This window comes from Schistocerca americana, chromosome 1 (genome assembly GCF_021461395.2).
Source record: "Schistocerca americana isolate TAMUIC-IGC-003095 chromosome 1, iqSchAmer2.1, whole genome shotgun sequence".
Classification (NCBI taxonomy): Eukaryota; Metazoa; Arthropoda; class Insecta; order Orthoptera; family Acrididae; genus Schistocerca; species Schistocerca americana.
Genome location: NC_060119.1, coordinates 235,468,847 through 235,540,935, shown reverse-complemented (window position 1 = coordinate 235,540,935; position 72,089 = coordinate 235,468,847). Strand labels below are relative to the sequence as shown.

Here is a 72,089-nt window from a genome sequence, read left to right as displayed (position 1 = left end):
ATGTAGGCTGTCTTGTGTAACATTTTTCGAAACAGGAGAGACCATTTTTACATTTTTTTCTGCTTCCACTAGTCGCTGGGATGTTCTTGTTAAACACAGTAAAACATCTGTTAAAAGACTCAACAATGCGTTGGAGTGCTCATTATGCTGCAGTAAAAGCACTGGCAGAAAATTTTGGTGGGGTTGTCGCTGCAATTGACGAATTATGAGACCAACAAGAATATTGGGTCACCAGAGGTGCTGTACAAAATCTTAGGCTGCTATATACACTGAAGCGCCAAAGAAACTGGTATAGGCATGCATATTCAAATACAGAGATATACAAACAGCCAGAACATGGCGCTGCAATCGGCAACGCCAATGTAAGACAAGTGTCTGCCGCTGTTGTTAGATCAGTTACTGCTGCTACAATGGCAGGTTATCAAGATTTAAGAGAATTTCAACATGGTGCTATAGTCACAGCACCTCCGAGATACCAGTAGCAATGAAGTGGGGATTTTCCTGTATGACCACTTCACAAATGTATTGTGAATATCAGGAATCCAGTAAAACATCAGGTCTCCATCATCGCTGCGGTCGGAAATAGATCCTGCAAAAATGGTACCAACAACGACTGAAGAGCATTGTTCAACGGGGCAGAAGTACATCCCTTCCGCAAATTGCTGCAGATCTCAATGCTGGGGCATCAACAAGTTTCAGCATGCTAATCATTCAACGGAACATCATTGACATGTGCTTTCGGAGCCAAAGGCCCACTCGTGTACATTAATGATTGTACGACACAAAGCTTTACACCTCACATGGGCCCGTCAACACCGACATTGGACTATTGATGACTGGAAACATATTACCTAGTCGGACAAGTCTTGAAGTCTTGTTTCAAATTGTGTCAAGTGGATGAATGTGTAAGGGGGGGGCGATATGGAGACAAACTCATGAATCTGTGGACGTTGCAGGTCAGCTGGTGACTTTCAAGGTGGTGGAGGCTCTATAATGGTGTGGGGCATGTGCAGTTGGAGTGATATAGGGCCCCTGATATATCTAGATACGACTCTGACAGGTGACATGTATGTAAGCATTCTATCTGATCACCAGTATCCATTTATGCCCATTGGGCAATTCCAGCAGGACAATGCGATACCCCACACGTCCAGAATGGTTACAGAATGGCTCCAGGAACACTCTTCTGAGCATATCTGGGATGCCTCACAATGTGCTGTTCAGAAGAGATTTCCACCACCTTGTACTCTTACAAATTTATGGACGGCCCTGCAGGATTGATTATGTCAATTCTCTCCAGCACTGTTTCAGACATTAGTCAAGTCCATGCCACGTCCTATTACAGCACATGCTCGCGGGGGCCCTACACGATATTAGGCAGGTGTACCAGTTTCTTTGGCTCTTCAGTGTATAATTTCACATTTCGTTGCTATAATAATACACTGCTGGCCACCGTAAATGCAACACCAAGAAAGACAAGAGGTAGCACAACAAAATTTATTTTGTAGGTAACATGTTGACCAAGTATCAAATGATTACATTTACAGACGTCTGTGACATGTGGTTCCTGCCAGAATCAGTAGCCGGAGTAGCCGCCATTGTTGGAGATCACCGCTGCCACACGTCTCGGCATTAAGTCAAAGAGACGTTGGATGTGTTCCTGGCGTACAGCAGCCCAAGCAGCTTCCACACGTTGCCAAAGATCATCTGGTGTGGCAGCTGGGGATGTAATCTGGGTCACTCGTTGAGCAACCATGGATCACATGTTTTCTATCGGCGAAAGATCCGGAGAGCGAGCCGGCCAGGGAAGCACTTCAATCTGGTTATTGACGAAGAACCTTTGGACAATGCGTGCCACATGTGGTCGCGCATTATCCTGTTGAAATATGGCTGTGGCCGAGCCCTGAAGGTAAGGAAGGACAACTGGCTCCAGCACCTCGGATATGTAGTGCCAGCTATTTAAAGTACCGGCAATGCGTACTAGAGGCGTGCGAGAGTAATATCCAATACCGCCCCATACCATAATACCCGGTGCAAGACCAGTGTGGCGGTGCATAATGCAGCTGTCCAACATCCTCTCTCCACGGTGTCTCCACACTCGAATCCGACCACCGTGGTGCTGCACACAGAAGCGTGCCTCGTCAGTAAAGACAACGTCATTCCATTCTGCCATCCACATCCGTCTGTCATCACACCATTGGCGACGGATACGTCTGTGGTTCTGCGTCAATGGTAGACGAAGCAATGGACGTCTTGCGGACAGACCACTCTGCTGTAAACGGCGTCGAATGGTACGCGCAGACACTGGATGATGCGTTACAGACGCAATGTGCTGTGCTATGGTTCGGGATGTCACTGAGCGATCTGTCACTGCCATGCACACAATTTGCCTGTCAGCACATGCAGTGGTGCACCGAGGTGAATGCGATCAACCACGTCGGTCCGTCGTACCATCCTGCATCCAACGGTCACATATCTGCATTACAGTTGTTTGGTTTCGTCCAACACGACTAGCGGTTTCTCTGTATGATAATCCACAATCTCGGTAAGCCACTATCCTTCCTCTATCGAACTCGGATACTTGATCAAACGATGTTCGCTGTTGTCTATGAGGCATAACTGATCGTCTTGTGAAACAACCACAAGGTAAACACACGTGCCGAACGTACACTCGTCGAAATTGCCAAGCCTTAAATGGCGCTATGAGGTGGCGCCACAGGCGCGCGTGATGTGCATCTGCGCTGAAATTCTAATCAGTTGCATATCTCATCGCTGCAAACCCATGGTGTAAATTTCACTTGATTCGGATGCTTCCTTCAGGGTGTTGCATTTACGGTGGCCAGCAGTGTAGAAATAAATAGAATAATATAAAAACAATAATAAATATAATATAATATTCAATATAATAATAATAAATATAATAATAAAAATAATAAATATAAAATAATATATAGAATAATATAATAAATAAAATAAAATAAACAGAATAATAACAGAAATAGTAAAGGCTTAAATCTCGATCAGTTATAAAAATAGAGGCACTTCATCTGTATAATGAACAGAAACGAAGTCATATTAAAGAAGAGGCAATAAATTTTGCTGTGAAAAACTCGGGAGAATACAACATTCCAATAGAGAGAAGAATTCGTCGTAAAAAATGAATGGCTGGTGAACTAGCTACCGATACAGGAATTACACTGAGGGTAGAGTGTCAATAGGATATGTTGAAATGTCTTGTCCGATTCAGTGTTGAACCCCTAACCATATCAAAGTCCATTCAAGATGTCGCGCCATTGTTTGAGGTTATGCAACCAAATACTTTGATTTTGACCAACAAGGACGAGTTGAAATTAACTATATCAAAATTCGCTGGTTTTCATGATAAAGTATCAGAAGGAGAACTCCTCTATGAGTTTCCAAGACTGAGAAGGCATTTAAAAGTGGCAAATGTTACAGCTTCTGATTGGACATGTCTTCACTTCTTGAAATTTATAGTGGAATGGGATTTTTAAGTTTCTTTTCCAAAACTTATGCCTACTCGAAAGACAATTTGTGTATCAGTTGGTTCATGTGAGAGGAGCTTTACTAAATTGAAAGTAATTAAAAATTACTTACAATTAACAATGAGCAACATGAAGCTAAATAATCCTGGCATGTTAACTACTGAACATGAGGCAACACAAAATATTAATTTTGAAGATGTAATATCAGAGTTGGCTGTTAAGCCTAGAAAGAAAATTCTGGTATTTGTGTCTGGCTTTAGCAAATAGTTTTGTGAAGAATGCATGTAAATGTATAGGGTATAATATGATATACTAATTTAGTGTACAATACTATATGCTAATGTATAATGCATAATAAAAGTGGTGGTGTTGTGATCTTCAGCCCTGGGACTGGTTTGACACAGCTCTCCATGCTACTCTATCCTGTACAAGCCTCTTCATCTCTGAATAGCTACTGCAACCTATGTCCTTCTGAATCTGTTTAGTGCATTCTTCTCTTGGTCTCTCTGTACGGTTTTTACCCTCCATTCTTCTCTCAAATACTAAATTGGTGATCCCTGAATGCCTCAGAATGTGCCCTACTGACCGAACTCTTCTTCTAGTCAAGTTGTTCCACAAATTCCTCTTCTCACCAATTCTTTTCAATACCTCCTCATCAGTTACGTGATCTACTCATCTAATCTTCAGCATTCTTCTGTACCACATTTCGAAAGCTTCTATTCTCTTCTTGTCTACACAATTTATCGGTCATATTTCACTTCCATACATGGTTACACTCTGTACAAATACTTTTAGAAAAGACTTCCTGACATTCAAATCGATACTCGATTTTAACAAATTTCCCTTCTTCAGAAACTCTTTCCTTGCCATAGCTAGTCCACATTTTATATCCTCTGTACTTCAACCATCATTAGCTATTTTTCTCCCCATTTACTACATTAAGTGTCTCATTTGCCAATCTAATTCCCTCAGCATCACTTGATTTAATTCAACTACATTCCATTATCCTAGTTTTGCTTTTGTTGATCTTCATCTTATATCCTCCTTTTAAGACACTGTCCATTCTGTTCAACTGCTCTTCTCAGTCCTTTGCTGTCTCTCATAGAATTACATCATCATCGGCAAACTTCAAAATTTTTATTTCTTCTCCATGGATTTTATTTCCTACTCAAAATTTTTCTTTTGTTTCCTTTACTGCTTGCTCAATTATGCAGACTGAATAACATCAGGGAGAGGCAACAACACTGTCTCGCTCCCTTCCCAGTCACTGCTTCCCTTTCATGCCACTCGACTATTTGTAACTGCCATCTGGTGTCTGTACAAATTGTAAATAATCTTTCGCTCCCTGTATTTTACACCTGCCACCTTCAGAATTTGAAAGAGAGTATTCCAGTCAACATTGTCAAAAGCTTTCTCCAAGTCTACAAATGCTAGAAATGTAGATTTGCCATTCCTTAACCTATCCTCCAACATAAGTCGTAGGGTCAGTATTGCCTTGTGCGTTCCAACATTTCTATGGAATCCAAACTCATCTTCCCCGAGGTCGACTTCTACCAGATTTTCCATTCGTCTGTAAAGAATTCATGTTAGTATTTTGCGGCCATGACTTATTAAGCTGATATGGTGATTTTCACACCTGGCAACACCTGCTTTCTTTTGGATTGGAATTATTATATTCTTCCTGAAGTCTGAGGGTATTTCGCCTGTCTCATACATCTTGCTCACCAGATGGAAGAGTTTTGTCATGGCTGGCTCTCCCAAGGCTGTCGGTAGCTCTAATGGAATGTTGTCGACCCTGGGGCCTTGTTTCGACTTAGTTCTTTCAGTGCTCTGTCAAATTCTTCACGCAGTATCATATCTCCAATTTCACCTTCATATGAATCTTTTTTAGGTTAGAGGGACCCCCCCTTGGGCGAAACGATAAAATACCTGACGGCTTACCAGAGAGGACATTATCATCGTTGATAAAGAACGTCCGTCCTCAGAGACCAAAAACAGGAAAAGTTAACGTAATATTGGTAAACTGCAGGAGTATCCAGGGCAAGGTTCCTGAATTAGTATCTCTTATTGAAGGAAATAGTGCGCATACAGTATTAGGAACGGAAAGTTGGTTAAAACCGGAAGTGAACAGTAACGAAATCCTAGACACAGAATGGAATATATACCGCAAGGATAGGATAAACGCCAATGGTGGAGGAGTATTTATAGCAGTAAAGAATTCAATAATATCCAGTGAAGTTATTAGCGAATGCGAATGTGAAATAATCTGGGTTAAGTTAAGTATCAAAGGTGGGTCAGATATGATAGTCGGATGCTTCTATAGACCACCTGCATCAGCAACCGTAGTAGTTGAGCGCCTCAGAGAGAACCTGCAGAACGTCGTGAAGAAGTTTCGTGATCATACTATTGTAATAGGGGGAGACTTCAATCTACCAGGTATAGAATGGGATAGTCACACAATCAGAACTGGAGCCAGGGACAGAGACTCTTGTGACATTATCCTGACTGCCTTGTCCGAGAATTACTTCGAGCAGATAGTTAGAGAACCAACTCGTGAAGCTAACGTTTTAGACCTCATAGCAACGAATAGACCGGAACTTTTCGACTCCGTGAATGTAGAAGAGGGTATCAGTGATCATAAGTCAGTGGTCGCATCAATGACTACAAGTGTAATAAGAAATGCCAAGAAAGGAAGGAAAATATATTTGCTTAACAAGAGTGATAGGGCACAAATCGCAGAATATCTGAGTGGCCACCATCAAACGTTCATTTCTGAGGAAGAGGATGTGGAACAAAAATGGAAAAAATTCAGAAACATCGTCCAGTACGCCTTAGATAAGTTCGTACCGACTAAGGTCCAAAGCGAGGGGAAAGATCCACCGCGGTATAACAATCATGTACGAAAGGTACTACGGAAACAAAGAAAGCTTCATCATAGGTTTAAGAGTAGTCGAATCATAGCTGATAAGGAAAAGCTGAACGAAGCGAAAAAGAGCGTAAAGAGAGCAATGAGAGAAGCATTCAACGAATTCGAACATAAAACATTGGCAAACAATCTAAACAAGAACCCTAAAAAGTTTTGGTCATATGTAAAATCGGTAAGCGGATCTAAATCCCCTATTCAGTCACTCATTGACAACGATGGCACCGAAACAGAGGACGACCGAAGAAAGGCAGAAATACTGAATTCAGTGTTCCGAAACTGTTTCACTGCGGAAAATCGTAACACGGTCCCTGACTTCAGCCGTCGCACGGACGCCAAAATGGAAAATATTGAAATAAACGATATCGGAATTGAAAAACAACTGCTATCACTTAGTAGCGGAAAAGCATCCGGACCAGACGAGATACCCTTAAGATTCTACAGTGATTATGCTAAAGAACTTGCCCCCTTTCTATCAGCAATTTATCGTAGATCGCTGGAAGAACGTAAAGTACCTAGCGACTGGAAGAAAGCGCAGGTCGTTCCCATTTTCAAGAAGGGTCATAAATCAGATGCGAATAATTATAGGCCTATTTCGCTTACGTCAATCTGTTGTAGAATAATGGAACATGTTTTGTGTTCTCGTATTATGACGTTCTTAGATAATACAAATCTCCTTCATCATAACCAACATGGATTCCGCAAACAGAGATCATGTGAAACTCAGCTCGCCCTATTTGCCCAAGAAATTCACAGTGCCGTAGACACTGGCGAGCAGATTGATGCCGTATTCCTGGACTTCAGGAAGGCATTTGATACGGTTCCGCACTTACGTTTAGTGAAAAAAATACGAGCTTACGGAATATCGGACCAGGTTTGTGATTGGATTCAGGATTTCCAAGAAGAAAGAACACAACATGTCATTCTTAACGGTTCAAAATCTGCAGATGTAGAGGTAATTTCGGGAGTACCGCAGCGAAGCGTGATAGGACCTTTATTGTTTACAATATACATAAATGAGTTAGTTGACAACATCGGTAGCTCCGTGAGGCTATTTGCAGATGACACGGTTGTCTACAAGAAAGTAGCAACATCAGAAGACTCGTATGTACTTCAGGAGGACCTGCAGAGGATTAATGCATGGTGCGACAGCTGGCAGCTTTCCCTAAACGTAGATAAATGTAATATAATGCGCATACATAGGGGCAGAAATCCATTCCAGTACGATTATGCCATAGGTGGTAAATCATTGGAAGCGGTAACGACCGTAAAATACTTAGGAGTTACTATCCGGAGCGATCTGAAATGGAATGATCACATAAAATAAATAGTGGGAAAAGCAGGCGCCAGGTTGAGATTCATAGGAAGAATTCTAAGAAAATGTGACTCATCAACGAAAGAAGTAGCTTACAAAACGCTTGTTCGTCCGATTCTTGAGTATTGCTCATCAGTATGGGACCCTTACCAGGTTGGATTAATAGAAGAGATAGACATGATCCAGCGAAAAGCAGCGCGATTCGTCATGGGGACATTTAGTCAGCGCGAGAGCGTTACGGAGATGCTGAACAAGCTCCAGTGGCGGACACTTCAAGAAAGGCGTTACGCAATACGGAGAGGTTTGTTATCGAAATTACGAGAGAGCACATTCCGGGAAGAGATGGGCAACATATTACTACCGCCCACATATATCTCGCGTAATGATCACAACGAAAAGATCCGAGAAATTAGAGCAAATACGGAGACTTACAAGCAGTCATTCTTCCCACGCACAATTCGTGAATGGAACAGGGAAGGGGGGATCAGATAGTGGTACAATAAGTACCCTCCGCCACACACCGTAAGGTGGCTCGCGGAGTATAGATGTAGATGTAGATGTACTTCCATAATATTTCCCTCAAGTACATCACCCTTGTATAGACCCTCTCTATACGGAGTGAATCGGCCATATACTGCGCAAACATGATGTAAAGGTGATTTTCAAACCAACAAGGAAGATCAAAGAGGAAAAAAAGGACCCACTTGCAATGTCGGGAATATACCGCATACCATTCACATGTGGAAAAGTTTATGTCGGAATAACTGGACGATCAATCAACACCAGGATCAAAGAACATAAGCGACATTGCAGGTTGGGGCAGGTGGAGAAATCACATGCTGATGAGACCAACCACGTAACAAAATTTGCTGACACTGAAGTTCTGGCTGTAGAGAAGCACTATCACACTCACTTGTTCAGAGAAGCTGTAGAAGTACGAAAACACGGGAATAGCTTCAATAAGACATAAGAAAGCCTTAAGGTACATGGATCCTGGCTTCCTGTTCTGCAGTGAATAACCATCACAGGTAGCAAGAAGAGAACCGCACCAGAAATGAGCGTGGAGAAGCCCTCTGATTTTGGCGCACCAGGTACATATAGCCTGGGGCCGTGAGCTAGGCTCCAGTTCACCACCGGCAATGGAGGGTGAAACTTTGATAATACCAACCACTCATGCTGGTGAAGCATCAGTAAAATCATCAGACAAACATTGGCCGAAGAACCCGAGACAGCAGCCAATAGGCAGTTTGTCACACTTCTTCCGTCTTTCTGCTTTCCCTTTTTTTGTGTAGGATGGGTTTTCCATCTGAGCTCTTGATATTCATACAGGTGGTTCTCTTTTCTCCAAAGGTCTCTCTAATTTTCCTGCAGGCAGTATCTATCTTACCACTAGTGATATATGTTTCTACATTCTTACATTTGTCCTCTAGCCATCCCTGCTAAGCCATTTTGCACTTCCTGTCGATCTCATTTTTGAGACGTTTGTATTCCTTTTCGCTTGCTTAATTTTCTGCATTTTTAGATTTTATACTTTCATCAATTAAACTCAATATATCATCTGTTACCCAAGGATTTCTACTAGCCCTCATCTTTTTACCTACTTGATGCTCTGCTGCCTTTACTATTTCATCTCTCAACATTACCCATTCCTCTTCTACTGTATTTCTTTCTCCTGTTCTTGTCAACCATCTCCTAATTCTATCTCTGAAACTCTCTACAACCTCAGGTTCTTTCATTTCATTTAGGTCCCATCTCCTTAACTTTCTACCTTTTTGTCGTTTCTTCAGTTTTAATCTACAGTTCATAACCAATAAATTGTGATCAGAGTCCACATCAGCCCCTGAAAATGTCTTACAATTTAAAACCTGGTATCTAAATCTCTCTCTTACCATTATATAATCTATCTTAAACCTTTCAGTGTCTCCAGGCCTCTTCCACATATACAACTTTTTTTCTTGATTCTTAAACCAAGTGTTAGCTATGATTAAGTTATGCTCTGTGCAAAATTCTACCAGACAACTTCCTCTTTCATTCCTTAACCCCCGTCCATATTCACCTACCACTTTCCCTTCTCTTCCTTTTCCTACAATCTAATTTCAGTCCCTCATGACTATTAAATTTTCGTCTCCCTTAACTATCTGAATAATTTCTTTTATCGCATCATACATTTCTTCGATCTCTTCATTGTCTGCAGAGCTAGTTAGCAAATAAACTTGTACTACTATGGCAGGCGTGGGTTTCATGTCTATCTTGGCTACAGTAACGCGTTCACTATGCTGTTATTATCCGCATTCCTATTGTTTCATTCATTATTAAACTTACTCCTGCATTACCGTTATTTGTTTTGTATTTGTAACCCTGTAGTCACCTGACCAAAAGTCTTGTTCCCCCTGCCACCGAACTTCACTAATTCCCATTATTCTAACTTTCAGATAGGCACAACAAAAACACTGCCACAAATAAAAGATTTCGGCCATTAACACCTTCATCAACAATAGAGGCATCTGAAACCACACTGCAAGCAGCAGCACCAGTGCATGATGGGAGTGGCGACTGAGTGGTGGTAAGGATGGTGACTGGGCAGGGAGGGGAGGGATAGAATGATGGGGGTGGCCAACAGTGAAATGCTGCAGGTTAGATGGTGGTCAGGGGAGAGGTGGGGAGGGGGGAGGCAGAAGTATCGGGAAAGGAGAGAAGTAAAAAGACTGAGTGTGATGGTGGAATGACAGCTGTGTAGTGCTGGAATGGAAACGGGGAAGGGGATGTATGGGTGAGGACAGTGACTAACAAAGGTTGAGGCCAGGAGGTTATGGGAATGTAGGATGTATTGCAGGGAAGGTTCCACTTGCACAGTTCAGAAAAGCTGGTGTTGGTGAGAAGAATCCATATGGCACAGGATGTGAAGCAGTCATTGAAATGAAAGCTGTTCCCATTCTGGTGCCTATCTGTGACTCAGCATCTCCACTATATGGTGAGTAGTAACTTTCCTTTTCATAACACTGGAACTTTAACCTATCCATTTCCCTTTTTAAATTTTCTGACCTACCTGCCCGATTAAGGGATCTGGCATTCCATGCTCATCCGTAGAACCCTTGTTTTGTTTCTACTGATCACGACATGCTCCTGAGTAGTCTCTGCCCGGAGATCTAAATGAGGGACTATTTTACCTCCAGAATATTTTACCCAACATCACACCATCATATTTTAACCATACAGTAAAGCTGCATGCCCCCGGGAAAAATTATGGCTGTAGTTTCCCCTTGCTTTCAGCCATTCGTAGTACCAGCACAGCAAGGCCGTTTTGGTTGCTTTTACAAGGCCACATCAGTCAATCATTCAGACTGTTGCCCCTGCAGATGTTGAAAAGGCTCCTTCCCCTCTTCAGGAACCACATGTTTGATGGTACTATTACAATAATAGTACTATTATATAGTAATATATGATAAAAGTACTATAATATATTCAATTTGAAGATTAATGACTCTAAGGCTTTTATTTCACTTATTTAAATTCATACTTGACATGTATCTAGTTTTTAAGAGTTTGCATTAGCCTGCATTCACAGTGGCACCGACAACAGTCGTCTGACTCCATCACCAGAGGTCTCCCAATAACATGGGCCAACAGCATGGTCACAGTGCATCCGATCTCCTCCATCAGTTTGTGGAAGGGTCAAGGTTAGGTTAGATTAGAATCTATTCCATGCATGAAGTAGGTTAGATTTTAACCTCCTAGAGTGGGATGGATATCACGACACCTCTGTGATTGGAGATGAGTGCTGCAGTGCGACGTTTGCTATTAAAAAGATGCTGAATGCAAGTAAATAAGCTATATCTGTCTCGAAAGTATGTGGCAAGTACTACACACTCTGTCATCAGTTATTGGAATTACCAGACAAGTTTAGTGAATACATGAGATGAAGGAAAAATGTCATCCCAGAAAAGTTAGAAATGCTTTAATTTTGTGACACCACTTTCCTTCTACCACCAACGATTAGCATCAGAAGGAGCCACTACCTTTGAATTTGACATCCCAGTCTTGATGCTCTTCATATTTATACGTGTATATTATGAAAATATGTAGTTTCAATGAGATGCTGTGTTAAGGATCTCTCCCAAGCATGTTGTTCCAAGTACAGTTTATTATGCTACAGTGGTAGCATGTGAACATCTGTGGTTTGCCAATGAGGTTATGAGCACATAGTGGTAACGTCACATGGTAAAGTAGATGCTGTTTCTCATTATATGATGCACGGATAAAATTTGTCTGAGAGTAAGCTTCTGTTACCTAATTAATGAAAGACAGATTTGTCCTTTCATAGCTGCTTACTTTCTTATAAAAATGGTGAAAATTAATGCAATACTGGCAGAATATTCAGATAATCAGACTAGTACAAGAAACTTCCATGCTCTTTAAACACTTGCTGGTGGCAGAATTTTAATAAAGGAAGTCATCTATGTCACAGTGTCTATAGTGCACTTGCACAAACCATGGCTTCAAAATTTGCTATAGAATACATTTAACATTTTATAGTATTTGTGGTGCAATAGTGAAGATATTACCTTTTCAATTAGTCTGTGTGGCATCATTTATAGCATTCAACATCACACACAAGAACTTTGAAACTGCACTTTTCTGATCATGGAATAGCAGGGTACAGTCCTCAATACTAGAAAGATTTAACAGCCAGATGTCATATACCGAAGTGTCACATCTATTTTTACTTGAGCCAGAATTGCGTCATTAATGCAAGTATCAGATTTTTTAACATAGCTCGTATCACATCTCTGCAAGTACTTGAAATTAGCTTTTGTTATCCAAAAGTGTTTCACGTATTTGTCTTCGGCTTTACATATTCAAGATGATTAGTGGTGACCCTGAAAAGCAAGATTACAAACACTGTGTTGCTGAATTTATTTGATGTTGTGCGGACACATGTTAATCAACCTTTAATGACTGTCATTTAGCATGCACCTGAAAGATAAATAAAGTCTAGAATAAGATACTCTGTACACATAAACCACTGAAAAGTGGACACCACATTAGCAAATCACTTCATGTAACAGAATCACCACCCCCTATTGTCGACTGAAGCCTACACATTTGGGTGATGAGATGGGCTATAGTGTGACTGCGCTCATAGTGGTGAACAGATTTGAAAATATCAGCCATCTTCAGCCGATGTTGGTCATCGGCGGAATCCACTAATATCGGTGCCACTGTGACTGCAGTGTTTTAGTGGGGTGACACCGCCGATACCTGCCCCAGGTGCCAACCATGCTTGCTATGCCACTGGACAGTATGTATTGCACATAGCTGGTGACACTGTCACTACACGCATTTACGTTCAACATGAAACAATGTTTTGTTAAGAAGAATATTTATTTTGTGATGTGCAGGCTGTCACCAAAGTATTTTTCATAAAATGTTCAACTCAATGAATGTATCTCATATGATATAATTTAGAGCAGTGTAGGTACAGACAGTTGTCCGACAGCATGTATTTTTACCTCTAAGAACACACAGGCACATACAGGAAAAGATAGGTCAAATCTTCCATTTATCATTTAGATATTTAATACAGTAGTTGCTTTTTGCAGTGTATAAGATATCTTTATTTTTGAGGAATGAACAGTCGATTTCTCTGTTTCAGCACACATAAACCTGGGAGGATACACAAATATGAAATAGTTTTCCTAAGCCCTTTGTGATGCACTATATTCTAGCCTATGTCATATTTCCACATACAACATTCGTAGGTGAAGCTGCATTTAGGTCATAAGTTGGTTCAAGGGGAAATGAAGCTTTATTCTTGAGTGTACACCTACCTAACGTTATACAACTATGCAGCCTGGTCCGAAATGCTGGCTTGGCAGTGTTTGCATCAAAAATTCCATTTCCAGCTGCCATGCTCTCACGTTCTAGGACATTTATCAAATTTTTTTATGACATGTGTCAGTGTGAACATTAGCAAACGCTATACCACTGTAACTGTCTCCTCAGTTGCACTTATACGGTTCAATTAATTAAAAAAACAGAACATACTTCACTATCTTAGTTGATACCAGCACTAAAAAGATTAACACTTTCACTGCGGCATCGGTGCAGGCGAGCAACTCTCCAGTGTGGCCTGGCAAGTGCCAGTGTGGGCTGGTAACGCTCAAGTGCGGGCCGGTAACGCTCTGAAATGGCAGGCACCGCTTGGAGCCGACGCTCCTCAGCACACCTGAGCTACAGGCTGACGTCAAGACCTTGTAAGATCTGTAGGATTATGTTCTATACTGACCTAATGGTGGCACCTTAGGTACATTACTTCAAATAAGCTTCGACTATATTGTGGTCACAGGCATCATTCACATGTTCGTGATTTGTTGATAATGTAAAAAAAAAAATCAATTTGATTCCAAAACGCATATTCTTAAGAAGGAAAAAAAAAGGTTAAAAGGAAACTGGATTCATTTGAAATTATATTTACTTTAAATGCGCATTTTTAAGATTGACTCTGACAGAGGTCGTCAATTTAGTAGCATGTTTGCTCCAGGGGTGAGAGAATTAGCCGTCAACATTTATCATAGACGCCCAGGGGACGCCCATATGTGTAGAAATTAGTAAGCAACACACTTTTCCTGCTCCTTTTCACATTGGAAGGTCCATTAACCGCCATTACGAACAATATACGTTCGATAGCTGACCACACAAAACAAAAGTTTACACCCTTTGATGCTAGCTTAGACGCTGCAACTAGACTGAGTAATCCGACAATGAGTGCGGACGCTTATAAGCGTCAGCCGTACTGGCTCGTGGCTTGTTGTGACGCTTATAAGCGCCAGCCGCAGCGAAAGTGTTAACCAATCGAAAACATAGGTGCCTCTCGACACTCTACCATTTGCCGAAAACCGCAGTTTGGTGTGTGTGTGTGTGTGTGTGTGTGTGTGTGTGTGTGTGTGTGTGTCATAAAATAAAAGGGGTATCTTATGTGACTCACCCCATATACAATTTTCTGCCACTATGAGCTTTAAATAAATGTGTAACATTGCACTGCTTAATAATCAGGTGCTTCTCCTTCCGTATATACGTACATAAAATGACAGAAACGTGTGCTCCATGGTTTGACCGGGTGTACGGGCAGTTGCTCCACCATGTTGGAAGTAATGCACATGGAATAACTCAAAATATTTCCACCAGAACTTATAACACCTTCATCTAACTAACATTTGCAGATCATTAGTATTTTTAAGTTCAGCATTTATTAGTTTGCCTGAGATTTTTAAGACAACAAGGTAGCACACAGTTTCATATTCTTTGCAAACATGTTCATTGTGCGTACCATATCGAGACACAGAATTTCACCTTAACTGAGAAAAAATAGTGAGCATCAGCCTAGTAGTATTCAGCCTTTCACACAAACCAACACAATGATGTTATATGTGTGATCACCAGACACAAACTTTTAATGCAAACTGACATATACAGAGTGGAGCAAAAAAAAGTGGCCCGGAGAATAGATTTCCGTGGTACGAAGAAACACAGCAGAGAACAAGAAATACAGTAATGTTGAAAGTGACCACCATTCAGCTCTTGGCACTTTTGGGCCTTGGTCAGCAAGTTGCTGAAAGTGGATCAAAGCTGGACTGCTCGAACTACTGCAATCTCATCCGAAATGTTCTGCTGCAATTCTTGTTGTTGCAGTACGCCTTAGACTTGAGGGCTCCCCACTCAAAGTAATCAAACACAGACATTAGGTGATCTGGGTGGCCAGCTATGGCTGCGACCGGACTGACATTTGCTAACAGCTCTGTCAGGCACGAAGATTATGTAAATGTGCTCCAAGGTTTGGCTGGCTGTATGGGCAGTTGCTTCATCCTTTTGAAGTAACTGTAGGTCTTTTCCTCCTCCGTTAATGCTACCACAAATGGCTTCAAAATGGTGGCAATGTAACGTACTGAATACAGCGTCTGATCAAAGAACATGGGACCAATAATGCGATGTGCAGACACTTACACACCAAACCCCAACTTTCTGATCACGCAATGGTGTTTCATTGAAGTTATGTGGATTCTCCACTGCCCAGAACCTGTGATTCTGAGTTGACATAACCACTCGTGTGAAATCAGGCGTCATCAGACAAAGAACAGAGCCATGTGCAAGCCATTCACTGTTATCTGAGCGAACAGCCACTTGCAATGCTGGAGGCACTGAGGAGCATCTGCTAATTTTAATGTCTGAATAGCACACACTTGGTGCAGAATTGCGTGCAGGTCCAGGTGGAGTATTCATCCTCATCCTCATCATCGACTTGGTACTCCTGTCTCTTGCAACAGGTGTCGAGTTGATTTGGTAGAACTCTGAAGCATGTTCAGGTGAACTACAGCCACATTTTCTGGTGAGTGGACAGGTTTCGGAATGTTTTTCGACTTGTTCAAAACAGATTCTGTCTGATGTCATTTTCGGACTAAGTGTTGCATGGCTCTATTTGCTGGCACTTTGACACCATTAAACTTCTCAGCAGACAAAAGACCACACCATTTTCACAACTTTGTTGTTACCTAAGTTTCCACAATGAACACCCACTGCTCCACTGTGAGCATCGTCGTCCCCTTTGCACTGCTCCATTCACATTAACACAGTCCACACTAAGTTCTGAACTGGTATGGATCACATGGTGGATGTACACGTGGTGTGGTTATATGCATACATTCACCTCCAATTGTATCCACTCGTCTCCCCAACCCTATATATGTTATCCATGGACCGGTCTAATGCTATCCGACATACAGATGTTAATGGTGTACTGGTCAAATATGGACTTTCTTATTCAAACCAGCATATTATGTTACATTTTTGATCCGGTGCAGACTGCCAGTTCTGGGGTAGGGGTGGTTAATTAAGGAGAGGCATAAAAACACGATGTGAATTTTAAAACTATATAACGCTTTGAAATTTGGCTAAGTTAGATTTTTTGATTTTACTTGGACTCTTAAAAGACTTTACTATTGTTTGGTTTATGTAAAACGTTTCAATGTTAGTAATTTACAAAGTACATGGAACACTATTACTACACAGTTTTTGGAATCCCCTATTTACACGTATGGCATCCTCCTGGAAATAAACAGTTTATGATCCTAAATCATTTGAAATCTTTATTACCAACTGGGTTAATTAATGACAGATGTTGTCTGATTCAGAAATATTACAGCAATAAAATTATATTGTGGAAGTTCAGAATCTTGCAGCCATTGTAGCCAAATAAGTGGTTGAAATTTTGAGGGTCTTAACTTTTGATGTCCATTATCTCTTAGTTAACTAAGTTTGAAGTGTCTACTTATGAAAGAGTGCCATCAACACCACCTCTGCTGCCTTGTTTGATAACAAATTTTATTATTATTATTTTTAGAGGTTACTAATGGTGAAATTCTAGCGTTATTAGATTAACACAAAGTGGAAGACTTCAATAAGTTTCTGACAGGCGGCTTGAGAAGTGCTTATTTCTTGATCTTCTGGTAAAGAACATGTATGTGGATTGGGTGAATAGCCGCCAAACAGAAATATAAACCAGCAAATACATCATGTGACGATACGAAGGTACGTGGGATCAACTCTGGCCTACTGTTGAAAATTTTCACTCCTCTCTTTGCTGCAGGCAAAATAATTCCAAGAGGACAAGTACAAGATGTCTGAAGTGTAATATTTGTCTTGTTTGTATACATAATTGTAAAACATAACTGCTATCATGAATAACACTTTAAGAAATTATCTAAATGTGTAAGATAGTCCGGATCCACACAGTGGGTAGGCTCCTTAATTTTTGTGAAACTGAAAAAATATAAATTTATCCATTAATATAACATTCTATGAATATTTTTGTATCAAACTCCTACTGATTTCTAAATTTCAATTCCAAATTTAATGGGTGATCTGAAAGGCGTGTAGTTATGTTGTGAATCTGTAACATTGTCTTCCTGACAATAATCGGAGAACGATTAGAAACTTAACTATCTACTGTTATTTCTGTAAGACATAAAATAAAAATATACAGCAAATTTTGTTCTGTTTTAGTTATGCGTTTTAAATCCTGCATTATTTTTAAAAAATTAAAATTTCTACAGTCTATTTTCAAGAAGTGTAATGAACAACAGGATGCCATGAAACAATATATTCATGAAAACAATGGTTTTACATAAAAAATAAAAAGGTGGTCTGAAATATCCCTTCATAGCAACTGTGTTCCTGTCAATGTCCATACTACTTACGGACTAAAGTTGTGTTAGGTTGTCAGCAGCACAGTTTGCCACACAATGTTTGTTCCGTGGCACAATTGCATAAACACAACAATATCAGTCAAGTAACATCAGGATCATACAAATACTGGCAACAGACACAGCTACAGTTGCCACCACTACAGCAGATGGCATGAGATGATAGCATGTACCATTCAGGAAATATATCAGACCTGACAACTTAAGAGATGTGACCCTATCAGGGTCAGACATTCTGCCTGCCACAAGGGGAGAGAGGGACTAGTCAGGGGCTCACAACCAAAGACCCTCAGTCCACGAGGGATGCCAGCAGTGCAGAAGGTGATTGTAGTAGTCCCACTGCTATCACAATTGGCACACATGTGACATTTACCATGGACCAATTGTCACTGCCTCAACTGGTAAGGTTGTTGCTTTGGTCTCTTCTTGAACTTAGTGATCAGCTGGGTGACAAATCTAGCTGAAAGACACTCAGATGATTCTGAGGCCAAGAGGCCTCTCACAGAAAAAAATCTTTGATAATGAAACTCATATCCTGTAACACCAAGCAAAGAGACATGTTAAATATGAGTTTGAAGAAATAGATATTAATTAGTAATAGATATTAACCAACAACAAGTGTGTTCATTCAGAGCCCTTTGTCATGAAATCTAAAAACAATTTTGTCATTCACCATGAAACTATCATGTAACATCGACTGCCTCCTCCACCTTTTCCTGTCCCTCAGACCCAGAGTACACTCTCAATAGATATTGATACGATCAAACTACCAGCTTAAATTTGATGCTTGACCTCTTTTCCAAACCTACTCCTCCGTGTGTCACAAAAGTCATTTCTGCACAAACATTAACACACACACATGCAGAATTTGTGGAACATATGCAAACCCTACAGTGTTCCTAATGTCGGTGAGTAATTTGCTTATGAGCTGTAATTACTTCATATTATTTAAATGACCTTTTTCTCTCTTCATGACTGTGGATGCTAAAAAATTCATACTACTACTTCAAATTCTGCAGGATATGCAACTGCATAAATAAACAAGACAATTTGCCCATCAACATGATGAATAGTCTTGCAATATTGCACAGTTCTATTCATGATGAATAGTTTTTTGTGCAGGTACATTACAGTGACCCATCTTCCAGAATATCAAAGTAAATATCAGGCTGACAGTTTGAAATATAACAAGAGAATGAAATATATTAAATATATATATTTTTTTCATTTGCTTAAGCTGATTTTCACATCATCATTTGTGGCTCTTGTTCCAGGGACCGATGCACTTCACTAAACTGGGACGACAATCCATGGAAGGAGCACAAATGCCCCTATAGGTAAGTTATTTTGAATGCCGTCCAACCTCGAAGAAATGCATTGTGCTTTGAGATGACTCTTCACGTAAAAAATACATACCAAAAATGCACAACAGTTCCACCCTCCTAAATATGTTATTGTTTTATGGTTTGTGAGCAACATTCGTTGGCAATTTATAGGTAGAGTTACACATCACTCTACATGACAGATATATAACACAGCACACCTATACCTTTTGAACAACAATTGCCACAACACTATAGTGTTATGATAAACACATAAGGCAAATTGCATTCCATAATTGGGCTTGGTAGGTGCGTGAACTAGCCACAATCAGAATACTTCAACAGTCACAGTTTTTCTTTGGCCATATGATTTATAGAGAAATCTATTCTCCCACCACCAAAACTCTTTGGTTCAGCTTCTTGATGATAAGTACATGATATGCATGAAGAAGGCCATCTTCACTCTTTCCTCCATGATGTCAGTGCCTGAACTTTTTTCCATTTAGTCTAATCTTTCCCAGATCAGTGAGCTCCTTTCTGAATGTTAACTCATAGGTTTAAAAAAAAAATTGCCCATATTATACTCGCCAGCCACCACCATCCTCTACTCCATTTCGACAACTATAACTCATTAGCCTTTCCAATCTATTTTGCCATTTAAATTGGATTTCACAGATAATTTTTTCCTGTGAAACCAACAAATTACAGAGGGAGTAACTGCAGCAACCTATCCTTATTTTGATTTTTAAATATATTTAGTTGCTCTTCACTGGTTTCAGACGTTTTCACATCCATTGCCACAAACTGACTACAGAGAAAACCACACCATGAAACTCATCCTATGATAAATCCACCAACCACTGCTCTCCTTATCACACATGCCTTGGAAAAACTCAACTAAATTCTTCACGAGGACATCATGATGATTTGGGATGAGGGATACCACACCGAAAAATTCTATATTAGCCTCAAGTGAATTATGATACTCACTTGAAGCAGTATTCTAATCCACCAACTGTGCTCACAATCCTGCACCTGATGGCTTGTTTTACCTGTGGACAACCCAGTTGCAAGACTTGTACTGTACCCCCAGGTGATACTCCATTCCACAAGTGAGTCACAGGCAACTCCTATTTCATCAAAGACAATGCCGCACGTGCAGGCAAATATGCTGACGTGACAACTGTGATGGCAGCCGACCCTCAGCATAAATCAATATAATGTAATACTTATATAATGGAAGGAAACATTCCACGTGGAATATGTCTGCTTGTGTCTGTATGTGTGGATGGATATGTGCGTGTGTACAAGTGTATACCTGTCCTTTTTTCCCCCTAAGGTAAGTCTTTCCGCTCCCGGGATTGGAATGACTCCTTACCCTCTCCTTTAAAACCCACTTCCTTTCGTCTTCCCCTCTCCTTCCCTCTTTCCTGATGAGGCAACAGTTTGTTGCGAAAGCTTGAATTTTGTGTGTATGTTTGTGTTTGTTTGTGTGTCTATCGACCTGCCAGCGCTTTTGTTCGGTAAGTCACCTCATCTTTGCATATATAATGTAATACTTATAAAGACATAAAAATATTTGGTATCAGTATCAAGTATGCTTTCGAAAAGGCATTAATCCTACTACACTCATGATTACAAGTGGTCTTTGCTTTGATGATGAGAACTGTACATCCCGTAATGTGATTGCCTCCTGCATAACATGGTGGATAATTTAAATTTAAACCATGGCCATTTTTTGTGCTGTCAAGTGTAAAACACACATGGCAATTCCTCATATCTCTGAAATACAGCTGCCAAGGTTGGGACAGAGGAGTGTGACAATCATCCAGAGATGTCAGAAATGTAACGTTCTTCACACGTTTCACAGCAGTCTTGTTTGAAATGTATGAAGCTATATGGAAAGAAGGATGCACATTAATGACGACTCAGAATGATAATTTTGCACAGAGAAACAATAACCTTTATTACATAAACAAATGTGAGCTTTGTGCTTTTCTGGTTGTAAATTTTAAGGTTTTGGTATTTATTTATTGCCAGATGTTAACTTTGAGCCATGGCATTAGGTATGCCTCATTGTCTTCAGGAGTGTGAGCAATGTCTGTAAAGATCTAGATTCAACATTCAATGTCTAATTGAATAATGCCACAACAATTGGCTATTTAAATGTTTTTATAATATACTTTTAACACTTTCTTCTTTCCTACTTTTAACACTTTCTTCTTTCCCTATATCTTCGTATTTGTGTGCATGCTAATGTGTTATTGGTCTGTTAATGTAACACTGAATATAGATAAAAGATACAATAGATATTTCTAGCTGTTTTAAAGGTGAAGTAACGTCTTGCATAAGAATTAGTCTTTCATGTGCTTACAATAATTATACAGAATGTATAACAAACTTGTGACTGATCTACACCAATGTGACAGAACTTTGGGATAGTGATATGCATATGTACAGATGCAATACACAAGGCATAAAAAGGCAGTGCACTGGCAGAGCTGTCATTTGTACTCAGGTGATTCATGTGAAAAGATTTCCGACCTGATTATGGTTGCATGACACGAATTAAGATTCTGAAAGCAGAATGGTAGTTGGAGCAAGATGCATGGGACATTCCATTTCAGAAATTGTTTGGGAATTCAGTATTCCAAGATCCACAGCATTGAGAATACCAGATTTCAGGCATCACCTCCCAACATGGATAACACAGAGGCTGAAAACCATCACTTAACAATCAAGAACAGCAGTGTTTGCGGAGAGTTGTCAGTGCTAACAGACGAGCAACACCACATGAAATAACCAAAGAAATCAAGATGGGACATATGATGAACATATCCATGAGGACAGTGTAGTGAAATCTGGCTTTAACTGGCTATGGCAGCAAACGATCGATGCAAGTACTTTTGCTAAGAGCACAACATTGCCTGCAGTGCCTCTTCTGGGCTCATGCCCATATCTGTTTGACCCTATACAACTGGAGAACTGTTGTCTGGCCATGTAAGTCCTGATTTCAGTTGGTAAGAGCTGATGATACAGTTTCAGTGTGGTGCGGGCCCCAAAAAGCCATACACCTAAGTTGTCAATAAGAGACTGTGCAAGCTGGTGGTGGATCCATAATGGCTACTTAAACCTACTACTTGTAAATCACATGGACTTCATGTTTCCAAACAACGATGGAATTTTTATGGAATACAATGCACTTTGTCATTGGGCCACAATTTGTTTGTGAGTGGTATGAAGAACATTCTAGATAATTCAAGTGAATGATATGGCCACTCAGATTACCTGACATGAAACCCATCGAACATTTATGAGACATAATCAAGAGGTCAATTCATGCACAAACTCCTGCACCAGCAACACTTTCACAATGATGGACGGCTATAGACACAGCATGGCTATATATTTCTGCAGAGGACTTCCAATGAGTTGTTGAGTCCCTGCCACATTGCATTGCTACATTATGCCACACAAAAAGTAGCCGGACTCAATATTAGGAGGTATTCCATGTCTTTTGTCAGTTCAGTGTATACTACTGTAAAAAACATGATGCTTTTTAATAGTGTTACCAACAATCTCAAAACGTTCTTGACTGACTTACTTCAAAGTTTTGCACAATAGTCCAATAAACATTCTAACAGATATGGGCTATACAGGGCGGTCATAAACAGTCTGAAAAGCTGGTAGGGGTGTTGCAGGGTAGGTTGCGCTGACAAATAACTATTAAGAAAAAATCTGATATGTTGCACCATTTCTGAATTACTTGGGATTGAAGTTAGCCAATCAGGCCACTGAGCACACGGACTCTAGCACCCTGCCAGATACAATTGGTGTCGGTCGTTCTCATAGTGCAGACGATAGTGCACGAGACTGCTCAGGCTTTGGATCCGGTTTGATCCTTACTACTGTTCCATGTCCAATTTTTGTATCTCTTTTGTTTGGTTTTAGGAAACCAAATGAAGAACATGTTTGGTGACACGGTCTCTGGCAGGTTGTAGGAATTTCCGCATGCAACACCCTGACTGGGCAACTTCAATGCTAATTAACTCGGAAACAGTGCAACATATCAATTTTTTTTCTTATCAATTATTTCTCAGCACAACCCATCATACAACATCCTTGCATATTTCAGACTGTTTCTGATCACCCTGTATATATTTTTAAAAGACAATGTACCGGTTTAAAACTGACAAAAAAAAAAAAATAAAATAAAATAAATAAATAAATAAAAAAAAAATTTAAAAAAAATGCTGTGCTGTGAAAATGTGTGGTTTCATTTACTTTATTGTAATCAGTTTTAACTATAATATCAGGGGATTTAAAACATTAGACAGACTGTTTCTTCTACATATACTCTTTCACCTATATACAATTTTAAACAAAAATTATATATACAACAGTGTGCTGGATGATTGGTTTGGGGAGTAAAGGGACCAAACTATGGGGTCATCAGTCCCACAATGAGCTGTTTTGCTTTCTTTTTCACATTTTATTTTAACAGAAAACACGGGAAGCTGTATTTATGGCTTATGATTAGAATATGACTACAGAATATGAATTGTCCAAAATGTTGTAATCCAACTCCAACACTGATTAAAGCTATGTGAAGTACTGTCATTGATACTTCTATCCTCACAGATCTAGCACATGGCGAGGTCTCTCTCTATGTACCAATGATCCCAACTGATTCACCCATTCATTTTAAGCGACTTCAGTTCCCAATCAAGATTTCGTTTGCAATGCCAGTAAACAAGGTTCAAGATCAGAGAGAGGGGGAGGAGAGGAAATGAATATAGAGAGGGAGAAGGAGAAGATTTGACAGAGAAGGGGGGAGGAGGAGGTGGATTGGATGGGGGGGGGGGGGGGGAGAGGAGGAGATGGTCAGAGAGAAGGGGGAAGAGGTGATGGACAGGGTGAGGGGGAAGAGGTGATTAGGACATAAATCCAGTTGCCATACGTATTAAGCAATTGCAAAGCTTTGCCAGGTTATTAGTTCAGTCTATAAAATGATGCATCATTATGCAATTCTTCATGCAGCCACCTGCAAGATGATGACGTGGTGGTGGTGGTGGTGGTCATCATATATCTGAATTATGAAGATCAGTGTTGACACAGTGATAGCTGAACAACGTAAACTGAAATATACCAAAAGTCAGCAATGACAAAGCATACAGCTACACTCTCCAATTTGAGCATTATATATGAAGTGTAGAAATATACCACAGTTCGAAGTCCTGTAAATGTAGCCGCTCTTATTCTTTACCTTTTCTGATTTATTATTCCAACATAATATACAAACAAATAATGGAAATTTGAAGAAGGAATAACACCAGTATGGAAAAGATAATTGCTACTCATCACATAGAGCAGGCAGGCACAATGAAAAAGACTGCTAAAAATATTTTAGCTTTTGGACAAAGTCCATAAAGCAGGAAAAACATATACAATCACACAGCAACCCCACATATGGCCACTTTCTCCAACCACTAAGGATGGAGCTGGGTCTTAGCACTCAAAGACAGTGGCCATGTGTTTTCTACTGCTGAAGAAGGATTTTGCCAAAAAGCTGTAATGTTTCTAGCGGTCTTTCTCATTGTGCCTATCTGTGACTCAATGCCTCCTCTATGTGGTGAGTTGCAATCCAGCCTTTCTACATTGTTAATTTGCAAATATTTATTTAATATGAAGGACAATTTTAAAGCTGAAAAGAAATCATTAAGTTTTTTGATATTTACAAATAGTGTTTATTCAAAGAAAAGTAACAAATTCTGCTTAAACCAGTTTGTTAACAGCCTTCTGAAATAAAAGCACAACCATGAATAATTTTCAGCTAAAATTTAATAAATATCTTTAGCTTGGATTATCTGAATCCACTATAGATAATTTGTAATAAATGTAAACTTGAAAACAGGAGTGTTTTTAAAATGACTGAAAACTGTATTGTAATAAGAGACTGGCCTATTATGTAACTCATTTTATTTAAATGCATTAGTAACTTCATAGGCACACACAATGCAAAGTCACCTTTTTTCATCTCAAATGTCATTCATGGGAATTTGTTTTCTAATAATTTTGGTTTTACAATTGCAAAAGTTCTAATTTTTGAAAGGGTGCTACGTTGTCTTACAAAACAATTAAAAAACTTACTCTCAGTCACATTGTGCATGCTGTTATTCACGAAAGATACCTGAGGTCCATGATAACAGTACTATCAGTGTGTTACAAAATTACAGTATCAACTGAGATGTCATTCCAGTAATGCAGTAGTTTGGTTTTCAATGGGTCCCGGGTGGGGAAAAAAACAAAAAGAACAGTAAAGATAGCTAAGTTTTACATATTAAGTTCACTTATCTGTAACGGAGTGATACCAATTTTAAATGCGTATTAGCACTTACACAGTAAAATTGTACGAGGTACTACTTAACTTATTATTGAGGTCATAATTCTCTGACAGGAAAAAATAAATATTAAAGTCATACAAACAACAATAAATTAACACATTCTGTCCTATATGAATAAATCACTTTTGCAGTGATTTGTATTGGCTACATTTGAATCCCTGTCTTTGGTGATTTATTAGAGAGATTACAGAGGCCTTCATCTTAAATAAACAGATGTAATCAATCTTTTGTGTTCATGATGTTTGTTCCTGGCCATTGCTTTCTTGTGATTTCATTACATCGGGAAGATCTGGAGGCGATGAAAATGGTGTAATTTCTAGTGGTTCAAAATCACCAGTTTCCTGCCTGTAATAAAGAGAAATTATTTTTCGTCAGACCATTTCACTTATCAAAGCATTTTTCTTTGCACATATTACAGTAAAGTTTAGCAAGAAAATAACAAGTGTAACAGAAGTACCGTATATACATAGGAAAGATGCAGAATGATGCATAGAACCTACTCAGCACAAAACATTAACAAGTTGGTGAACATCCACCAATAAAAAGCAAGTTTCTCAAACTTGTCATTATACATTGTTTTCTTGACAGTGAAAGGAAAAGGAAAACAGTAAAAGATGTGGGAATAAGTAAATAGAAGCATTCAATTAAGGATTTCAGCTGAGGAAGAGACTCGAGTATAAGCAATGAGGAGGGAAAAGGTAACTGTGATTAACTAAGTGCATTCAAATACTACAGAAGCCAAACTAAGTACATTAAAGTGCTACAGAAGTCAATATTTGATGAGAGAAGGCAATCAGAAAATTACACAGATACCTCAATTCTTCTATTTAATCTTTGTTTCTGAATGCAAGCTGGAAGGCGATGCTTTTAATGTACATAAAACACTATCAGAGATAACAGTCACATGAAATGTCAAAAAATAATAATACACTTCATCAATTGAACTGTGTAATCTTAGGAGTGCAAAAAGGAAGATATACACTCCAATAAAGAAATATAGTTCCATATTAAGGAGCTTAAACTATGTCTTTCACACATAATGAGAAATACCTATGTTTTTGATTACAGCCAGCACTGGATTAATAAATACTGCCCAAAAGAAAACATTTCTAGGGCAAAAGTCCTTAGAAGGAAGCTTCAATAAATGTAGAGTCATGTCACGCAAAGCGACTGTCAGCATTTCAGAGGCATTACTGCAGCTCAATAATGTCACAACCAGGTCTGTTATCTTGAAGTGCTCTAAGCAAGTGACTTGAGCATGGCTACTATCTTGTCTGTCACACTGGTGAGACTTAGTGCAGTGTACCACATGAAACAATTCGTTTCATGCCATTGGATCACCAGTTTAGCAAACCACAGTTTTCTACTGTCTGTTTTTGGTGCTGCCTTTTGGTTTCATTGATTCTAATATTTGTATTGGTCAATAAGTGGACAGGGACTAAAAAAGGCTGAGGAGAGGTGGGTTTTGGGAACAAAGGGTATTTTAATACGATGCAGGGAGAGTTCCCACTTGTGCGATTCACAAAAGCTGGTGTTGGCAGGGAGGATGAAAATTGCATGGGCTGTCAAGTAGCTATTGAAGTTATGTGCACTGTGATTTGTGGCTAGCTTGGCAACTGGCTGGTCTGTCTCCTGTCCACAGTTTGGAAGTGGTCATTCATGAGGACAGACAGCTTGTTGGTGGTCGTGCCCACATAGACTGCTCATTGTAGCTAAACTGGCAAACTACATGGCGGCTTTCATAGGTGTAAACCTGGTCTCTGATTATGTAGGAAATGCCTATAACAGGACTGGAGTAGGTGGCAGTGGGAGACAGACAGGTATTTTTATAGGAATATGGACCATGAGGCAATGGGATGGGAGCACGGTGGTATAGGTATGGACAACAATACTGTTTGACTAGATGGTGGAAAATACAACGCCACCCAGCCTAGGATGTTGGGCCAAGAGAAACAAAATCTGGACAAAAAATTTTTTGTGTCGTGAAGGGAATCAACAAGAAATTATTTTTTTTAAATCCATCCACTAAGGCGGTAAAAGGGAGTTCAAAGCTAATCGCCCAACTGAGATCAGCCTCAACCGTTGGTACTAGATACATACATTTTGGTAGCAATATGTATTATTCACTGTAAGGTCCTAATGAGAAATGATTTTGTATAACCCAGACCCTAGGAACTGCAATAGGCATTAATATAATTTCAGGGGTTGCAATGCCATACAATCTAAGAACCTATGTCCTACCTAAACCATTGGTTCTAGATACATGCACTTTGGGGGGGGGGGGGGGGCGGGGGGGAACATACTTTATGTGATGTACATAGCTACTAAGAAAGGAATTTTCTAAAATTGACCCAGAATGCAAAAAAAAAAAAAAAGGAGAGTTCAACATTTAGTTGGCATATCGCTGATCAGTTTCAACTACTGGTCTTAAAAATGTGAAATTTTGAGGGAAGATATGTTACGTGATGTAGTCACTCATCATGAAAGCATTTTTGAAAATGAAACCTCTATGTGGGTAATTTAGGTATGAAACGCACGTTAAAAATTCTGTTCCTCTGCTTACACAATGAAGAACTAATCCACAATGCACGTTACACTGCAGCTTCCTCAAGACAAAAATAATTTACAATGAAATAAATGTAAACAATGAGTAGTGGGATTTGTGCAAGCCTCATACTTAGTGATTATGGCTCTAAGCACATGGGACTTAACATCTGAGGTCATCAGTCCCCTAGACTTAGAACTACTTAAAACTAGCTAACCTAAGAACATCACACACACCCATGCCCGAGGCAGGATTTGAACCTGCGACCGTAGCAGCAGCGCGGTTCCAGACTGAAGTGCCTAGAACTGCTTGGCCACAGCAGCCGGCAGTGATTATGGCAAACTGTCCTATTACAATATGACATGTACTATTTTCACAGAGAAAGAAACATGTCTAGTGTACTTCCGTCATCTCTTCATTAAAAATTTGGTGGATGCAGAAACTTTAGATGGCTGCAGAAATTATAAACATCAAAAGGAAACTGCTGTGCCATACGAGGTGTGTGAGAAAAGTAATAAGTCTGAGTTTTTATCTACCAAGTTGTTATTTTTTTTTCCAACAATTATATTGTCCCCTTCAGAGTAGTTCCTTAGCTATACACTGGTGGAGTCATTCCCAGTCCTGGTAGCAACACTGAAAGGGTGGTAGGGTCTTTAACATATTGGTCACATTCCTCTAAATGTTCTCCAGAGTTTCAAAATGACATCCTTTCAAGCTTTTTCGATTTTTGGGAAAGAAAAATGTCACAAGGACTCAGATCAGATGAGCAGGGGGCTACAGAACAATAGGAATTCCTTTTAAGGTCAAAAATTCCGTGAGGGAAGTGGCCATGCGACATGGGGTGCTGTCATGCTGCAGCATTCACATGTCCCTTTACCTGAGCCTTTCTAGGACACATTTGTAAAACACTTGGTTGGAATTGTTACATGTTGGTCTGATTTCACTGAAGCATGCAGACGTTGTGTGTTTCTGTAAGTTTTTGAAGTTGAAAATATCCCTGACAAACGTTCATCTTCAATGTGTCTTCAGCCTTCCAAAAATGATTTGTGCCAGTGAAAAACTTGTGCTTTTGATAAGGAATGTTCCGCATAGGTCTGCTTCATCTTTCCAAAGGTCACCCTCATTGATGGATGCAGAAAACTAAACTAAAAAATTTAACTAAAAAATTGATGGCATACCATTGCTCTAAATTCTATTGTACCAACTGCATGACACACACAACAAGAACACAACTTCACAGGTGGTGGTCTCACAAATTATGTTATGGCTGTACTCAGCGGAGACTCAGACTGACCACGTGGAAGGGATGAACACACTGGTCTACACAAGCAGAGCAACATAGCATTGCCAGATTGCTCGCAGTGTTGTCAGTCTCATTACTTTTCTCACAGACTGTGTATAATTGGGCTAATCGTGCCACTCAGAGCCAAACCAACTAACTCCATTTTTTAATAGCTTTAAAAAAACTTCGCAAACATGTATGTTTCCAGTGGCCAAAATATTTAACTCTAATGGTCAATTCTTGTACCAGTACATGAGAACTCTTTACATGGCAACTGAAAACTTGGTTTCAGCTTTTGGAGGTCAAAGTGAGTGACTGACTAACTCTAATTTTCTTGTTTGTATTTTCATAGTATTTGTTTCTGCATATATAATCCAAGTATTCCATTTGCCCTCCTTACTATTGATTTTACTTGACTGACCCTATTTCATATTGCTTCTTTGTAATACCTCTAAATACTTACATGTAGAGTTAACATCATTAAATGTGTATTATAAATGATGTATACAATATTGGCTGTCACAATTTCAATAACAACAAAGGGTTTATGTATGTATGGCCCGAAACAGAAGATTCTCAGACGTCACAAGAAGTAACTATGTGCCTGAAACAGCACATAACAAACAATGCAAAAGACCACAACCATATTCAGATTTACTCAGATTCGTGCACAGCTCAAATTTGAATCAAAATAACAATGATGAAGCTTCTGCAATCAATGCTGATATTATTGATTTAAAATTTTTAATACCTGGACAGCTATCAGCCAAATGATTACGCACAGCTATCAGCCAAATGATTACGCCCTTGGGCATGATTGATCTTTAGTGAAAAAGACATGTAAATCATCATCTCGCCAGAAGCCTGGTGCAATCTAATTTGTAACTGCAAAACAAAGGGCTACATTCTAGTACGTGCAATGAATCACAATAAATTTTTGTCTACAAAGACTCTTGAAGATACCATGACAAGCCGGAAGATGATAGTCGACGGCTTACCAGTAAACTGGCTTGACTTACTATGGATTCAATTGGAGAAGTTACTACCTTACACTATACAGTGCAAGACAACATTTTATGAAAATTATGAAATCTACAACAGTTTGACAATCTGAATTTGCAACTATAAACCAGGATGCCCTATACTCTCAAGTATTTATATGAAGATAGTAACTTTCTCGAAAGAACAGATACCATTGATGACCATGCAGCTTCTCTAGAATAAATGATAATTAAGTGAAACCCTCAGTTGCCGACAGGTGTTATTGATATACCTTGATGGGGACAGCTGAAAATGTGTGCCCCGACCGGGACCTGAACCAGGGATCTCCTGCTTACATGGCAGACGCTCTATCCATCTGAGCCACCAATGATACAGATGAATAGCACAACTGCAGGGACTTATCCCTTGCACACTTCCCGTGTGACCCACATTCCCAACTGTCCACAATCTACACATGTAATGTAGCTAATAGGAATTTGCCCATCCACTCATTACTCACACACACTAAGGTGACGATTCACCTTAGTGTGTGTGAATAATGAATGGATGGGCAAATACCTATTAGGTACATTACGTATGTAGATTGTGGACAGTTGGGAAAGTGGGTCTCACAGGAAGTGTGCAAGGGATAAGTCCCTGCAGTCGTGCTATTCATCTGTGTCATTGGTGGCTCAGATGGATAGAGCGTCTGCCATGTAAGCAGGAGATCCGGGGTTCGGGTCCCGGTCGGGGCACATATTTTCAGCTGTCCCCATAGACGTATATCAACAACATCTACCAGCAGCTGGGTAGTATTTGTCCCATTAGCAAGGGAAAGAGGGCAGATCTAATGTCCTGTGGACCAGGAATACTACAAGAAGCTAGTGACCACTTGTCAGGAACACAACAGTCAAGTGTCGGGGAAGTGTGAGATCATTTATTAAGATAATTAGAAACACTGGGAGTAAAAGTGAAATAAAAAGTGAACTTTTTCAGCTGACAGTGTGACTAACTCGTGAAAAATGCAAATGTTACAGTGTTCTATGTTTCAGTGGTAATCTGTGTTGTTTTTCCATAAAATTTATACAACACACAAAATTATAATTAGCATAGTAATATTATGATGAAAATAAATTTGAGTTAAAGCTGAATTTTCAATCTGCATTTTACTTTAATCTTTTTTTTCAGTTTCTATTGCACTTGAGTTAGTCAGTTTGGCCTCTAAATGGCACAATTATTGCTAACAGAACCTACCTGTTTCAGTACATTACCTATTAAATGTTTCCCAAACACAAAATGCTTGGAACTGTGAGTTATTAAACTGCCAGTTTAGCCTTCAATATGTGGTGAACTGCGTGAGTTGATCAGAACAAGCAGAAAAAAAAGCAACAGTATGCCTAGGCATTGTAAGTACAGGATTATAGCTAGTTACAGTTAAAGGGCAACAATGCTGACTTTCAACCTCAAAGACACAGAGTTTAATTTTGCTACTCACCTCAGAGCTAGTCCCACAGCTGCCGGACTCTGAGCTTTCGCTACACTTGAAGTAAGTCCATAATCTTGTAACATTTTATCATCTTCCATTATCTGATTATCTTTATTAAATAACTGTTGATTACCAGGTGGTACTTTAATAATTCCTGGAACGAAGAAAATGTCACAATGTTTGCAAAACTTATATCTACAAAACACTAATGTTAACTGTGCAGGTGATTGTGGTGTAGCAAAAATTACTCCTCTGTTGCCATGAACCTGCTGCAGTATGTGCAATTTGCAGAAGTATCAGACAAAATGGAATATGATGATACATGGAAGACATGAAGTACAGGAACATATTTTCTACATAGAAATTATTAATTATTTAAATTTTTATACCCAATTAACGTGAATTGCAGCACATCATTATTTGAGTACTGGTGTGACTCTGAAGTGACCATCTGTATCTATTACATTACAATTCATTGTACTGAAGGCTATTATCATGCCAGGTTTACTATATCTGATTTACATTTCTCAGGAATTTATTCTTTTCCATTTTTAGCAAACTCAGATGATAATTTACCAGTTCAGTTGTTTTGCACTAGTCACTATTAAACTTGGGATAAATAATTGTTTTGTTATTATAGTATTACATTGTCATAACAAAATTATTTTATCATATTCATTATTACAAGGCGTTGCACAGAATACATTTCCATTTTTTTAAATTATACAAGTAATCAACAATATTAATGACATAACTCCCACAATTTGATATGGAAAGGGTTTTTGGATGTCCTTAACACATTCGCTGCCACTGTAATTGGCCTTTCGTTGCCACGTAACCAATTATTTTTTTAATAGAATCTCAAACTGTATTGATAAAAGTAATATAAAATGTATTTATTTTATAAGTAAAAGATGAAATTTACTCTCATGAGTCAAATTTCTTTTGGGCACACTAAGGCGTCAGTGGCATATCGGGCCACATTCTGCAGTGGGTGGCCATGGACGTGCTAGTGCGTTAATTATTCCTGAAAATTGTGACAGTTTAGAGTACTACTTTTTTATTTTATATTAAAAAATAAAACAAAACATCCTACTGACAAATGCCATATTTATTGAACAAAAAAATAATAGAAACAGCAATCAAAAACAAACACAAGATCTTGAAGAAACTTCTGAAATACAATGTATGTCAAATCTCAGAAAAGATACAACCAAGAACTTTACCGATTACACTCAAACAAATAAAATAAATACAAATTTCAAGAATAGTAGCTACATATAACTGTCGAAAAATGAAAGAACAACGAAAGTGCTATCTGCCTTTAGAGGTGGTGAATAACACAACAATTCAAACAATACCCTGCTTTGAAACTTCCTGGCAGATTAAAACTGTGTGCTGGACCGAGACTCGAACCCGGGACTTTTCACCCAGTAAATGAAGAACAATTTCTTGCGCATGGTCTCTTCCTCCTAAATCGTCCAGCATACCAGTGTATACCGCGAATTTTAGGACCATTCCAGTGGGAGTTGTCAAAATATATAGCTTTATGCCATATTTGTGCTTTTTATTTTTGATGTATTGGCGGAAAAGTAATCTTCCACGCCAAAGGATCATTGATTCGTCTAGTGACAGTTACCGTCCATGGTAGTACATCTGGCACATCTTTTCATTGAAAAAATTGATAACTGGACGTATTTTATACAACCTGTCGGATGGTTTTGGTTCGCCCTGTTTGGATTTTCAGAAAAATGCAATGCACGTAGTATTAGAAGAAAACGATTTCGTGAAATACCATCGGCAATTCCTTTCATGTGAAATAAAGGGTTCTTTTTCCAATAGTCCTGCAACTTCCTCATCTTTACATTTCCCATGTGCAGGAAAACTCCCAAGAACGCTAACAATTCGCCAATAGTCACATCTTTCCAACAATTTATGCGTGATTGTTCTTCGGTTCCCACAAAAGGGAATAATTCAATTGCTTTTCAATTGGTTCCTTCCACAACTTTCAATAGAAATTCGTCTGTCAGCAAAAGATGAAAATAATCTAAGGGAGTGTTTCCCATTGGTTGAATTAGCAGTCCCTCATTTTTTATAAAAGGGAATTTACCATCCAATTGGCTCACTTTCCCATGCAACACTTGTATCAGCTACGTTACCACTTCTTCTGCCCTTTCCCTGTCACTTGTATCTACAGCCATTTCTACAGTCTCATCTAAAGCAAACTTGGCTCTGTCAGACTATTCACTGGATTCCCACCCATCCTCTTTCCCTGTCGCTTGGATTTACAGCCATTTCTACAGTCTCATCTAAAGCAAACTTGTCTCTGTCAGACTCTTCACTGGATTCCCACCTGTCCTCTCCACTGGCCAAATCTGTTTCCAAATCACTTTCTTCTAATATTCATAATAATTCCGCATCCATTAGTTTTTGTATGTTTATTGTGTCCCGTATTTTACGTTTCATAGGTTCTGAAGAGCCCGCCGTGTCACAATTGTTTTCCATTTTCAGTCTCACAACAGAGAAATACTGTAGGGAAAAAACGCTAACTGCACCTGTAAAAATTGAAAACAATACGTTCTTAGAGTGCCTGCACAATAAACCACACCGAACGGCTGTACCCGACTAAACCGTGATGCCTCGCAACATCTGATTCTCTTGCCACACCAGCACATCCACGTCATGTGCACCAGTATTGGCTGGGTGCGCTGGTGCGCCGAGGACAGTGAACGTGCTAATATATTACAGTAATTTGCAATGCAATGCAAATATTCACGTAACTCATTGTAGTGAAGCCTGATCACTGCTCAGTATTTTGATCACTGCTTAGTATTCTGGTATTGTTCCCCATTTTGGCGTGTTTTAGTGAAATTCCCTAATTCTAGAGGAGCAACAAAATATTTTAAATAAGAGTAACCTCATTTTTCTCTAATACCTTTTGGGAACACAAAGCCTCTTTATTTCCCTCAATAATTGAGCTGTGTCTGCTTTTAACTTGGATTATCATGTGTGGAATTTTTGTTCAATTATTTTCACTTGTTATTTTTTCCTCCTCCTTTCAATGCAAGCATAGCTGCATTTACAAATTCATCATAACAAGGTCTTTAAGGACTGCTAGTTCAAACATAGGAAATCAATTTCTTGCATCGTTTTTGCTGCATACAGACAGAAAAGAAATGAAAGTCTGAAGTATTACACATATGAACAACCACACAAAATTGAAGCAATTTCTCTTCCCCCCACCTTGATTCAATAGCAAAATTCTTGAACTTGGAACTGTTGTAAAGCACTGGCTATACTCTCTGGTAACTTCCCTTATTTTCTTCTGAGTCTGTCGTGTTGTCACCAGTTCTCATTTTGAACTCATTTGGACAATACTAATTGAAAAACATTAAGACTTCACAACTATTTTACAATTTTTAAATTGGTACCTTGCTATTTAATTACAGAGAAATAATATTTTTCCTGGAAAACCTCACTATGAATGCCATTGCCCATCAATGTACTGTGACTTTTAGCTGAACAGCCATTTTAAATACACCATATTACTGTCTACCATGCACCATTTAGCCCAGCCAAATAAGAACAGTGAAGAGTGACTAGGGGGAAAAATCACGTAGTTACAAATTTTTGCACAGTGCTAGGCGAGAGTGCCCTGAACAACATACTAAAAAATCCTTACTGGTGGGATGTGAGCGTTGGGGTGGGGGTGGATTTAAAAATAACTTTTTAATATTTTTCTTGTATAACTCTAAAACCACAGCTTCTTTGAAAATGTACCATAGTACAAAATTAAACTATGTTAAATTTCCAACAAAAATGGTCCTATTCATTTTTTCTCTAGGAATAATAGTTTCCATGTTCATGGGATGGAAAAATCACAGATTATTAAAAATATTTCCTAACAGTATAAAATTAATGTTTATCTTTAAATAAAGTGGGTTAAAAACAAATATTAAATATGTGTACCACTTCTAAGTGCAGTAGAGCCATATTAACGTGTTAATTGTGCTTTGGTGGAGTAACACATTGGAGGAGGGAGATTGGAGGGTTGAAGAATGAGGGAAGGGAGATCGCCAGATTGTGCTCATGCACTTTCTTCCTTCATAGATCTGCTAACTGAAGTTTCAGCAGATGATTACCAGCTCTATGTACTCCACTGTGTCCCAAGAAGCAGCTATAGGATATTATACGGGGCCTCTACAGCTCACCTTATGAATCACTGGCAACACAGTGTGAAGACTTGCTCAGGGAGAGTTTATTTTCCACAGAATGTATTGACACTGCAAGGAATCTATATATGAGTTACTAATGCATATGAACAGAATCTACACAAATCTCTGCACATTGTTCTACACTGCTAGAGCAGAAATTGATTCTTAGTCATCCTGTACAGCAGCTGTGGCGTTGTTCTGGCAAAGGCAACTTTCCACACCATGAGTGCTGCTCACTTTTCAGTTTAGACAGACTTTACCTTTCTAGCACTTCCTGTCTAGTTCTCTTATGCAAGCAGACAAAATAACTTGTGTTTATATAGTGAAGTTATTTTCAGTTTATCAAGTGAGTATTTATTTGCAGTTTTTAAGTGAGCTACTATGTACAATGTGTTTCTGTATGTTTACTTTGCACATGTGATGTCAGTAATCTATGTGATGTTGCTGGGAAAGAGACTGGAGGGTGAATGTGACACCTTGCTGCCTATAGTTGACAGCATATTATAAGGCCATGTAAATGTGTTGTAATCACTTGATGATGAATTAATGAATGTCCAAAAAGTTACTGCATTTATCTCACCATTAACTGTGTTACTGGTAGACTGAATAAATCTTTTCCATTCAGAAATTTACAGAGTGGACTGTACCGAGTGGAACCACTTACCGTATATCAACAGTATATCTTCCAGGACGGGTGTGAATATGTCTGATGGAATGGGACTGATCATGTTCAAGTCTAGTACAGTAATCTGCTGTAATGCACTGCTTGACTTATGTTGAACTATCTGAACTTCTATAACACCTAGGTAAGCCACTTCTGTTACAGAGGAAGACCTCTTTGGGATCTGTGAGAGCTGAGGCTGGGGTGATGCATTTGATACCTCTCATGCTGTGAAAAGTATTCCAGACAGGGCTAGTGGAAGTAATGAAAATGACATTGTTGAATACACATTGACAGTAAGGTTTATTTGGAAAAGGATTTTCAGTGTTGTACACAGCTGACAGTTTGAGATTTTCTGCACAATAGTTCACTTAACAACTGCAATTAAGTACTCACTTATTAATCTCAGTACAAGCTCAGTGAAGTTATTTCATCTAGTCACATAAGTGAACTAGACAGAAAATGCTGGGGAGGTGTAGTCTGTCTGTAAACTAAAAAGCTAGCAGAGCTTGTGGTGGAGGAAGTTGCCTTTCCCAGAGGAACACTATAGTTGCTGTACAGGATGACTAGGAATCAATTTCTTCTCTAATAGTGTAGAACAGTGTGCAGAGATTTAGAGAGATTCTGTCCATATGCTTACCTGTGTCGGTGTCATTAGCAGCTCATACCTACATTCCAGATAGTGTTAACATATTTTGCGCAAAATAAATGCAACCCAGGCATATCTGTGCACTTTGTCACCAGCGATTGGTGCACTATGGAGGGCTCATAAAACTTTGTGAAACATTCTCTAGTTGCTTCTTGAGATACAGTGGGGTACACAGACTGGGGAATCACCTGTTCAAATTTCAGTTTGCAACCTATGGAGGGAAGTGCATGACCGCACTCTGGCGACCTATCTTCCCTCATTCTTCTAGCCCACACATCTCCCACTCCCAATGTTTTGTTTAGCACACCCAGAACACAATTTACCCCTTTATGTGCCTTTACTGCACTTGGAGGTGGTATACACATGTGTTTTTAACCTACTTCATTTAAAAACAAACACTGATTTTATATTGTTAGAGTAATATTTCTAATAACCTGCGATTTCTCCCTTCCCTGAACATGGAAATTATGAGTCCTAGAGGAAAAACGAATAGGACCTTCTATGTACTAATTTAATGCAGTTTAGTTTTGCACTGGACAGCATATTCACTAGAAGCTGCAGTTTTTAAGTTATTCAAGAAAATTATAAAAAAAGTTACCTATAAACCCACTTCCAACGCAATGCTTGCACCCCGGCAGTCAGAAATTTCAATATGCTGTTCATGATACACTCCCCTAACAACGTGCAAAAAGTTGCTATTTAATGGTTCCCCCCCTCCCCCAATTTTCCTTCATTGGCTGGATGAATATGCTAGCCACAAAACAAGCAACCAGAAGATTATCACTTGAAATAAAGGTGTTATAGGTTTTGTCCAGACCTGCCATATATTAAATAAGTCCTAGAAAATAAAACACAGTTAAATCTACTCTATATCCTTTTGTTAACATAAAATTTTGATACAAACAAAATTTTAGTGACAAATACGAAATATGTTACACTGGAATTGAAGATCTTAGTGTCAGACTGAAACTGAAGATCTTACATTCATAACATTAAATCACATGTACAGGACTAACAAGGCACACCTAACTTTTGGGACAGCATTCCTCACACACAGAATGTTATTGTTATTATTATTAATCATAAGACAATTACATGGAAACTACTTACAAAGATAAATAAAATATTACATAATTTACAAATTTACTGCCATATTATTTATATAATTGATCATGTCTACTTTAGTGTCCAAGTAGTCCACAGAGTTTCCAAGATACGAATGTTGAGGGCTCTCTTCAATAATGTGTCTGACTGTCTGTCTTGGAAAGCTGCACTTACACTCTGAAGTCATGGCCTTTTCCTATGAGTCTTAGAATGTCATCTTATCTCCACTGGTTACTCCAGATCCAGCTGAGTGTACTCCGGGTCCTCCAAGGCAGACCAAGCTCTCTTGGTTGGTTGTTGACGGAAGTTATTGAGCTCTAGTGGAGTGATATTATACCACTGTTGCATCCAAACTTCATGGAGATTGAAGTTATTGTCCACGCATTGGTAGCTGTGCTCTGTGCTGAGTAGGGGATGTCTAGAATGCAATCTGTGTATTAAGGTTGCAGGTATGTCCTCATGAATTGGCAGCTGCTGTTTCTTGCAGGTTTTCTTCTACCCCTCAGAATGGTAGTCTTCCTTCTCAAGTTAGATGGTAGAATGTGGCTCACAGCAGGAACTGACTACTGGAGTGGTTTTAATTGTACCAGTAACAATCCACATTGTTTGATTTAATTGTGTATCTACCACCTTTGTGCGGCTGCTGTTTACCCAGATAGGGCTGCTATATTCTGCTGCTAAACAGACAAGGCAAATGGCAGATGATCATAAGATTGCAGCTTAGAGCCCCACGTTGTACCACAAAAATTTTGCAGAATATTATTTCTTGGCCTCAATTTAGCTGCAGTTTTTGCCATGTGCTGTTCTGTCAAGTATGTATAACTCCGAGCTACCACGGACATTTGTTACAAGCCAAGCAATTACACTCAAAAAATGTGTTCAGGTTATGGTTCGCTACAATATTACTCAGATGAAGCATCTGGAGTACGTTTTGTCAGTGTCCAGTTGAAGTCCCCATTTACGAAAATATTGTTCTGTTATACCTTGTTCTTTTATTAATACAACTTCAGTGGCCCCTATTAGTTTGTACTATGTTGGTATCACCCAGTCATCAGCAAAACCAAACTTGCAATATACAAGCTAAATAGTATTGGCACTAGGACTGAGCATTAAGGTAGGGCATTGTTAAGGGTCTTGTGGTAACTAATGGTATCACCTACAATTACCTGAAATGAGGTGTCAGTCAACACACTGCTAAAAAGTTGTGCTATTCTTCTACAGGGTATTAAGTGGAGCAGCTGACAGACAATATTCTGCCACCACATGGGATCATAAGATGCACACAAAAAATACAACAGAATGAAAGTACTTCATCCACACACTATGGTTAGGTCAGAATCCAGTCTGTTCGATAGGAGTCTTTACAAGGAGCTCAATACATATCCTGTTATACAGCAGCTTTTCAAGTAATTTCTACATCATACTCAGGAGGACAATAGGATGACACCTTTGAGATTTGTTATTGCATTTACCTGGTTGTAAGCAATTGATGATCTATGTCTGTTTCATAAGTCAAGGAAAGGATCCCGTTTGCAGAATGTTGGGGAAAAACTGGGCTAGTCATGTTTTGGGTATTTACCACAGTGCAGAAGGAATTCTAGATGTATACCATCAAAACCTTGAGCTTTACCTGATTTAATGTCTTGTAAAGTCATTGAAACCACTTCTGGATTGTCTGGGAAAGAATAAGGGCTATGATGTGAACATCATGTTTTTCAGTTCTCATTTGACCTGTCTGGTTTGATGTCAGGAAATAGATGGATGGTTCATTTTGTCAAAACTGTGTGTGTGTGTGTGTGTGTGTGTGTGTGTGTGTGTGTGCGCGCGCGCGCGCATGCGTGCGCAGCAACTGTATTTGGATTTAAGAGGTGGTTGTTGCAAGTTACTCAGTTTCCACCTCCCAAGTTACAAAACAGAGACCAAGCTTCTCTGCTTTATTATTTGGAGTCAAGGTTTTCAACAACATCCAGCCATTTCTGGCAATGTGTAGTGTCAAGACTATGCAGCAGTACATCTGCTACTTTTTCTTTCCAGTTGAGAGGAAGTCCTCCTACAGTTCCTTATTGCACTCAGACGATTCAGTTATGTACCCCTTCCAGTATTCTCCAAGAACAAACTTCCTTGCTTCATTTATATGGAACCCACAAATCTTCTATAGTTATTGCTCAAGGGAGGAACCCATCTCAAGATCTCATCAAGGTTTTAGAGACGTAAGACCAGTCTGCTTTCTGAAAATTCCAGCGTGTGTGGGGAATGAAATTTACCAGTGACATTTGCATGCCTGCTTCCTGTATTACTGGGCAGTGCTGATGGAGTGGAATGTCAAGGCAGAACTGTCCATGTGATTGTTAATGGCTGGAGGTGGTTGTTTGAAAATATAAAATATATATCAGGATTGTACTCTTGCCTCCATGATCTACAGGTTGATCAGTCCTTGGCATCAAATTAGGTAAACATAGTGTTGTTCTAACTATGAAATTAATGCTTCTCACTGCAGTCATTGGATTTATACTTCCCTTGCTCATGGTGGCTGTTGAAGTAAACATGTAAACACGTAGCTGAGGTGTGTGCGTGAAGGGCTTGAGATGGCCATTGTACTGCTGGAGGTTTGTATATGTTTACCATACGTAAATCTGCAATTTTTATAACACGTTTGTGGATACTGTTAGATATTCCAATTGAGATTAAGAAAGCTTTCTCTGCTGTATTGTGCACACATGTGATGACCCCATAGGTTGGGTGATATGTGGCACCAAGGGGGTCATATACTGGTATTTTATCCCTTGGCTGGAGAGGGTTATCATTTGCACGTGTTTCTTGGATAGTGGTCGTATCAACATTGTTTTTCAGGTAAAGTTTTGATAAATATTGGGATTTAGATCTGCTAATACTCTATAGGTTAATCTGTAAAATTCTAATATTTGGTCCAAAAATCTACGTCTTTCGTTCTTAAAGAACCATTGTTGATGATAGGAGCCACAGTGATGTGTTGTGCTAGAACATGAGGGCTGTCTACCAGCCAATGTTGCTTCTTGCTTAGCACCACTCAGGGGTCACATGTGGGCTATTTACAGATTAACCTATGGGCATGAAGTAACTGTGATATGTTATATAGAAATGGGCTGAAAATGCTTTATTTCCATGTCAAAACTAATTTTCTACAAATCTTTACAGCACATGATGTTGTAATTCTCTGGTTCCAGCCATTGTTTTGTGTTCCATTTCACCAGAGGTAACATCGACATACAACTTGCATCACTGTTCGTGTTGACATGTGACTTCAAATGGTTCAAATGGCTCTGAGCACTATGGGACGCAACTGCAGAGGTCATTAGTCCCCTAGAACTTAGAACTAGTTAAACCTAACTAACCTAAGGACATCACAAACATCCATGCCCGAGGCAGGATTCGAACCTGCGACCGTAGCGGTCTTGCGGTTCCAGACTGCAGCGCCTTTAACCGCACGGCCACTTCGGCCGGCGACATGTGACTCACTTCCTTTCTAACATCTAGCATCAGCTGTTTAATCAGTCATTACAAGATTGATGAGCACAAAACTGTTAGCTAGTGTTCATCCTCAATGAAACTAACTGCTACTGTTCATCCTCAATGTTGCAACCGAACCGTACCGAAGTTTACACATAGCCGGAGTCCAAAGACATCCATTTAATGAAAGCATCAGCATATGGTAACTTCCATGCCACTCTGTGTTTATACTGGAAGAGTTTTCTAGAGTAAGGTGCCCCAATGGAAAGATGTTTGAACCAATAAATAGTTGTCTTATGTAATGGGATATTTAAGGCTGCAACCTGTGACCTTTGGGGACCTAGAATGGCGAGGGCAATGGCAACTGGAAAAGACAATTTTTCATGCAGTTGACAACACAGCTGTCTGGTTAATGTTACATAACAGTGTTACATACCTTTACTGTTTAACACATGCAAGCACTATTAGCAGCTGATTTTCCTGCATTTATGCAAATGGTTTATTCAGTTTGGTGTAAACCCTTATTCAGTAAAACTGTGATGTTCGCAGATAAGGCATTGTTTCAATGTGACCAGCCCTTAAATTTTCACAAACCGTTGATGGATGATAGAGCTCCTCCTAACTTCAGTATTAACACCTGTCTGGTTATAAATAACAAAATTATGTGACTGGTGGGAAGAAAAGGTTAACGACTTGGTGGACCCACCGAAATGCGAGTTCAGTCTCTTACCACTGCACCATCTCAGTCTGTGCATAGTGAAACATTTATTCCTAATACACTCAAGGTAGTGTTTAATTCTTTTTTTACAACATCCTTTCTCACATGAGTTCTAGGTTCCTGGAAGTTTGGAAAGCAAGAAATAGCTACTTGGCAGAATGCAAGTGGCAACAGCAAGTTGTGAGTCAGACTTGGATGGCACAGTATGCAAGAGCATTACATACTAGGGTAGGGAAGGTCAGGCTCCTGGTGTGTCATACAGTGTTAAATTGTCAATATACAGTAATTGTATAGATAAAAAAACAGCAGTGGCAGGAGAACACACATAAAAAAGGTTTTACTTAAGCTTTCGGGGGGAGGAGTGTTCAAAATATAGGAGCAGCTTCTAGAGATGAATGAGTGCTGAATGTTTGGTTAATTTTGCACTAAGGGAGAGGAATGGTAAATGTAAAGAATACAACCAGCAGAAATCAGAGAGAGAGAGAGAGAGAGAGAGAGAGAGAGAGGGGGGGGGGGGTGGCAGAAGGAGGTATCAAGGAGAGAGAGAACGTTACTTATGAGAGGCAAAGAAAAAATGGTAAATAAAATTAGAATACAGTAGAGCGTCGATTATCCGAACGTTGGTCAACCGAACGACCGCTTAACCGAACTGTGTACTCGCTCGCACCTGTTACTCTCCCACCCTACCGTCCATCTCCCTCACTCCCAAACCAAGTTTCCCACAGTAGTCGCTGCACTGGGCCACCGCTGGCAGAACATTGCTTCTAATGGGGCCTTCACAGGGCGCTGCTGACCGGCCAAGCCGCCAGTCGCTGTGTTTCAACAATCAGCACACTTCTGTCGGCTTGGCACTGGCAGTAGAAGTAGCGGCAGTATCAAAGCTGTTCACAGCAACAGCTGCGCCAGCTTAGAGTTGAGGCGTGCCGATCCTCGCAGTTTGAAGGAGCGCGCCCCCAAGAAGAGCTTCTCACGGTGCAGTCACCTTCTGTTCTCTGTTACGAACACTTGTGTGCTGCTTCGTGAAGAAGCAAACTTGACTTAGCTGCTCGTTGAACTTGACTTAGCTGCTCGTAAGCATGTAGGCTTGCTTAGACAGACCAAAATAAAGGATTTTTTTAAACGTTAATTTTGTATGTAAAATGCGTATGTAATATGTATATATTTTTGTTTAATAAACTGTGCCACGTACTATACAGTCCTACTGAAGTTGCCTTTGTATGTTACTTTGTAATACTAAAAGAGAGGCCTGTTTTTATGAATGAATTTACTGTACAGTACTTCTTTTTGGCAAATAAACATGTACAGTTCGATTATCCGACCAAACCAGTTTTCCGAACACCCATGTCCCCCAATTACTTCGGATAATCGACGCTCTACTGTACATAAAATTTGAGAAAAGGATGGAGGGAAACTAGAGTTTACCAACTTATTGATGCAGATGTCATTACGAACAGAGATGGAGATCAGAGGAAGAAAGAGGTTATCATCTATCTAGTGAACTATCCCAGCACTGGCCTGGAGTGACAAAGATGACCCAAACATGCTACTTAGCCAGGAATCTGAAACCTGGTACTCTCAAACCTGAGCATGCTGTTTCAATCATTGTACTGCCTCCATTAGTGACATGTTTATGATGTTCAAAGCTAATAATGGGGAGAAATAAAAATGGAAAAGAAACCATATAGAAGGGAGGCAATTCTGGGGCATAAGGGTAGAAAGGGAGCAGAAGCAAGGCAGGAATCAATGACATTTATGTCCGAAGATATGACAGCACCCCCCCCCCCCCCTCCCCCCGCCATAGTCTGTTGAAGAAACAGTTCTCGTCTGTGGTGTTCGGATAAGCCAGATATAGGGTTGGAGGGAAATGGTTCAGACTGCAAAACAGATGTTAAATTCATAATTTTCTGATGACCTGCAAGTTCTGTAATTGGGTGACACTTGTACATGTCACATTTTGGCAGTTACCATCTGATGAACACCTGGTTGATTGCCTTGTGCAAAAGAATTTCATAGTCTTTGCAATGGAAATAATAGGAAAATCAAGTATTCTTAAAGGTATCTGTATCCTTAGTAGGGTGAAAGGTACCTTGTCACAGGACTGTAGTAGGAAGTGATAGATTGGTGCACAGAGTAGATTTTACTCTTTGGGGATACACACAGACATAACCCATAGTGCAAAGGTTATAGAGAAAAAATAGTGTAAGTGTGAACAAGAAGTTTATGTAGGTTGAGTAATGGCACAGTATCACTCTGAGGATGCACATTCAACTTTTGAAGTTATGAGGGAAATGAACTGATGTCTAAGTGAAACATGTGGTTGGCATGTTCAAGTCTATCATCCACTACGAGAACTTCGCTACTTTGGCATCACACTGAAATGAAAATTATCATATGTAAGGACAACTGAAATCAGTTTTTAAGCTGTCTTACCATGGGTGGTAAATATAGGATTCACCATTATGATCCAGACACGAAAGGGTGAGGATCAGATGGACACACCAGGAGTCTCCTCTCCTCCACCAAACATATCTATTACTCACACACAGCAATACCTTAATTGTATGTATGTGTGTGTGTGTGTGTGTGTGTGTGTGTGTGTGTGTAACAATAATGTACAGTATTTCAAAATAGTATGAGAAAGCGATATAAAGGAACCGAGATGAAGGAGCACGAAAATTATTGCAGTGGGACCTATTCCACTTTAATTATGTAAAATGTGTCACATCATATTGCAAAACTGGGGTAATATATGTTTTATGTGGAGGAGCTGTAAATTTGGAAAACTTAAAAAGATGTAATTTTATGACTACTGAAACTCACCTCAGCTGTATTATTACACATTTATTTTGTTATGATCTATTTCATTTTTACCATATGTCTGGAAAGCTTAATAGAGGTAATATGAATGAAAATCACCTCAGCTGTATTATTGCAAATCTATTTCATCATGACTAACTTTGCTGCACATCTCAGCAACCTTCAGGTTGCTGAGATGTGCCAAAATCTTGATTTTTATCCATTGTTTGTAGTGTTTCTTCCATGACTATATTGCTTTCATAATAATGAATAACAACTGCCTTAAGCCACAAATTGTGATTTTAGTAAAATGCACAATGAATTTTGAGCCCTGAGGGCTCATCTTCAGGTGCTTTAACAAAGCACCTGAAGACGAGTCCTCAATGCTCAGAATGCATCGTACATTTTAATAAAAATCACAATTTGTGACTGAAGGGGGTTGTTCTTTATTATTATAAATGGTCTGGTTGTAATATACAATGTCAAAGACAAAATCTGAAGATGATAATCACAAACACTCTGCTGAGAAACCAAGATTGAAATTGGTTGTACAACAATAAATGTGTAATAATGAGCTGAGGTGGTTTTCATTACTCATTAATATTAATGTCAATCACCTGTGGTGCTCAACATGATCAAGATTGTTTCTTAAGAGATGTCTTTCTCTTATTTCTGCTCAAAGGTACATACTACTTTCAACAGTTCTTCTCTATGTCAATTAAATGTTAACCTTGAAGAGATCTTACACATTAACACAACTTTTTAAACATTTGATTGCTATAAAATCAAGTTTTTCATGGTAGAGCAATATTACAATTTGTTACTATAAATTAGGGAGAAATTGCAAACAGATAACAATACATGATTGATTGGACTAATTAGGAGGAGTGATATAGAGTAACATAATTTTTTTGTTTCCCTCTCAGATATAACACAGCACTTTTTCCAATCTTGGAAGCACTTCTGGAACTCACTTTTCTTTATGGTGTTTAGCTCCTTCAGTGATTCTGTTTTTATTTCATCAATGGTGGTAAAATGACATATTTTCATGGTGTTCTTCAGCCTCGGGAATAGAAACAAGTCGCAGGGGGCCATGTCCCATGAACACGCTGGTTGAAGCAACAAAACGGTTTTGTTTTTTGCCAAAAAATCACGGCAATGCATTGAAGGGTGAGCAGGAGCATTATTATGATCCAATTTCCATGAGTGGTTTCGGCACAATTACGCAGGAACTCATATTGCTGTATCGAAAAAAAAATTAAAAAAAATAATAAAAAAAAAACAACAACCTGTGACAAACCTTTACATGTGACTGAACTTGTCCAATTTTATTTAGTCTTGGCTTTTCAGGCAGTTTCCATTGGGGTGATTGGGCCTTAGTTTTGACACCATTCCCATACACCCACGTTTTGTCACTGTTATAACCTTCTTTAGAAGTTCTGGATCATTGTCAACTTCACTTGACAAGCCCTGAGCAATGTCTATGTGATGTTTTTGGTCAAAATTCAACAATTTTGGAACAAACTTTGCTGCAACACATTCCAGGTCTAAACACCCGAAAAATTCCAGAATGAGATTTTTCACTCTGCAGCACAGTGTGCGCTGATATGAAACTTCCTTGCAGATTAAAACTGTGTGCCGGACCGAGACTCAAACTTGGGACCTTTGCCTTTCGCGGGCAAGTGCTCTACCATCTGAGCTACTCAAGCACGACTCACGACCCGTCCTCACAGCTTCAATTCTGCCAGTACCTCGTCTCCTACCGTCCACACTTCACAGAAGCTCTACTGCGAACCAGTTTGCAGAAGAGCTTGCTACGTTAATACTGCCAATGGCCAAAAGCAATGGGAAATGACAGTCTTTATATTTTTTGAGGACATGCAACTCTAGTGTGCAATCTAATGACAATGGTATCCCCATACATAAAATATTCTAGAGAAAAAAAAAAGAGGAGAATGTTCTCATTGGAAACAACAACAACAACATGGATTCAATCTCGGAATGCTATGTCCAGAGAATTTGAAAAGAGCAAACAATAGGTTGAAGCTAAGTATATGTAATAGGAATTCATGAAGCTCCGAGGATATCAAAGTTGAACGTTTCGTCATATGAAGCAGCTAAGCTATTACGTGAACTTTTATTAACTGTGATTGAGATTTTCTAGTTTTCACTCATCTTCGTATTTGTGAATAGTGGAGACCCAAACTATTAAGTTGCCCCAATGGTATGATTGAGAATTCACTAATACCACTGTCCATTTATAGACAGAACTACAAAAACTGTATATTTTATTCTCAGTCAGCATCAGTGGTAATTAAAATGCTTCCCTCCTTTCACACATTTAAGGGTGGCATTTTAACCTACAGGAAAATTAGAGAAATCTTTGGAGAAAAGAGAAGCAGTTATATGAATATTGAGAGCTCAAGTAGCAAACTAACACTAAGAAAATAAGGGAAGGCTGAAAGATGGAAGGTACATAAACAAGGACTATACAAAGGAAACAAACTTCATGACAATATCATGGAAATGGAAGACGAAATGGGAGAAGATGAAGAGGCAGAAGTGACATTGTGAGAAGAATTTGACAGAATACTGAAAGACCTAGACTGAAACAAGGTACCTCACTTGGAGTATATGAGAACACATCAGAATTATTGAGAGGGTGAAGAGGGGGAGGACAAAATGAGAAACACAGCAGAAACTCAGACTAGAACAGGGTTGACTTTGTAAACTGTTTTGCAATCAGGGCTCTCTTTGGATTTCCCTTACTAGCACTAGCTAAGTAGACCTGAGTGGTTGGAAATGCTGTCTGCTACATATCCTATGTAGTTTCCCTCCACCAAATGCTTCCCTTTGGGGATCTGTCAATTGGTGAGACAGTCTGTGATAAAGGAAAGGGTCCCTTGTGGGTGAGCTTCATTTGTACATAACACCTACATGAAACCTTCTGTCCACAGTAATGGCAGACAATTGTTGTGTTCTTTAGAGAGTGCAAAAGAGCAGTTATTGGAAATTTGTATGTGTTGTATCTAATATCATACTTAACTATCTGACTGTCAATTCTACTGTCAGAAATTTGCTGCCATAGGATTTTGTTTTCTTTCAAGTCAGAAGCCTCATTTGATGCAGCTCTCCAAACTAGTCTATGACCCTTCATCTCCATGAAACCACTGCAAACTTCATCCAGAAGAACCTGGTTACTGCAGTCAAGCCATGAGCTCCCTCTACAATTTTAACCACCATACTTCTCTCCATTACCAGGTGGAAGATTTCTCAACACCTCCTATCAGGCAATTTCTCCATTAAGTCAAATAGTGCCAGACACTTTCAATATCATCAATTTGATTCAGAACCTTTTCTTTAGCTTTCTGATTTGTCCACATAACCTTCAGCATTTTTCTGTACCATCATGTTTCAAAAGCTTCTATGCCCCTTTTGACTATATTGTTTATCATCCACATTTCAAATCTATACAAGGCATACTTCAAACAAATACCTTCAGAAAAATTTCCTAAACATTTATATTAAATGTTGAGAATTTTTTCTTGTTCAGAAATGTTTTTCTTGCTATTTTCAGTCTTATTTATATCATCTCTACTTTGCTCATCATCAGTTATTTTGCTACTATTCACTACTTTGGATGACTTATTTCTTAACATATCCTCAGCATTGTCTGATTTAATGTGACTACAATCCGTTACCTTTGTTTTACTTTCATTTATGTTCATATTATAACCTCTTTTCGAGACAAGTGATCTCCCAACTAATTTGCTGTGTTTAACAGAATTACAATGCCGCCTGCAAACACCAAAGTTTTAAAGACTAAACAGTACATGGGTGAATGGCCAAATATCAGTGGCCAATGAGCACAATATGGAACAAGTGAACATATTGCCAGGTGCGTTGACGAACTGACTGCTTAGGAGCTGGAGCAGCGCTCCCCTTCCCCCCTCCATGCTGCTGTTCTGTTGCTGTGTCTGCCATTGAAGTTGATTCATTTTAGCATCTCCCCTTCTTCTTCTTCTTCTTCTTCTTCTAAATCAAACCAAATGCAGGTCCGCAGGCCTTACTAAGGATCTACCCACTATCATGATTGTCATGATTGATCAGAGGTTCCCATACTTTAATCTCAATAGATTCCTTAATGACAATTCTAGAAGTTAGATGTTTTTGTCGGAACCTTTGTATAGTTGCAATCCATTCTGTGTAATTCCAATGGCAATGTTCTGTGACTGTTTACTTGTTAGGCTGTTGCAGTCTGCTGTGCTGTTGATGTACTCTGCAATGATCTGACCTATGTATGTCAAACAACATTAGTAGGGTATCTGACAAGACCCCCCAGATTACCACAGTCCAAGGTTGTCCTTGACATTGTCAGTGTGTGTGTTTTCACTGGAGGGCAGAAGACTGTCTTCACTTAATGTTTCTGGAGAATAAATACAATGGTCACATCCTCCTGCGGTTCTGTTTCTGCTGGCTGCACAGTCAGTGTAGAATGTAGAGTTCTCCGAATTTGCCACTCCATCTAGTCATTCTTCTGGAAGACCATTCTCGGAAGTTCAAGTCCTTGGCTGACTCATTGTCAGAGAGGATGCAATGTTTTCAGCACCTCATACCTCTGTGCTGGGTGGTGGCAGCTGTGTGCGTGCAAGTACAGGTCAATGTGCATCTTCTTACAGTACAAGCTGTATCTCACAGTGCTGTCAACTCTTCCCTCCACAGGCACATCCAGGAAGGGGAGCATGTCGTCCTCCTCAACTTCCATAGTAAAACTGAGGTTTGGTGTATGGAATTCATAATGTATCTGGAAATTATTGTATTCAGCTTGACACTTCCATGTGGGTATAAGACGAAGTATGTGGATGCCAAGACATACCTGAAAAGGTTCACCAGTTGTTGCGAACATATATATGGAATGTTTTGAGGAGGAAGCCCTGGAATCAGCCCAATGGAAACCTACCTGTTTTTTTTCCATTATGTAGATGACACATTCATATTATAGCCACATGGAAGAGAGAACATGAATGATTTCCTCATATGCCTCAATTCCATACATAAGAACAGCAAATTTACCGTGGAAGTTGAAATGGATGATGTGCTCCCCTCTCTGGATGTCCTAGTAAAGAGAAGAGCAGACAGCATGCTGGACCACAGAATTTACTGTAAGAAGATGCATAGCAGCCTATACGTATATGTATACAGTTACAACCACCCAAGGCGGAGGGATGGGGCGCTCCAAACATTGGTACGTAGGGATTGCATTCTCTCCAACAATACAAGTCTCAACCAAGAACTTGAACTTCTGAGGTTGGTGTTCCAGAAGAATGACTACAAGGAGTGGCAAATGCACAGATGTTTACAACCCTCACTGATTGTACAACTGGAGGGAGGGAGGGAAAGAGAGAGAGAGAGAGAGAGAGAGAGAGAGAGAGAGAGAGAGAGAGAGAGAGAGAGAGAGAGAGAGAAAAAATTAAGTTTGTTCCATTTTGTGCTGCATTTATCCGGAAGGATCGAATGAATTCTCCAGAAACACAAAGTGAAGACAGTCTACTACTCACTAGTCAAAACACAGCCATTGCCTGATAGTTTCAAGGACAACTTTGGACTACGGAAACCTGGAGTCTTATCGGATATCCTGCCAATGTGGCATGACATATACAGGTTAGAAGGCATGTAATGCTGAACACTGCTGCCAAGAACATCGCGGGCCCCTAACAAGTTGACAGTTGCTGAATATTGTCCATCAGAATTACAGAGAATGGATTACGACCTAACTAAGGTTCTGACACAGTCACTTAATTTCTGGGACTGTATCGCTAAATAACCTACTGAGATACTAGAAAGGGAACTGGTGCTTTATCATGATAATGGCTACATCTTTACTATGACCTGGGAAGCCATGCTTTGTCTGATTAACCTTCTGCATACCAAGCGGGGTACTGCAAGGCCCCAACGTAACTATTTTATTATTCGTAGCTGTTTCAAATAGTTTGTGATGTTGTTTAACTGTCCCCACTAAACATTAGCAATGTTGAATTTTTTTTGAATATATTTATCTATATAATAAATAATAATTAAAATGTTGACTGGGGTCCTGTTGTGTCCCACTAGGTATTGTGTGTGTGAAGAAAACAAACAAGTATAAATGCACATTGTACAAATTATGGAGCTTCAAATGTTAGAGACAGCTTTACCTACCAGCACAAATTGAATGATATGATGATCAATGTACAAACTACCAAGCGGTTGTTAGAAACAGGAGTTTTGTCTAAATTCAGCATTTCACAATGATTTCCAGAAGTGTGTCTTCAACTATAGAGACACTCATTGTGCTTTACGCCTAAAATAGTGAACAAAGTTGTTAAATGCACAAACCAAAGATCAGAGAGTTTACAGAATGTAACTCACCCTTCATCCAAACATAAATTGTTCCCAATAAATACTACAGAACAGTTCAGTTTCATAGCGCTTCTTGTGACAATGGCACACTGAAAGCTAAAAGAGAACCACTTTTTGTGTTATGGTCCATGGACACCATGTACCAAAGAAAAATATTAATAGCTTAATTTTCGATAAAAAGATTTTCTGAACTTCTTTTACATCAGATTCGATGGCATGATTACTGGAGAGAAACAGAGACAAATGGACAAATTTTCTGCATTTAAAGAAATATCTACAACTTCTGGACATGAATGCTGTGTACACTATTATTCAAGCAGTCAATTGATAGAGGACGACCAACTGGTAGCTTTTCGTGGAAATGCCCGTTTAGGGTTTACGTGAAGTCCAAATCAGTTAGAAATCACATAAAAAATTCGGCCCTTTACAATGTTGAATCTTCATATGCTTTCAACCTGTAGGTATACACAGCAAAAGAACGATCTATGGAAAAGAATCAAGGTGCTAGAGTTGTAATGGACCTTGCATCTCCTTTAGGATGTGGATATGGTATTACAACTGACAGCTTTTTTATGGATGTTTCAATTGCATAGGAGCTTTTGTTAAAAGGGCTAACTCTGACTGGTGCTCTTAGAAAAAAGAACCTCAAAATCCCATCTGAACTTTGACCAATACCACTAAAACCACATTTTCATCTAGGTTTGCATTCAAAGAAAATCTAACCATAGTATCATATGTACCTAAAAAGAACAAGGCAGTAATCCTCTGAGTTCTGAACATTAAGATGACAACTGAGGCACAGAAAAGGATCAGTTCAGACCCGATATTATTCTACACTACATTACAAAACCAACGGTTCTGTTTATGCACTGAACTAAATGATAAATGAGTATACATGTAATAGGAATAGCAAGTGATGACCATTTTTGCTATTCTTGAACACAGCTGATACAGCAGTCATAAACACGTACGTTATTTGGATGACAAAAAATCCCGACTGGAATGCTCTTACACAGAACTGAAAGAGAAAATGTTTGTTAGACCTAGGACAGAACTTCTAAATCCTCATGTGGAGCAAAGAATGCAGAAGCAGAATGGAATGCTCACAAACACATGAACAATAATGAAGGAATTATTGTTTGGTGGAGATGAACCCAGAGACACAGCAATAAAGTTCAATGGAACCTCTACAAGAGACAGCCAGTGTTAGGCATTGTAAACTGTGTCCTAGGAAATAAGACCAGAAGTGTAAAACAAAATGTGGTGAGTGTTATTCTTTTGTGCAGAGTGAACATGCAGTTATGAAAACAGAGAAAGCATGCAAAAATTGTGTCGATTCGAACTCAAATATCTGTAATTACCAATAGATACACATTTGGCAAAAAGAAAGAAAAAATTAAAAATTAACATGATTAGTTACCAACACACTTGAACAATTTTTTTTTGTCATTACATTGTTATAGTAGAAGACTATTCTTCTTCTATTACTGTGTAATTGTACATGATTACATTTTGCTTTGGGGTACTCTGGTGCACCTCTAGGTATACTATGTTATTTGCTTAGCTCAGTATGAAGAAGATTAAAAAATGCAAGGCAATATCCCACAATGAGCAGACTTTGGGGGGCTGGGAGGAGGGGGGGGGGGGGCGGCGGTGGCGGCAGGCACACTAACAGCAGAGATGTCGCTAGCACGTGTCCATGAGCACGAACCACAGAAAGAGCGATATCAGTGGGAGGTGGAGGAGACGATGGATGCCTGCCCATGCCAGATTTCTCTTTGGTTTTCTACAAAGTTTGCTGAATGTACAGATTGGTAACCTGAGGTATAGGCTAAAACACTTTTTTAGTCCCTTCTCAATTACTGCATACTTTTCATGTCATCCAACACTTCTAACTGCAGTCTAATTGCTGTATGAGTTTAGACAAGCTTTTATTTCCAACATTTTATCCATGCTACATGTATAATTTCAAAGAATGGAGTCCAGTCAACACCATCAAAAGCTTTCTCTAAATCTTTTATTACTGTAAACATAGAATTGACTTTCTTCAATCTTCCTTTGAGGATAAGTTGTAGGGTTAATACTGCCTCGTGTGTTTCTAAGTTTCTTTGAAGTCCAAATTGATCCTCCCTGAGGTTGATTTACATAAGTTTTTCCATTCTTCTGCACATAAGTTGTGTCAGTACTTTGGAATCATGACTTATTAAAGAGTTGGTTCAGAAGTACTCATATCTTTCAGACCTATCTTTTCAGGAATTTGAATTCTTACATACGTATTTTATTCATAGCTGTCATTTCAAGCAACTGTAGTACATATTTCAGAATAAAATTCAGTCATCAGTAACAAATATATTTTTATTTCACTTTACAATTTTTGATAAATTAATCTGACATCCTCAGAAGTTTAGTACTGCTTTAGCAGGTGTCATGTCAATACCTTCTTCATAGGAGCATAATGCCATGATACGTCCAAAAGTGTACATCTTGCACAAGAAAAATCTGCTCACAAAACAGTGGTAGAACACACACATTAATGAGCATTGTAATTAGGCAAGCTTTTGGAGCCAATGGCTCCTTCTTCAGGCAGAAGGGCTGAAGCAGAAGGACGAGGGGTGAAGGAAAATGACTGGAGAGGTCTAGGAAAAGGGGTAGATCTTGGGAAAGTCACCCAGAACCGCACGTCAGGGGAGACTTACTGCACAGGAAGAGAAGGAAAGCCTGATTGTTGGGGACTGATTCGGACGAGATTTGAAAACCTGAGAGCTTAATGGTGGAAGGCAGGGTAATATGCAAGACAGAGATCACTGCTCAAACGTCTTGCATGAGTTACTAAGAGTGAAAAACTAAGTGCTTTGTATGCAACAGAGGTGGGAGGGCAGTGGCGAAAAATTGACGGGTAAGACAATGAAAGATGCAGAAAGCTAAAACGAACTGAAGAACAGAGTAGTTACTGGGAAGAAAGGATGAGACAGAAGAAATTAACATAAATTAAGGCCAAGTGGGTGGCAAGAACCAAGGACATGATGTAGTGCTAGTTCCCACCCGCGAAGTTCAGAGAAACTGTTGTCTGGGGGAAGAATCCAGATGGTGTGTGTGGTGAAAAAGGCACCAAGGTCAAGACTGTCATATTATAGGGCATGTTCTGCAACAGGATATTGTGTGTTGCCAGTATATACCCTCTTCCTATGCCCATTCATCCTAACTGATAATTTGGTGGTAGTGATGCCGATGTAAAAGACCAAACCATGTTTACATGGTACATGACGTGTCATCTCACAGGTGGCTCTCCCTCTGATAGTATATGTTTTGCCAGTCACAGGGCTGCTATAGGTGTTGTAGGAGGATGCATAGGGCAAGTCTTACAGCAGGGATGGTCACATGGGTAGGAGCCATAGGGTAGAGAGGTGGGTGCAAAAGGAGCCTAGGGTCTGACAAGAATATTGTTGAGATTGGGAGGGCGATGAAAAGCCATTCTAGGTATGGTGGGCAAGATTTCAGACAGAATGGATCTCATTTCAGGGCAAGATTTTATGAAGTCATGGCCCTGTCAAAGTAGCTGATTAATACATTCCAGATCAGGATAATACTGAGTCACCAGTGCTGTACTCCGAAGCTGTTTATTGGAGGGATCAGCAGTATCAGGATTAGATGTGATGGCCTAGGAAATCTGCTTTTGAACTAGGCTGGTGGGGTAATTATGTGCAATGAAGGCTGAGCTGAGAATTGTGGTGTATTGCAGTAAAGCATTTGCATCCGAACAAACATGTTTGCTTCAAATTTCAAGGCTGTATGGGAGGGAACGTTTGACATAGAAAGGATGGCAAGTGTCAAAATGTAAGTACTGTTGTTTGTTGGTAGGTTTAATGTGGATGGAAGTGTGTAGCTGGCCTTCAGTGAGGACAAGATCAACATCAAGGAAAGTGGCATGGGATTTGGAATAGGACCATGCGAAATTTAATTGGGAGAAGTTATTCAGAGAATCCAGGAATCTTAACAGGTCAGTCTCACCACGAGTCCAGGGGTTCAAGACTTATGAAGCCCGGGAAATTCCCCTCCAAGTGACCTATGAAGAGGTTGGCATAGGAAGGAACCATCCTGGTTCCCATGCGGTACCCCTGACCTGTTTGTATGTCTGCCCCTCAAAGCTGAAGTAGTATATATAAAGTTGATTAAGGTGAGTAGGAAGTATGTCGTCACAGGTTTGTAATTAGGTGGGTGCTGATGAGGAAATGTTCAGCAGCAGACAGGCTATGTATGTGGGGGATGTTGGTACAGAGCAAGATGGCATCAATGGTGACAAGCAAGGAGTGTGGTGGATTGGGACGGGCACGGATATCAGGTGATTTAGGATATGGTTGGTATCTTTGTTATAGAAGGGAGGTCTTCGTACTACAGGTTGCAGGCGCTGATATACATTCGGTGGGTGCTTTGAAGCCAGCAACTACAGCATGGTCAGGATGATTGGGTTTGTGGATCTTAGGAAGAAGGTAAAAGGTGGGGGTGCATTGTTTGGGTGGGGTGAGAATTCTAGGGATTGAGGAGTTAGTCCTTGTGACGGGCCTTAGTTTTAAGGAGGGACTGCAGGTCAGTTTGAATCAGAGGGATGGGATATTGATGGCAGAAGCTGTATGTAGAGGTGTCAGACAGCTGGTGTAGACCTTCACCAGCATACTCCCTTCAGTCATGTACTACAGCGGAGATCCTTTGTCTGCTGGGAGAATAAAGATGGAGTCATCAGCTTTTAGGGAATGTAGAGCCTGGAGTTGTGCAGAGGACAGGTTAGAGTCATGTGGTACAGACCATGAGGAAGGGTTGTGAAGCAATGCTGGATGTGAGGAATTCTTGGAAGGCTAGTAAGGAATGATTTTGAAGTAGTGGTGGTGGACAAAGTCAGGATCATGCTGTGAACTGTTCGAAGCAGGGTTAGATGTCAGATTTGCTGTCGGAATGGTTTTGGGATTTGGCTGCAAAGTGATATTTCCAAATGACATTATGTGTGAAGGAAAGTAGATCCCTCACCAAAACAGCATGATAAAATGCAGGTTTAGGGCAACAGCAAACCTGACGTTGAACCCTGCCTTGAACAGTTCAGACCACGGAAGGGGAAGGAAGACGGGTGAAGCAAGAGGCCTGGATAGGTCAAGGAAAGGGGGTAGATTTCAGGAAAGTCACCCAGAACTGCAAGTCAGGGGAGACTTGCCGTACGGGATGAGAAGGGAAGACTGATTGTTGGGGACTGCATCGGACGAGATTTGGAAACCTGAGAGCTTAATGGTACAAGGAAGGGTAATATGCAAGACAGAGATTACTGCTTAAACATTATGCATGAGTTAATAAGAGTGAAAAGCTACTTACTTTGCGTGCAACAGAGGTGGGAGGGGATGGTGAAAAATAGACAGGTAAGTCAATGAAAGAATGAAGAAAAGGGTAGTTACTGTGAAGAAATTATGAGACAGAAGAAATTAATGTAAATTAAGGCCAGGTGGGTGGCGAGAAACAAGGAAATGATGGAGTGCTAGTTCCCACCTGTGGAGTTCTAAGAAGCTGTTGTCTGGGGGAAGAATCCAGATGGCATGTGTGGTGAGTATACATCATCTGCCCATGCCCATTCATCCTAATTGATAATTTGGTGGTAGTCATGCCAATGCAAAAGGCCAAACAGTGTTCACATAACAGCTGATATATGATGTGTTGTCTCACAGGTGGCTCTCCCTTTGATAGTATATGTTTTGCCAGCCACAGGGCTGCTATAGGTGTTGTTGGAGGATGCATAGGGCAAGTCTTGCAGTGGGGATGATCACGGCGGTAGGAGCCATAGGGTAGGGAAATGGGTGCAAAAGGAGTGTAGAGTCTGTCAAGAATATTGTGGAGATTCTGCCTGAAGAAGGAGCCACTGGCTCCGAAAGCTTGCCTGATTACAACCCTCTTTTATGTGTGTGTTCTGCCACCGCTCGGCAAGTAGATTTTTTATACATCCAATCCAATTATTTTGCCAAAAGTTGATTGTTTTCATTGTTACATCTTGCACATGATTTGACAATTTACACTAACTAAATCACATCTATGTACATATCGAGCTGTCTTGCTAGGAGCAAATGTCATACATAAAAGCATTCTCCTTGAAGACAGAGGGTATTTCGTCTGTCTCACCCATCTTGCATAACAAGTGGAAAAAGTTTTTCAGGGCTTGTTCTTCAAGGATTGCAATATTTCTGTGTGACTGTCATCTACTCCAGTGGCCCTGTTTTTAATTAGGCAGGCTTTCAGTGTTCTTCAAATTCTTCTTGCAGTCTTGTATTTCTGATTTCCTTGTCAACTATTTAATTTTCCTTTTCCATGATATTGTTTTCATGTTTGTTTCTCTTGTATAGGTCCCTTATGTATTCCTTCCACTTTTAAGCCTTCTCTCTTTTATTTATTGCTAGCTTATCATACGAGCTGGTGATATTCATACAGTTTTTTTTTTTCCTTTCAAAAGTCTAATTTACACTTCTACATCTATGGATTTGTCCTCTAGTCATTCCTGCTTTGCCATTTTGCACTTAATTTTTTGAGGTTTCTTTCTTTAATTCAGCCTGCTTCATTTTTAGATTTTCTTCTTTCATAAATTTAATTCAATATCTTGTATCTTGTCCAGGATTCCTGCCATACATTGGGTTTTTGCCCATTTGATCCTCATGTCACTTTATTATTTCACCTCACAAACTTACCCATCCATCTTCTATTGTGTTGTTAAAACAATTTCAGTAAATTTCTGCCTAATAGCCCCTTTGCAACTCTCAAAAACTTCTGGTTCTTTCAGTTTCTTCTAGCTCCTATTCCCTACCTTTCTGCAGTTTCTACAGTTTTAATCTGCTGTTCATAACCAAGAAACTGTAGTCAGTCCACACTGCCCAAGAACATGTTTAGCAGTTTAAAATCTGGTTTCAATATATCTGCCTTATTATTATGCAATCTATCTTAAACCTGGAACATCTGGAATGGAATGTGATACTCACCATATTGTGGAGATGCTGAGTCGCAGATAGGCACAACAAAAAAACTGTCAGAAAGTAGCTTTCGGCCAACAAGGTCTTTCTGACGGTCTTTTTGTTGTGCCTATCTGCAACTCAGTACCTCTGCTATAATGTGAGTAGCAACTATCCTTTTCATAATACTACCTTAAACCTGATGTCTTGAGGTCTCTCCCACAAATAAAATAATCTTTCATGACTTTTAAACCAAGTATTAGCAATGCTTACATGGTGCTCATCGCAAAATTCTAACAGACAGCTTCCGCTTTCATTCCATTTCAACAATTCAAGTTGTTCTATTATTTTTATTTGTTGTACTATCAAATTCCAGTCCATCATCATAATTAAATTTGCATCTCTCTTAACTATTTGAGTAATTCCTTTCTTCTAACTCTTCACTATCTGCAAAGTTAGTGGACTATCGAACTTTTAACTCTGTAGTGGATGTTGACTTTGTATCTAGCTTGGCTACAATAATGCAGTCACTACAGTGTTCATAGTATTACCTACATTCATATTTTCTTAGTCAATGTTACACTTACTCTTGCATTACCACTATTAGATTTCATGGTGACAATTCTGCACTCACTTGACTAGATATCTAGCAGTTCCTACTACTGCTCTTCACAATTTCCACTATATTCAACTTCAACTTACCCATTTCCCTTTTTAAATTCTCTAATTTATCACCACCATTAAGGGATGCACAATTCCATGCTCCAGCTCACAGAATGTCCGTTTTGTTTTTCTTGTTGATATCCTCTCAAGTAGTCCCTGCTTAGAGATCCAAATGGCGGAAGTATTTCATGTCCAGAATCTTCTACCCATGAGAATGCTATCATTAAACCATACAGTAGAGCTATATGTTCTCAGGAAATATATAATAGTTACAGTTTCCCCTTGCTGTCAGCTGTTCGCAGTACCAACACAGCGAGGCAGTTTTGGCTGGTGTTACAAGGCCCAGGGAATCTTCCAGACATTTGTCCCTGCAACTACTGAGAAGGCTGACCCCTTCAGGAACCACTATGTTAGTCTGTTCTCTCCATAGATACTCTTCTGACGTGGTTACATCTATGGTTTACCTGTATCAGTGAAGCATGCATCCACCCCACACCCAAAGTCCACAGTTTGTCATCTGATGTTATTATGCCCCAAGGTAGTAGTTTACACGTTCTTCAGAATTCAAAAATAAAAACAAAATTCGTTTTTAGAAGAGAAGCTCACTTGTTAGGCATTTCCCTAGCAGAGAACAGTATGTCCTGATTAGCTAATAAAAATAATTCAGGGTTTTCCCAGATGAAGACATTTCGCTACCTGACTAATGAGACCAATGGAACAGTTACTGTATATGCAAGAGCAACCAGTCCATTATCTCAAAGGGTTGCTCAGGAACAGAAAGCTTTCCAAACCTTGAAATTGACCTGACAAGGAATCTAATGTGAGTTCATGACTGATATGTAAAAGGGGCTATGTACTGTTCAGTTCTCTTAACTGGAAAAGGAAATCATACATGAAGGTAATAAGCTGTATATAATGGCAGGTCAGAAGTATATATGGACTACACAACTACTGCATGGAAATATGCCACCCCCAGTTTAGTCAGACTTAATCTCTGCCACAACACTCCAACAACGGCATGCAAATAGGACAAAATGTTGCGTCAAGTGCCTCCATTGTCAATTAGTTATTTCTTTGCCATGGATTCCACATGGGATGACATGCAGCAAAACATTTATTTTTATTTGTTAGATGGAGGAGATCTCCTTAATATGCAAATCCCTGTGGTCTACAGCACTGTGCTACTTAAAATTAGTTTTGTAATATCTTTGAGATGACTATACTCATTATGGAATAGCTTTCTGGGATAAAACTAATACTCAATTAAATTAAACACAGAAAACTGCCATTCAAATCGTGTCCCACAACTTTACAAGGGATCACTGCAAGTCCCTATTTCTACATCCACATGGATACTCTGCAAATCACACTTAAGTGCATGGCAGAGGATTCATTGAACCACCTTCACAATAATTCTCTATTATTCCAATCTCAAACAGTGCACGGAAAAAACAAACACCTATATCTTTCCGTGCAAGCTCTGATTTCCCATATTTTATGATGATAATCATTTTTCCCTACATAGGTCGGCGTCAACAAAATGTTCTTGCAATTGGAGGAGAAAGTTGGCGACTGAAACTTCATGAGAAGATCCCGTCACAACAAGAAATAGCTTTGCTTTAATGATGTCCACCCCAAATCCTGTATCGTTTTCATAACATTCCCTTCCCTATTTCTCGATAATACAAAACATGCTGCTCTTCTTTGAACTTTCTCGACTTTTTCAATGTACTCTGTTAATCCTATCTGGTATGGATCCCACACCATGCAGCAGTGCTCCAAAAGAGGACAGACAAGCACAGAGTAGGCAGTCGCCTTTAGTAGATCTGTTGCATCTCCTAAGTGTTCTGCCAATAAAACGCAGTCTTTGGTTCGCCTTCCGCACAATATTTTTTATATGTTCTTTCCAATTTAAGTAACTCATAATTGTAATTACTATGTATTCAGTTGAATTTGTGACCTTTAGATTTAAATGATTTATTGCGTAACCGAAGTTTAATGGGTTAAAAAAGTTGTGTGCGCTTACATTATAGTACTACACATATATAAATGAGAGTTAATGACAAGAGATAATCTTGGGGACCTGCAAATTAATAGCAATTACCATAGCTACAACACAAACACACCGTGTGTACCTCCATTTTGAGTCAGTCCAAGATAGGTGAGCCGATTTGGTGTCATTCCAGGATGCCCTGGGACTCTAAAAAAAATTCTCTGTGTTTTCCTGGTTTCCCTGGCCATTTTTTTTCCAGGATCATATTGTGGGTTTTTTCCTGATCTATTTTGATTGATTTTGTGACAAAATTTGCAAAAATGCTTAAAATGAAGCATCATCTACTTCAGTAAAAAATACATTTTTCACAAAAAGATCCACAGAGACTACAGGATAAAATTCAAATACAATTTTACAAAACAATTATGGAAGGACTAATTTGATAAGAACACATACAAGAACATTAATTGGAGTCACAAGCGCATAGTTTTTTGTGATAGAACTACTACTTCAATCTGAAAAATCTCTGTCAAGGTTTTTCATGGGACCCGTTTTTTTTATTTTTTTATTTTGTAGTTCCATTAGCTTTCCTCAACTCTCTTTCATCCTTTTATCACTTGCTATTGAGGATTTCTAAGCTGCACTTTTCTCTGCTACTTTTTCACTGTAACTACCACACGTTTCTGTAAGCTGTGTATTAACTGCTTAGTGAAGGTTACAGATCACACACCTTCAGCAACACTGACTGTACTGTGAACAGTATGAAATACTATGTGAAAATTTTTGTCTGGGATGGTCAGAAAAACCTCTTTTCAAGGCTGACATTGGCATGGGAGACAATGTAAGCAGCATGTTTGATAAATTTCTTTACAAGTGCTCTTATCCCAAGCCCCGTGACCATCCTCCAGAACTGATTGATGGGATCACGATCCCATCAAGGATCTCCTTTACTGGCCTGATTTAGGAACTTATGGGCAACAGCATTAGCCTCATGACCACCAAAGCGATTTAAGGTAGTGAGAAGAATATGGCAGAATTTTGGATACTGTTCATAAATGTGAGGCACTCATTCCGGGCTGCCAGGATATCTTTCTTTGATATGTCACACTGACCCACAACCTTTTTTTTTTTTTTTATATATTCATTATCACCTATCTATGGTGGCAACAGGTTTATGCTGTCATTCAGATCTATTTTGAAACTAGTTTGTTTCAACAAAACTTTGGATTTTAAAAGATCTCATTCATTCACTGACATAGACTTAAGGGAAATATGGACGAAAGGAGCTAAGGGGCAACTGATGGAAATGTAGTCAGAAATGGATCAACCTGAACAGCCAAAGTCTCAAAAAAGGCGAGATGTGCTCTCAGCATCTTGACACTTAAATACTCACGCACTACTTGGTTGCTAAGACTCTCAGAATTTTGAAGTCTCCACCCTATTCATAATTTCATCATCACAATTTACACTTATCATTTATGTAGTGCCCCTAGATGTGCAGAACAGAATATATTGTGACTTTTTAAAATTGAGGGTGAGACCATTTGCGGAAAACCAGTCAATGATAATTTTAAGATCTAGTTTTCTATTTCTTCTGTTTCTGTATATACACTTAGATTATTCACAATACTACCGTCATATGCCACAAAAAACTAATTCCGTTAGTTGTATATTAGACGGAAGATCATCTACATATATGAGCAACAACAGTGAGCCTAAGATTGAGACTTCAGGAAACCCCATACGCGATTTCTGCCAAGTCAGAATTACATTTCCAGACTATATTTGCAGAATTATTAAGTACAACTTTCTGCATTTTTGTTTGTTTGTTTGTTAGATATGACATTATCAAATGGTTGGCTATACCATCAGTATCAGATATATATTTGTATCGTGTTGACTCACAAATACAGATCTTTCGATAGTCAGTTTACGACTAAAAGATAAAGCTCTGCTTTAAAATGTACAATAGCTAATAAAATAAACTATTGAAAATGCAGTAGACTGATTTTATCATTACTCTGGAATATATGTTCAGTGTAGCAAAAAAACTCCATTTCATAATATTGTCAAAAAAATTACAGAGTGAGTAATGTAGTTGTTACCCTGCTACACATTCCATATTAAACATCACAGTTATTAAATTACAAGCAAATATGAAAATCAACATCTTATTAAATTACAAGCAAATATGAAAATCAACATCTTCAATGGAAAGATTTAAAACACACATCCCCGTAAAAATTTTGTAGTCTTTTCCTATAGAAAAGGAAGATCTTCAATACTGAGCTTTAGTTCTTTCTCCTTGATTTTATGATTCCTTCACGATATACGGTAGTTTGTTCCTTTTGCCTTTTATAAATAGAGGTATAACACAAATCAGCCAACAACGTTTGAGTGGCTTGTTATCAGGGAGCGCCTAATCCAAGTTCACAGTATTCGATGCAAGTAACATGTACAAGATGATTAGATCTGTAACTTACCTTCAATTATTTTCTTAAGTTCGTGAACTGACGTTGTATCCTTTGCATCTGTAAAAATTGTGAGCTTTTTTCTCCTGATCATTAAAAATACATCCTGAAATAGAAATATTTTCTACTGCAGAAACACGGCGAAAAATTTTATCTTTTACACAAAAAAGTTTGTAAAAACATGATAAATAAGTAAGGGTGCAGCAAAAAGCTACACCGAACTATCAATGGCAGTTGTCAATATTTTTCCGTCCGCAATCTTCACCCTTTAATAATAGCACATGATTCAGTAATTTACACTAACCTACAAAATATAAACTAATGTATACTGTTTCTTACGATTATATTTCCTAAAATCATACCATTATGGGATGGGCTTTATGTATTTACACAGCACTAGACGATCGAAAGAAATATTTAGGTTCTTTTGTCAAAATTTTCCTACTGTTTACGTACAGCTCCGCGGTGAAAGGTCTAGATAGCGCATAAACTACAGTCCCAGGTCAGCCAACATACAAGGAATGCTACTCTCTTTGTCAGTCAAACTAATAAAAGGTGTAGACGCTATAGTCAATTAAATTTTCGTATTTTGTCCAGGTTTAAAAGACTTTCCTGTCCTATAATAGTAAATTTACTGTTACAGATTAGGGTATCTCTCGCGCGCCCGATGTCCGAGTTGTTTTATTGTTCTGCATGAAATGATAAACATCTTTGGTGTTGGGAGGTTGTGTATAAGGTTAGAATCCGCGGGAGTTTGGAAATGAATTTTTTGGAATTCGTTGAAGATAAAGGCACTAGTATATTTAATTTAATCCTGTTTTGAAACCATATTTCGATACCCTTCGTCGTGTTGGGAGCCGTTTGAGATAATTTGGAAGCCAAGGTACGGGACACACCTTTTATTCCGTCCTAAGTTAGCTTCAGGAAATATTTGACAGCTGCTCAAAATCAGCTCCTACTGTAGTGCGTGTGGCCTCGCTATTTTTAAAATTGTATATTGTCGCCTTTTCTGTGTTTTATTTGACAACGGCGAGGAACTGGCATGAATTCCACAGTTTAAACGCGAAATTGGTTGCGCTGTAGTAACAATTATTGCGTTTTACATAGTGCTCATAACTTACTATTTCGGTAATTGAGGGTTTCTCCGAAAGAGATTGATTCAAGACACTTCGTTGGAAATCGAGCCACCAACCTGTTGAAAATAGGTTAAGGGTCAAAGTTATTGGAGACGCATCAAACTTAGTAATAATAAGATCAAAGGATCAAGAGAAAGAGGTGGGATGGAGTGAACTGTCTCTTGGGTTTGGAGGAATGGAAACAGAAGAACTGTTTCGAAGACACCGTACGGTAACTCTTTCTATACTTGGTTGTATCCATGGCAACATCTTTCTGCTAAAACTGATATCACCAACGTATCGAGAAGCAGAGTGAAGATTTATACAGTGTCATTGTTGTTTCAACCAGTTTAGTGACCGATGAACTCGCTGTTTGGTCCCCTCCTCCAAATCAGCCAACCAGTTTAAGGATCGATGTATCATCGCGCAAACTAATAACGCCTTGAATAGCAATATTTTTTTCTTGTCTGGCAAGCAACATGGAAACGTCTTAACTATGAAGCGTTAGCAGAAATGACGTGCGCCGTTGTCAGTTCTGTTGCAGCGTGTTTTAGTGCTAAAACCCGAATTTTTCATTTACGACAGGTTAAACGAAGCTGGGTATATTTAAGGGCCAATACTGGACATCCAACATTTGCCTATGTACTAGCACTAGCGAAAATAAAACTAACGCGAATACCAATTGCCAGCCACTGGCACTCAACCGCAATGAATCTCATCTCGGCCGTATGCGGTCCAGTTGTCGATGAAAAGGAATTAAAATTAGCGTTGCCTGACGCATCAAAAGGCAGCTGAATGACACTAGGATATGTAAAATTTGTGTATGACGAAATGGAATCAAAAGTCGTGCCCTTTATTGTTTGTGGTTAGGAAAGGCTTGGTGGAGATTCCGTAATTGTTTTATGGTCGAATCGCATATTTACCCTGCTGAAGCGATATCGCGATTGATCTGTTAGTGTCTTGTGAACTAGTTCTCTGATGCAGTCAGCTGAAAGCATGAATTTCTGCAAGCGATAAGCTACTCCTGGAAAAACTGTAATACGAACGTAATATTAGATTCCCGAACGCAAGATGGCACTAACCTAGACAACCAATCAAAACAAAACAACGTAAAAAAAAGTTATTGCATGGTGGCAAGTGGCGCTTCGTTTAAGCGTGTGGCGCTTATTTGAATTATATCTCAATTTATTAAAATCACTACCATCACTTCTGCGGCTCCTATGGAAAACAATATGCCGACACCATGGGTCCCATGCTGTTCTCGCCTCCAACTCATAGGCAATATCGTGTACAAGAATCACTTACGTGCGTTTTTTAAAAAAAAAAAAAAAAACAGAACGCGCCAAAATCACCGACGACATAAATGTCTGCCGCATTACATGACAGCTCTAATAAAATAAAATGCTGCAAAAGTAAATCCTGTCACTACCACTCCTAGTCTATCCCCCATTGGCTATGTAGAACACACTTTTGTGTAAATAAGCCTTTAAGTAAACTTGAATCCCAGAAATATTATTCACATAAGACTGACAGCAGTTTATGTTGTCCACAATTAAGATTTGAGATGTGGACCACACATTGCCCCCCCCCCCCCCCCACCACCCCACCCCCGGTCCCATCTCCATGCATTTCTCGTAGTTGATGTACACAATATGCACCAAAATACTCACTGTATTGTCATGTATGTACTGTCATGTACTATTACTTTGTTACTATATCTTTGTCATTTACCAGCCATGGCTGGACAGACTGCGTCACAAATACAATTTTTATCAACTAACATTTATACAACACCATATACAAAATTTATATTACAAATAAAAGAAAATATTTATGCAGTGCACAAAACATATAGAACATAGAGAAAATGAAATATAACGAAACAGGAAAGTAAAACTTAATAGCAGCAAATGAAAATACCATAAAGCAAAACGTTTACAAAACCATGCAGACCACACGCATAAAAGTTTCGTTTTGGCAAAATATGTACTTTAAGTAAAACACAAAATTAAATGTGCAGTTTACTGAGAACATAAAAAGAAGATTAAATTTAGGCAAAATTATATATAAAACATAACAATATTTATTATTTTGTCTATTCACTAGAACCACTGTTGAAAAACTCTTCCAAGGAATATAGTGGATGTTGTTTCAAGTCCTGAGCAATTTTTTTCCGAAATAATTCAGGTGGCAGGGATTTCACTTCTGGAGGCAGTTGATTGTACATTTTTAGGGCGACTGTTGGAAAGCTGTCTTGTGTGCTTGATAGGCGACACCTTGGCACTTCAATGTTCCTCTTACAGTGAGTGTCATGATTGTGTATTTCTTGTCTTATGCTAAAATTCCTTTGATTTTCTTTTATATAAATGAGGCAGAAAAACACATACTGGTTAAAAACAGTCATTATGCCTAGCCTGGTGAAAATAGGCTTACAGTGGTCCAGTCTTTTGCTAGAGGATATGATCCTGATGGCTTTTTTTTTAAATAGCAACACATCTTTGCAGCCTGAGGAGTGTCCCCACAACAACAGTCCATAGCTAATGTGGCTGTGGAAGAGTGCATGGTAGACTATTGTGAGAAACTGATCAGATACTAGCCTCTTCAGCTTCCTCAGGAGGTATATCACACGAGAAAGTTTGGTGCATACATATGCAGTGTGACCATTCATGGAGAATTTGCTGTCAATCTTGAAGCCCAGTAGTCTGACAGTCTCCATGTTTTATTGCTCTTCAATGTTGGTTGGACTGCGTATCAAATGTTTTCTTCATTGATCTTCATTTTATTTATGATGAACCATGCTTTTATTTCTTCAGATATCAAATTTGATGCACCAAGAGGTTCTGCGGCTGTATGTCCTTTGACAATAAGGGTAGTGTCATCTGCAAACTGCAACATGTGACTATTACAGCTCGTATCATTGACATATATGAGGAATAGGAGAGGTCCTAAGACTGATCCTTGGGGCACTCCATGTTCCAGTTTTTGTTCAAGAGAAGTTGCTCCGTGCACTGATACTGCCTGCTTTCGGTTTTCCAAATAAGATTGGAGTGTTGACAGAACAACACCTCCAACACCATAGCATCTTAACTTGGCTATTAGTGTTCTGTGTGAGATGCAGCTGAAGTCACAGAGTGTCAGCGCCACACACTCTCTCTTTTCAAAACTCTGTCGAATCGTTTTTAATAAGTCCAGTGTGGCTGTGACTGTTGATCTCCCTTTGCAGAATACTCGTATGTGATACTGATTTACTGAATTTACCTTGCACTTCAAACTGAAATTTTCTCTCTGCAGCAGTGTGTTTGCTAATGTGAAACTTCAAGGCAGGTTAAAACTGCTTTAATCTGAAAGGAAGTTTCATACTTCTCAATTTTTTTACCTACACTTAAAATTGCATTGAGTATGTAACAAATGTACACATTGGGCTACATTACAGATTGATCTGTTACAACTTTTATGATGTATTCACATTCATTGGTTGCACCAACTCACAACCATGTTGTACCACCTTCCAACATAACAGATCTTGGACTGCATTACAGGTAAATTTGTCACCATAACCAAGATTTTGGGATGAGGTGCTGTCCCCCCACACACATATAGGCATTATAGCAAGTAATTATGTGGATAATGTTGAAAGCTGTTATTTAACTTGTGACGATTAATCAAGACTTTTATTGTCTTCATAATGAGCAGGAATTTGATTCATGTGAAAGTTTTGTAACAGTGCCAGTTATATAGCTGTACACTATTACGAGGAAAAAGGAAAGAGAATATAAATGTACTGGAGATGGGAATCTTTCTTACAACTACCCAGGTTCACAGTATCCGTCTCGTAACACCGTAACTCCCTTGTATTTCAGTATTCAGATAGCCTAATAGACAGCTATGCAAGCAAAGCCATTAGCATAATACACACAGAGTTGTATTGCTTTGGATTTCTTATTGGCACAGGAAAAAGGAAGATTGGGGTTTATTGTCTCATTGACAATGAGGTCATTAGAGACGGATCACGTGCTTGGATTAAGAAAGGATGGGAAAGGAAATCAGTCGTACCCTTCTAGAGGAATCATCCTGGCAATTGCCTTATGTGATTAAGGAAAATCACAGAAAACCTAAATCTGTGATAGCAGAATAAGGATTTGAACTGTTGTTCTTCCAAATGCAAGTCCAATATGCTAAATTCTCTGCCACCTCTGTGTGTTAGCAGCAGCTTCTGCAGAGTATTCGCTTCGTGTGTGTATAGCCTAAGATACTTTTTGAGGATGTTGATGCACCCTTGTTTTAATCATCTGAAGTTCCCACCATCATTCCTACCTTAGGCTGTGTAGGATTGCTTACAGATGTCTTTTGCCTGCTTGGTAGAATTATGTTGTCCGTCACTAAAGGTTTAACAAATGTTCTCAATTCAGAGGCTATATGTGCTGTTTTTGTCTTGTTGGAATCTGGTGCTAGTTTATTCATCAGGTTCCTTGGGGCTTTGTGCGCCAAAGCTATGTGGTCATGAAACTATATTACATAATTCACTCAAAGCTCTTAAATATTTAAGAACCTAAAGAAGGTTATGAAAATGGAAAATATGTATAGCTGTATATACCGCTAATAATGTTATGGCACGAAGCTCTAAACTACTGAAAGAAACACCTGTACAAAATGAAGTGTACCACACTGAAGTCTTCGAACATAGATTTGAAAATCTGATGATTATTACACCAGTTTCTTAATTCTGCTGGAAACCCATTGAAAATGAAACCTGCAGAACAATGCAAGACTTTCTGCACAATGGTTAAAGAACTTATATTGAAGTGCAAATTGTTTTCCGTTCATTGAGTAACTGTGGCTGCTCTGTTCAGCTAATCATTTTATTTACCACAAATGACATGATAGTGTGTGTGTACAAGGATGACATAGGTAGAATTTTGAAATGCTTGAGCCACATCTTGCAGAAAATTTGCAAAATAACACCACAAATCATTCTTATTGCCCTTTTCTGGAATAAGAATATTATCTGTGACTGAATAGCTTCCATAAAACAAATCATGTTATGAATCTGTCTTTGCACCATAATTATGCTTTCAATGGATAGAGTGCATCTAAGTAGCTTGCACATCCTATCTTATTCAGCTCATCAAACACGAAACAGTGGCATATAAATTTCAGGCAACTATGTATGTCTGAGATGCTGGTCTATATCTGTATTAATTTTTAATATAGAATACCCTCTAATTGCTGCATTATGATCAGAACATTCTGTAGGCATGAAATCATAATAATAATTGTTGTAGTAGTACTATTTATTGGTCTCAGGATAATTTTACAAAATATTAAACATGTCAAATTATGCAGAATGTATAAACATGTTAGAAACATAGTTACACTAGAGTTATATTAGAGTGCCATTCACTCTCTACCCATACACATAAAGGTTCATGCTGTCTCATTCCCATCACTTCATGCTCACAAAAGTCCTTTCCTTACAAGGCCTGCTTGATCAGTCTACTGTGTACTGGCAAGTAACTGAAACTAATGAAAGATCTTTAATTATAAACTGGTTGTGAAAATAGAGAATACACTAAATACAAATGCAAAAAACTGTGATATGCTCCATACAAATATAAATATAAAGGCCTTTAAATATGTCTGCTTGTGTCTGTATATGTGTGGATGGATATGTGTGTGTGTGTGTGTGCGAGTGTATACCCGTCCTTTTTTCCCCCTAATGTAAGTCTTTCCGCTCCCGGTATTGGAATGACTCCTTACCCTCTCCCTAAAACCCACATCCTTTCGTCTTTCCCTCTCCTTCCCTCTTTCCTGATGAGGCAACAGTTTGTTGTGAAAGCTTGAATTTTGTGTGTATGTTTGTGTTAGTTTGTGTGTCTGTCGACCTGCCAGCACTTTCATTTGGTAAGTCACATCATCTTTGTTTTTAGATATATTTTTCCTACGTGGAATGTTTCCCTCTATTTTTATATATATATATATATATATATATATATATATATATATATATATATATATATATATATATATATATATATATATATATAAAAAAAAGAAAGATGATGAAACTTACCAAACAAAAGCGCTGGCAGGTCGATAGACACACAAACAAACACAAACATACACACAAAATTCTAGCTTTCGCAACCAATGGTTGCCTCGTCAGGAAAGAGGGAAGGAGAAGGAAAGACAAAAGGATATGGGTTTTAAGGGAGAGGGTAAGGAGTCATTCCAATCCCGGGAGCGGAAAGACTTACCTTAGGGGGAAAAAAGGACAGGTATACACTCGCACACATACACATATCCATCCACACATACACAGACACAAGCAGACATTTGTAAAGGCAAAGAGTTTGGGCAGAGATGTCAGTCGGGGCAGATGTACAGAGGCAAAGATGAAGTTGAAAGACAGGTGAGGTATGAGCGGCAGCAAATTGAAATTAGAAATTAGCGGAGATTGAGGCCTGGCGGATAGCGAGAAGAAAGGATATGCTGAAGGGCAAGTTCCCATCTCCGGAGTTCTGACAGGTTGGTGTTAGTGGGAAGTATCCAGATAACCCGGACGGTGTAACACTGTGCCAAGATGTGCTGGCCGTGCACCAAGGCATGTTTAGCCACAGGGTGATCCTCATTACCAACAAACACTGTCTGCCTGTGTCCATTCATGCGAATGGACACTTTGTTGCTGGTCATTCCCACATAGAACGCTTCACAGTGTAGGCAGGTCAGTTGGTAAATCACGTGGGTGCTTTCACACGTGGCTCTGCCTTTGATCGTGTACACCTTCCGGGTTACAGGACTGGAATAGGTGGTGGTGGGAGGGTGCATGGGACAGGTT

The 72,089-nt window shown here is 39.2% G+C and overlaps 1 protein-coding gene across 3 annotated transcripts; it reads right to left on the bottom strand.

Moving 5' to 3' along the window:
* Window positions 1-24,663: 24,663 nt before the first annotated feature.
* On the bottom strand, window positions 24,664-66,267 carry LOC124621130 (elongin-B). 3 transcript variants are annotated; one of them, XM_047147122.1, is made up of 4 exons: window positions 66,178-66,267; window positions 64,152-64,245; window positions 32,027-32,171; window positions 24,664-26,068 (listed from the first exon to the last, which is right to left on the bottom strand). In XM_047147122.1, the coding sequence occupies exons 1-4, from the start codon at window positions 66,250-66,252 to the stop codon at window positions 25,957-25,959; spliced, it is 426 nt and encodes a 141-aa protein (XP_047003078.1). In that variant the 5' UTR covers window positions 66,253-66,267; the 3' UTR covers window positions 24,664-25,956. The 3 variants fall into 3 exon arrangements, with proteins under 3 accessions (XP_047003078.1, XP_047003084.1, XP_047003092.1); XM_047147128.1 differs by lacking the exon at window positions 66,178-66,267 and adding an exon at window positions 64,479-64,757 and having other exon boundaries at window positions 24,666-26,068; XM_047147136.1 differs by lacking the exon at window positions 66,178-66,267 and adding an exon at window positions 64,502-64,741 and having other exon boundaries at window positions 24,671-26,068.
* Between the last annotated feature and the right edge of the window lie 5,822 nt (window positions 66,268-72,089).

What these genes read in the sequence shown, in the direction of transcription:
- LOC124621130 (XM_047147122.1), bottom strand. Translation starts at nt 66,252, where the DNA reads ATGCTTTCAGCTGACTGCATCAGAGAACTAGTTCACAAGACACTAACA. An exon ending in CGCGATATCGCTTCAGCAGG is followed by an intron (nt 64,246 to 66,177) that starts GTAAATATGCGA and finishes TTTCTATTTCAG; the next exon opens with GATGTATTTTTAATGATCAG. An exon ending in ACTTAAGAAAATAATTGAAG is followed by an intron (nt 32,172 to 64,151) that starts GTAAGTTACAGA and finishes TCTTCGTTCCAG; the next exon opens with GAATTATTAAAGTACCACCT.